This window comes from Carassius carassius, chromosome 4 (assembly GCF_963082965.1).
Source record: "Carassius carassius chromosome 4, fCarCar2.1, whole genome shotgun sequence".
NCBI lineage: Eukaryota > Metazoa > Chordata > Actinopteri > Cypriniformes > Cyprinidae > Carassius > Carassius carassius.
Window position 1 is genome coordinate 24,566,733 of NC_081758.1, and position 71,558 is coordinate 24,638,290.

The following is a 71,558-nucleotide window of genomic DNA, read 5'->3' on the forward strand; positions in this document are numbered from 1 at the left end:
GGATCCAAGCTATCAGGTACGTCAGGCATTATGGTATAGCGTTCCCATACGTGGTGACGTCACCGCAGCATCGAAGTGACCTATGAAAGGGAACATCTCGGTTACGTATGTAACCTTGGTTCCCTGAATAGGGAACGAGATGCTGCGGTTCTGGCCGTGCCATACCTTGATAGCTTCTTCTTCTTCTTCATTCATGAAATCTGAGGTAAATGACGCGCGGCACCAGGTATATATATGCGTACGCATGCATGGGCGGTGCCACGCGCTATTTGGCCAATAGGATTGGCGGGATGGTATAGGGCTTCAGACATTCATCACACCGAAGGTGTTCCCATACGTGGTGACGTCACCGCAGCATCTCGTTCCCTATTCAGGGAACCAAGGTTACATACGTAACCGAGATGTTTTCTATGTACTCTGTGGTAACTAAACAGGAAATCACTCACCATCCTTAAAAGAGAAGGAGAAACAAGACTAAACACAAAGTGCAAGCCACCATTCTTCTTCTTCTTCTTAAGGTTTTATTGGCGGTTGACAAGCAACAAAATGGTGTATACCGCCACCAACTGGTATGGAGTGTGGATCAAAATGACATTTTATATCCTCTCATACAAATTATTTATTCTAAGATACTGAAAAATAAAACTATAACATTCAATTCCAGATTTATTTTGTAAAATATCCCCTAGTATAAATCACATTTTTATTTTTCTTAATCTTTCTATTAAAATCCTTTTTTCAAACTCCTATTTCTGACAGTATATCATAACATGTTCCACAGTTTCTTCTTGCCCACAAAATGTACACCTTCCCGTATCATGTTTACCCATTTTATAAAGTGTACCGTTTAATCTTGTATGTCCAAATCTCATCCTTGATATTACTATCTCATCTCTCCTGTTTTTTTCCTGCACTTCTCATCTCTCCCACTTTCCTTCGAATTCTGTAAAACCATCAACCTTTCTTCTCCATATCCCATTGTTTTTTCCACCTTACCTTCAACCTTTCCTTAATAATACTGTTGATTTCATTCTTACTTATACTAACACTTAAGTTAATTTCATTATTTTTAATGGCTTCCTTTGCTGCCTTATCTGCCATTTCATTTCCTTGGATACCAATATGTGCAGGTACCCATAAAAAATTCACTGTAAGTCCCATCATTTGTATTTTGTATAATGTTTGCTGTATTTCTATTAAAATATCTGGTCTACTTTCCGAATGACTGTACTGCCAATGACGAACTTGAGTCCGAACAAACAACTGATTTTAAAGGTCTTATCTCCTCTATCCACTGTATTGCTAATAATATTGCAATCATTTCCCCTGTATAAACCGATAACTCATCACTAATCCTTTTCCTTATTGCTAACTGAAACTCTGGAACAATAAAAGCTACTCCTATCCTATTTTCTATATTCTTTGATGCGTCTGTATATATCTGAACATAGCTGTGGTAATCATTAATATATTTCTGCACATTACATGAACTCCATTCTTTGTCCCTGTTTTTCTTTTCTAACAATGTAAAATCTACTGTAGCATCTGAGAGTAACCATGGTTTTATTACTGGTAGCGGAATAGTTGGACTAACTATTAATTGATTAACTTTGAATTCTATTGCTTTCTGTATTACTGTACATCCGAAACTTTTAGTTTTTCTCCTCTCTTTTTCCCAACAGGGCTTTAAAGTGTCTTGTGTAGGATGCTCTTGACTGTGGCCTTGTAAATTATCCCAATGACTCAATGATAACGGTATCCTTCTCATTTCTAAAGACATTTCCCCCATTTCTGTAGTGCTACGATTGGTGTAGTTTTTATAGCTCCTGTACATAATCTCAATAGCTGATGCTGAATACTGTCTAACTTTCTAAGTGATGTATCTGCTGCTGATCCATACACCACACAACCATAATCAAATACAGATCTAATCAGCCCACTATATATGGCTTTTAATGCCTTCCTATCAGCCCCCCATTCACTTCCTACTAAACACCTCATTACATTTAACACTTTCTTACATTTGTTCAATATTTTCTGGATATGCATCACCCATGTAACTCTTTCGTCAAACCACAACCCTAAAAACTTAAAACTTTTCACTCTTTCCAGTACTTGATTATATAATTTTTGATTTACCTCACCTCCAACTTTTTTCCTTGTAAAAAACATTATCTTTGTCTTGTCTACTGAAAATTTAAAACCGCACCTATATGACCATTATTCAACTACTTTAATAGCCTCCTGTACGTTTTTAACAATAAAATCAATGTTCCTTCCCCTTTTCCAGATTGCCCCATCATCAGTGAAAAGCGAGAACCCCAATCCATTTTCCAGATCCTTAAACACATCATTTATCATTATCGAAAATAATAAAGGACTAACTATACTTCCTTGAGGAGTTCCATTTTCTATCATAAATTTCTCTGAATAACTGTTTCCTATTCTAACTTTTATTGCTCTCCCTAATAAAAAATCCTTAATCCATCTATACATTTGACCTTTAATACCTAATTTACCTAATTTGATTAACAGCCCTTCTCTCCACATCATGTCATATGCTTTCTCTATATCAAAGAAAACAGCCACAACACTCTCTCTATTTATTTGTGCTTTTCTTATATCATGTTCTAAACATACAGCTGGATCCATGGTGTTTCTCCCTCTCCTAAAACCACTCTGATATTTGGATAAATATTTATTATTTTCCACATAATACATTAATCTTTCATTTATTATTTTTTCCATTATTTTACAGACATTAGATGTAAAAGCTATTGGTCTATAATTTTCTGGATTTGTGCAATCTTTCCCTGGTTTGCGTATTGGAACAATCACCGCCTCCTTCCAACTTTGTGGTAATTTTCCTTCCTCCCATATTTTATTGTACATTTTTAATAAAACATCTTTTGATGATTCACTGAGCTGTTTTATCATTATATAGCAAATCTGATCCATGCCCGGAGCTGATTTCTTGGTTTTTCTGAGAGCATGATTTAATTCTGTCTTTGTAAATAACATATTTAATTGGTCATTATTGTATTCCTCATTCTGTAATAGTTCTTTATACTCCTCCAATGTACTTTCCCTTCCTCTTTTTCCCTCTTCACTAATATTGTTTGAGTTATGAATTTGAACAAAATTTTTAACCAGCATTTCTGCTTTCTCCTCATCTCTTATTGCTGTTGTTTCTCCATCCCTTAATATTGGATACCCAAATTCTCTTTTTATCATTCCCCATACTTTACCAATTTCTGTTTCCCTTCCCACTGTTACAAAATTTCCTCCAAAAATCCTTCTTTGTATTTTTTATGATTCTCCTTACATTTGCATGCCTCCTTTTATATTCAATAAAATTCTGAAAACTGTAATTCTTTTTTAGCATTTTAAAAGCTTTATTTCTAGATTTAATTGCTTTATCACATTCATCTTCTTCTTCACAATCTTCTTCTTTTTTATACCCCCTTACTTCGGTATAGTCTGACTTGCCGCAAATAATATCGCATTACAAATAGAATTATTAACATTAACAACACTTTCTTCAGTATCAATTTTCTTTTCATTTCTTGCTCGCTAATATACCTAAAAGACTCCCAATCAGCATTTTCAAAAAACCATTTGTCCACTCCTCCTGTATTACCTTCTTCTATACGTAAATTAACTTCCTCTACTATAGGATAATGATCACTTCCTAGTCATTTCTCTATTGCAAGCCACCATTGAAGCGCCAGCAGCTCTTAAAACAGGCTTCAGGTGTTTGTAATAGTCTCCACCCACATTCAATTAGCAGCTGCACTCAGGAAAGGAAAGAGAGAAATAGCAGGGGCTCATAACACCCCCACCCTTAAAACATTAAATATAATTTAAACAAATTATTTTTAATAAATTGAATACTCACCAACTATAATGGAGAACTCCAACACAGACCAAATGTCCAAATGCACAACTTAAATTTTATTTGACTAAAATGTTGGTCAACTCCACTTCATTAAAATCTTCGAAGTCATACTCACTTGGCAGTTGCTTGGACAGAGCTCAGATAATTGTGCAGGCAGGAAATGTGTCTCCCGCTAAAAATAAGACACGCTCTCAACAAGTTGTTCAGGCCTGACCTAGCAACTCCAAACACTAAAAAGAACTTTATCTCATTGTAAAATCTTAACAGGGACTTTGAGTGTCACCTGCAAACACCAACCCATCCATCGAGAATGGTGTATAGTCCTCAAAACCGAGCCCTTTTTACTTTCAAACTCAAAAAGACTGTCTAGGTAAGAAGCTACTCACTATAACTAATGTTTAGAACAATGCTTCCCAAACCTGCTGTTCACTCAAGAACACTGCCATAGTCTCAGGAAAGCAATTGTTAAATTCCTCAAGAATTACCTTCTCTCCAAGATGAGCAAAATCTGTAGGATTTCATGGTATCTTTAAATTGCAGTTTTAACAGCCTTAATCTAAAATCTGGTCAGAAGGTAAACAAACTTGAGCCATACCTGTTAAAATGCATTGAAGCAGTAAGGTCCATACACTCTTAGCCCAACAGAGTTACAACTACACCCTCAAAATGAGTAAAGTATTTTTCCAATATCATTCTCTATGAAGGGAAGAACCAAACAAATTTTTACAAACAGCGAAGTTAGCACTAGCTTCAATTGTCACAGCTGTTTGACTGTATTATATAAGTATAAGTGATGTGACATTCAGCCAAGTATGGTGACCAATACTCAGAATTTGTGCTCTGCATTTAACCCATCCTAAGTGCACACACAGAGCAGTGAACACACACACACACTGTGAACACACACCCGGAGCAGTGGGCCGCCATTTATGCTGCGGCGCCCGGGGAGCAGTTGGGGGTTCGATGCCTTGCTCAAGGGCACCTAAGTCGTGGTATTGCCAACCCGAGATTCGAACCTAAAAAAATAAAAAAATAAATGCTGCTCAAAATCTTTAATCTTCACCAAGACTGCATTTATTTAATCAGAAATACAATAAAAAACGTAATATTGGGAAATCTGTTTATATATATATATATATATATATATATATATATTATTTTTATTTTATTTTTTTAGCAATTTAACATTTTAAAATAATTTTCCTTTTATCTTCTTCTGCTTATTTTTTTGAAATCCTACTGAACCCCAACTTGAACACTAGTATATATTTTACTCTACGCTGTTTACATGTTAAATGTGCCATGAATAAGTGCTGTTAATTATAGATGAATAAATTATAGTCGCAGGCTTTATTTAGCTGTGTGGAATTCTGTTGGTTGGGGTTGAGTTGAGGTTGAGCTGTTGTCTGTCAGCTTAAGGATGTTTTGGGTAACTGGTCTATTCCTGTTGTTCAGAGAGGTGCCAAACGAGTCCTCTTATCAGAGCCAAGTATACACACCAGCACAGGCGGCTACTTCCTTTTCAACACAACAACCCTATTTTAACCCAAATAAACTGTAGTCGGAGAATGACGCCCACACTTGTTAAAGTAGATTCAGGTGATTAAGGTGAGTGAAGTCAGCTGGATTTTCCTCTAATGTCACTGATGTAGATCAGCACAAAATTTCACATATTCCTTTCTCTGATTTCCAGATTTGTATTTTTATTTTATTTATTTTTTAGTCTGACTCATTAGATAAATAGTTCAATCGGTGAATGATATCTGAATAGAAATAGAATAGAGAGTGCAAATGTTAGAAGGTCAATTAAATAAAAAGCAGATAAAATTAGAATTAGCATTATAATAGAGAGTGCTAGAGTTAGAGGGTCAAATGAAGATGAAATAGTTTCTTGAAAATGATTAAGGACTCAGCTGCTTGGATTGAGTTTGGCAGGTCATTCCAACAGGAGGGAGTTAATATAAAAGTCCATGAAAGTTTTATCATAGGTAGAATGCACAATATTTCAAAACAAGCATTTCAGTCAAATGTAATTTATGCAATATTTCAAATCTTTAACCTACTTGGGAAAATCAACCCAAGGCAACAGTTTAAAAGTAGCCTAGACTTGGCAACCCTGCATCCAATAAGAGCTGGCGGAGTCAAATCTGACAGATCTCAGGTCAAGAATAAGGAGAAATGACTGACAAGACCATGCTGGAGTATTTGCTGCTCAACAGATCCTGAGCTCATTGACAAATATCTGATCTTGTAAGACATGCTCCCTTTACACAAAGTGTGCGTGTGATCATAAAATTGAAAGTGAACAGGACGAACGCTCATTCAAAAGAGATTTAGATACTCTGCAGCTCCCTATTAGAATGTTTAAAGGAGTGGACATGAAAATCGTAAGACAAGGATCCTTTAATAATCGATAATTGGTATCCTATTACTTTGTTATCATTAGACTATAAAATATTAGCCTTTGTATATATGCTAAAAGATTGAGTTATGGTTTAGACAATATTATTTCAGAATCTCAATCTGGTTTCATGAAAGGCCGTCACATTTCTAACAACATTAGTAGTAGGCGTACTGGACTATGCTGGATTTTTCAGATCTAATTCATTCAGAAGGTTTCATACACTTTCTTGAGTTCCATAAAGCTTTTGACTCCAGAGAACACAATTTTCTTTTTCGTACTCTAGAATTATTTGGATTTGGTAAAGCATTTATAGAGACTGTAACCATGTTTTATAACAGCTCAGAGATTGTGGACTTTGATACTTCTAAGAGGTTTAACATATATCATGGAGTCAGACGGGGCTGTCCAGTTCTCCACATTTTTATTTCTTTTAGCCAGAGTTACTCTGTCTAAGAATTAACCAAGATGAAAATTTGAAAGGAATTTCAATATTTGACAGGGATATAAAAAAAAAAAACAGTTACCAAAAGCTCTGGAATTGGTTGAACAATTATCATGTGCTTCGGGTCTAAACATAATACTTCGAAATGTGAAATTATGTCAATTCATGATATGGATGATACATTCTTAGGAGGTATCCTAGTTGTGTAAAATATTTAGGAAGTCATATCACAAAAAAATTCAGTCAGTAGACATAATTTAAATTAGGGATGTCCAGATCCGATCACGGGATCGGAAATCGGGCCCGATCACGTGGTTTCAGACTCGATCGGAATCGGACGTTACCTCCCGATCGGGACTCAGATATATATATAATAAAGGTGTGAATAAATATAGATTTAAACTAAAAAAGACAGGATAGTCTGCGCATGATCTGGTGTTTTATTCGGACCCAGAATAAGACGAGATGAACATCACGGAGAGCTAAACACTCTCATGCAGTGTGTGTTGTGTCTCATGCAGGGCGCTCTTGCGCAGAAAGTCATATCAGGAAATTCCTAATATGGACAAAAGCGTCCAGCTATCGCTGTATGAAATCAGTTATTTTCACATAAAAACAGAAACTTTTGTAAACACGAAGACATTAATGTAAGATTACGACAATATATGGTTTTTCAAGTCATCTCCAGCAGGTGATAAATAAAGTATATGAACAATGCAGTGATGATTGACATAGCATTTATTACAGTATAGAAACTATTCTACCTTATTATGTGATAAACAGTGTTTGTAGTATATAGCTAAACAAATCATTATTATTTGTTATCGTCCAGTAGTTATAGATTTTTAAGCCAATTAAAAGCTAGAAATTAGAGAAAAATTAAAGTTGCCTATACTACCAGTCAAAAGTTTTTGAACAGTAAGCTTGTTAATATTGTTTAATTAAAGAAGTCTCTTCTGTTCACCAAGCCTGCATTTATTTGATCCAAAGTACAGCAAAACAGTAAGATTTTGAAATATTTTAACTAGCCTATTTAAAATAGTTTTTTTTCTATTTGAATATATTTCAAAATGTAATTTATTGAACACCCTGGATCTGTTTTTTCGCTCTTCTTTATTCTTTTTTTATGTATTATAGAAGTATCGGATCGGGACTCGGTATCTGCAGATACTCAAAATCAAATGACTCTGACTCGGACTCGAGGGCAAAAAAACCTGATCGGGACATCCCTAATTTAAATGTTTCTGATAAAATGATTAAAAAAAAACGAAACAGATCTTTAACATCTGGCTTCAAAGAGATCTTTTATCTAAAGTTGAAGGGGCTCTCTCACTTTGTATATTCTGCTCTTTCTTTGTTTGTCAACTAAATTAATAAAATATTTTTGGACTTTATTTGTAAAAATAGAACATGCAAGCAAAAAAGAGATGTGCTGCTGAGTCCAGAAGAGAAGGTGGTCTTGATTGTTTGGACTTCTCATATACTGTAAACACCTTTAAAGTAAAATGGCTGAAAAGATGCCTTACAAATCCAATATTACTGTGGCATTTTATTCCAAATAAGATATTTGACTAACTTGGTGGCCTGCCCCCCGCCCCCCACAAAGTTCACTTTTGAAATAATACTAATATAACTGTTAGAAATGAGTATCGTTTTTTCCCTAGTTTAATAACAACTTGAACTGTATTCTATCTGTGTCTGATGATTTTGGTAATATTTTAACATATAAACAATTTATGAATCTCCATAACTTTCCACTCCCACCATAGGAATATAATATTTTGAAGAGAGCCATCCCAGTAGGCTTAACCCAGTTAATTAAAAGTCACCTTAAATTCAAAAAAACATTTTTAAAGTCCTACTGAGCCCAAATTTTTCAACAGCACTGTATGAAAAAAAAAGAAAATGTTAAAGAAAAAAAAACAGCAATTTAATTATAATAAATTCATTTTCCAGTCAATAGGGCATTATTTCTGAAACAATATCACACACACATTTAATTAATGTTAGATTTCAGATCTCAGTAGCTCAGATTTGAATATTGATGAGACCTGAAAAGAAATGAGATAAACAGAATCCTAAACATTAGTACAAAATCAGAGGAATTCACATTCTTTAAATGTCACAATCTCAAATGTAGCTGTTTATGCATTGTAGACCTGTACCTGGTGTTTGACACAGCATGTACATGCATCTGCTCTGTGTGTGATTTAATGTCAAGCTAAAGCAGTGTTCTGCACACAGCCTGCACTAATAAAAATGTCAGCGTGTCACCACTCTACAGTGATGACTTTCCTGCCGCTCCTCTCAAATCATGTGGCTGTTCACACGACAGAGGTCCAGCTAGTCAGTATACAGCAGTCCACTAACAGCCTGTTTAAAGCGAGAGAGAATTTTAGATCATTTCCCGTCCTTTGAAGTGTCCACTTTTATTCCGCTCCAGCTGTGCTCTGAAGGACAAGTATTGTTGTGATTCTACTTTTGCTGTCATAACCTCATCTTATCCTCCTTTTTGACTGGGTTCTGACCACATTTATCTGTGGAAATAGACTAAGCCATCTTTTTCTTAATATTATACTGATTTGATTATGTAATGCTGTGTATTTATCATTTATTGTGTCTTTTCTAAATATCAGGATGCTATGTATTGTAGTTATGCTGTATTTCATTATTTTTAAGGTTCAGTAAAGCGCTTTGCGTGGCTTGATTTTGATCTATCGTTGGCATGTTTCTCATTCCGACGACTCCTGCTGCGATTACGGTGTGGCCGGGCACTGGAGACCCACGATGACACAGTGAGACCAAAGCGGATCAGAACCAGCCCCAGACAGGACATGTCTTTGGCCACTGCGATTTCAGAGAAGAGGGCACGATCTCGGGGTAGATTGATGGAGCTGTCGCTGTTCTCTAAGTCCCGGACAACAGCTAGAATCTCCTGACGGTCTGTCTGATGCACCATCCCACGGACATTCAACACAGCAGAGATGTGTCTCCTCCTGTGAGGAGATGGAAAGAGAGAGGGAGGGCATGGTTCATATTTCACATTTTATCAAAGCATACATAACTCTGCTTGCCTTTGCACAAAACAAGAAATAAATTAATCACAGTTGAAAAAGGTATATAAACCCAAATATAAATATATAGGCTATATGTTAATAATAATAATAATAGAGACAACGTGTGAGCTCATTAGAAATTCATGGGAAAGTAGAGATGCACCAATAATTAGTATTTATCTTACAGCTATAAAATAAACTTACACTACTACTAGTAAAAAAAAAAAGGTAAAAAAAAATTTTGCTCAGGTTTTCATCTTATATTCATATTTTATTTGATTTTAGCTTTATTTCAATTACCACATTTGTGATAGTTTTATTAAAAAAAAAAAAACACTTATTACAACACCTAAACATATAGTATGAAAACTGGACACTCATATTGAGATTTACATTTGGAAGTGTTAAATTATTGGTGTTATGAAGATTATTTTTAAGTGAGCATTAGATAATGACAAAGGTTAACTAGGGAGAGAACGGGAAATTAACAGCACAAATAAATATCCAATATCCAACTGTTGCAATAAAATATCTAATATTCTCTGATAAATATGGAACAGAAATATCATGCATCAAAAAAAGATAAGTTTGACTTGATCATGTTGTCTTGTCAGTTACAGTGATCAATTAATTCTGATGATGTTTAATCTGTCAAACCGAAGTTTCATCAGTTTCATTCCAGACCATTATTTAGATAAAGGGACAAAGAGAAACTTTATGATCAAAACAAAGCACAAAAAGTTTAATTTTACTAAAAATAGCAGTCTGGAATTAATTCAGAGAAAAGTCATGTAAGAAATTTAAACAGCAGCGTAATTAGGCCCCACACAATTTCATGGAGCCCCATTTTCCAGGGGGGTTGATTTCAACCAAGGGGGGCCCCAACACACTAAACAAACCCCTGAATTTAAACTGAATGTGTTTCTTTGTAATGATCCCTTGACAGTGCTCATGGCTCAAAAGCAAACTCTGAGTCAGCGCTCCATACTGAGAAGATGGCATGTCCTGTCTATAGATAACAATGTGACAGTGTGAGTCTATGATAGACTTTCACATAAACAGACAGTCAAAAACAGGAAGCACCACTGCTACACAAAGAGAAGTTAAGTAGCCTCCACTTTTTGGCTTTTGATCTTTAGTTTGTCTGTGTGTGTGTGTGCGTGTGTGTGTGTGTGTGTGTTTGATTGGAGTGTGGCACCAGTCAGTCTCCTGTGACCTGGCAGGAACAAGAAGTACTCCACAGCCACTTCCTGTCTGCTGAGGAGGGCTGTGCGTCAGCAAGCAGGAGCACTGCCAGCCAGGGACTGAGTGCACACACACACACACACACACACACTCCTCTTCATTCAAACAAAAGCACTGGACTAAAGTGGGGTCACATCATCCCCTGTTTACTGTCTGCTGTTCCCTCCTGTCCACATGAAGGAAAGTTGGCACTGAGATGGAGCACCACGGTAACTATTTTCAGACAGACATTCTTAGAATGACCTCAGGAAACGGAGTGGTGTTGTGAAAAATAGTCCTTAAGGAAATGAGAGAGGAACATGTCAGATTTTTCATGAGTGAAAGCACTTTTAGATGACAGAGCTCAGGTTCTACCCTTCCGCATGTCTTAAGTGTTCAGCAAAATTGTATTAATGTAATAGTTATGTAAATGGACAAAGTTACATATTAGTATACTGAGTGCTTCAAGAGCCAATCAAACGTGTTCCTTGCAGTTTTATGCTATAAAAAAAAATTCTACATCGTGGTCTACATTTGGCTTCTGTTTTATTGCAGTTTTTAAACAACACTTGGTTCCAGTCCATACATTTTATTGGCCTAGTTCCTTTCAAAAGGGCCATTCACACAGAATGCATTTTTCCATTCCACCCTCACTTTTTTATGAAAGCATTGCGTTTGTATTTGTATCGTTTGTATCAGCATCTCGTGGTACATAGTGTTCTAAAAATGCTAGTATAATTTTTTTTAACATTTCACTGCTTAGATCTTGGTTATTTAAAAGCCAAAACGTGTTGCGTGTGAATCATTTATTCATTTAGCTGACGCTTTTATCCAAAGCGAGTTACAATTGCTATATATGTCAGAGGTCACACACCTCAAGTGTCTTGCTCAGGGACACATTGGTGTCTCACAGTGGATTCGAACCCGGGTCTCTCACACCAAAGACGTGTGTCTTATCCACTGCGCCAAAACCACCCCTAAGAGTGCTGAAATAGAGTACATTAGCAGATGTACTGTATTCCAGAGCATGCTGTATATTGGAAATGAAGCAGCCAGTGGATTTGTCTGGAGCGAGGCGTGGATCAGAAATTCTTTGTTTTCTCTCATTTAATGATTGTTTTGAGATAATTTTTCTAACTAGTGAGGACACAGGGAAAAAAAAGGACTGGAGCTGATTAGAAGGTATGTTAGAACTAAAGGTCTACAAGGAGGACCAGAACACCAGAGACCCAAGGAGCTGGGACATGACCCGGGATCCTTATGGGTTCGGGGCTATATTTGAAATGGTCAGCTGGGTCCAGGTCAGGTCCCAATCTATTACTTTGGGTCCCGGGTCTGTTTAACATTGTGTGTAATACCAAGTCGATCAGACTCGGAGAGCACCCGGCCGTTATCAGAGTCAGTCAGTGCTGTGCGTGTGTTGTTTTGTAACCTTCAAGTTGCAAAATTATGATGAGGACATGAGTCTGAAATATTTGAAATAAGGTGGGAAAAAAACACATGATGCAATGACTTTACCTTTGATGATTGGCTTTTTGATTTAGAAGGCGGGACTTTTTCCGCCATACTGCGTTTTGCAGTTTCTCCCATTTTTATAATATTGTGAATGAACCGTTTTGTTTTTATATCAAAAATATTTGCTCAGACTTGGCTCAAGAGCACAGATATGATAGCAAATAAGTACAGCTAATGTCAGCAGGCAGCCATGGCATTGGACAAGCAATCGTTATTATAATCCATTGGCGAACAGTCTAAATTATCATGCAAGATGACTCCAGATACAAAAAATGCAAAACTGCAAAAGTCGCATTTGTCATCCATCACCTTGACAACGAGTGGATTTGTGAAGCTAGAATAATGAGTGGATTAAGCATTTCAACTGGCAAGAGAGGAATAACATGGATTAACTTTCTTGGCGAGGAGGATTGTGTGCATCACAGTCAGGTACAACGGAGAAGGCTTCTTACATTAGGTAAGACACAAAGTTTAATTTTCGCAACTTGTTTGTCGACTTGTTAATAGCAATGTGCTGTGGAACATGTGCCAATCAGGTCCAGAAGGGTCTGTGTCTTCCCAGTCGGATTCAGGTACAACTTTCAAATAATTGACAATCCGGTCCATGAAGTTTTGTACCCATGTAGACCTCTAGTTAGAACCTAAACCATACACTTGCCATTTCTGGGTATCCCTGCATCATAGTTTCATGACAGGCCTCTGAAAAGGGGTTGATTCATTTGTCCTAGTGGTTTTACCGTATATCTGGAAATTCCTTCACCAAAACTCCGACTTCCATCTGAATAGAGGGAGTGTCCTCCAAAACTATGATGTCAGCCAGGTGAACAATAACACTGTCCAACCAGAAGGAAGTTGACTCCTGTGAGAAAAAAAACTCATTAACTAATTTTGGTCTTGGCATTTTTGTAAAATAAAATAAAAATAATAAAATTAAATTAAATTTCAATCTGATTTGTAATGTCTTTTCACAAATTAAACTTTTTTTCCCCATTGACAGCCATAGTTTTATGCTTATCTTCAGGTTTACGCACCTAACAGTACAATGCAATAAATGTTGGAATGAAACAATACGTTTTCTTTTTTCATTCTACAAATGGGTCTTTATGCATGAAAATATAGCTGCCCTTATACAGTGAGAAGGTCCCTCGTAAGGAGATTATCATAATTTTGGAAATCATTTAAGATAATGTAAGGCATGATCTTTATTAAACTTAGTGGCACTGACCAGATCTTTAAAAAGAGCCTTAAGCTGTTTGGCCTCATCCTGCAGACGGAATGCCACTCTCTTCCTCATTTTGAGTGATGTACAAATGACCCGCCCCCTCATGATGGCACGAACATATTCAACCAGGACCCGCCTGTGCACCTCATTCACCAATGCCTGATAGTCAATCAGATGATCAGTCAACCAACCAACCAACCAAACCATCTGTGAGAAAGCATGAGTGCTCTAACTCATACCTGATATGGAGGGCAGTCCATTCTGCGGAACTTTTTAAAGTGCTGTTTAATAGTCATCTCAATGCTCTCATAGGCCTCAGTGTTTTCCAGCCACTTCCTCTTCACCAGCTTATCAAAGAATGGCTGGAATCATGCCGGAATATCATCAGTGAATACTTTAAGAAACATACATGGGTCAGATGTGTATGTGTGCAAGTGTCTCACCCTGATGTTTTCAAACAGTATGTCCGAGAGAACTTGCACTGACTGGTTAACAATTCGCTCCAGAGAAGATTGAGCTTGCTGGGAGACGTCCTCACTGCCAAAGGCGTCACACAGATGACAGCGCTCCACAAAATTCCTACAGAGTTCAACACAGGATTTAAATCCTGCACAGTTGAGTCATCTTATTTTTTATTTAAGTGCTATTTCATTGCATTATTATTTTCATATTATTTATATTATTCTTGGATATCTTTCATAAACATTGTTTTAAGCTTGTGCTTTTGGGTTAATGGTATCAGTTTAGTCATGATTCTCCTAACTATGAACAGAATCACATTCTCTTATTTTGTTTCGTATTGTTCTTCTTATATGTCAAAATGCACATTATTCTAAAATGACTTAGTATTCTCAATATACACTGCACATTTTAGATGCAAAATGCGATTTGTGTGTATAGTATTGTATATAATAGCATAGGATATTCAGAAATTTGAAAAACTACACCAAGAAAAGTCTCTTAAAACAGGGCCCAATGTACTATGTTAATATGAAGGACTTTTCACAGATTTTTTAGCCATATTTTTGTTTTTTTAGGGTTAAGGAAATGTCCTTAACATAATTTAACAGATAAATACCAGTAGCTTTTCTTTTTTCAGTATTTTGACAGTATTTTTATATTAGAATAGTGATTTCTAGCCTTACCATTCTTAAAAACATAAATATAGAGAATATACAGCTCTAAAGACTACTGATTGTTCTTTTTTCAGTCCTCAAAAAACACCCAGGTTGGGAGAGGTTTGAATAGATAGATATAGTGAATAAGATGAAAAACCTGAAAGGTGGAACACAGTTGACAAGAGCAATGGTTCTGGAGACATAACCATCCCCACGATCCTCGAACTCTGACTGCGTGTCATGGAACATCTCAACCTTTCTCTGGAAACTAAATACCACAGACACACAAACAGACAAATCTCATAATTTTACACTTCCCTATTCAAAAGTGTAGACAAAAAAAAAAATACTCTTTGAATAAAATGTAGGGACAACACAAATTAAAAAAAGTGTCCAGCCATAGATGTGCACACAATTATTGTGATGTCAGTAAATGTCTAAATATCATTAGATTAATTATATGAGTTTGCAAATATCTTTTAGTAAACATGATCATAATTTTTGATTAGCTTTTGTCATTATCAGCATTATTATGATGATACCGTCTTGTCCCCATCTCACCTGTGCAGGAAATCTACAAGTCCATTCAAAGTGCAGCGAGCAACACGAGCTCCTAGTGGCTGACTGACAGCTGTCGATCTGTCCAAATCTACCTTTAGCCTCTGAAACAGATGAAGACACACATGGATGCAAAAAGATATTCACAACGACCTGGTTATCATGTACATACACCAACATACATTGCTAACCATAAAGTGCAAGGCATGCATAGAGTCAGATTGCAAAGAATGCAGTAATGGCTGTAGATGTGTAGGATTGATGGTATTACCTGTATAACAGAACGAGCGAGGCCAGACTGATACTCTTCAATGTGCAGCGTCTGAAGCCATCGCTTTTCTTCATCATCTAAAACTTGCGAGAGCTCTGTAGTCATCTTGTCCTGTACAAACACACACACACACACACACACACACACACACACACACACACACACACACATATAATGGAAATTATTTTAACACAATTATTTTGTTTCCAGAGATTAATAAGTAATGCATAATTTGACTAAAACATTTTACCCAAACAGTTTCGACACAGTCCTGTTCCAGACGGTCTATGACATCTTCAGGAAGTAGAGGTTCTAGAGCTTCACACACTATAGTGCTCATTGCTCCAACTGAAGCCAGGACGTCCCTATGGAACACCCACAGTCAGAACTAGTGCATGTTTGTGTGTCCATAAGGGTCAGTGTGTTCAAGTTCATTTGTGTTGTGCAGTGTTGGGAAAATAACAACTTAATTTTAATTTGAAGAAGACAGACTACAGAGAAGCTACTGTTTAATTTTTTTAAGTAGTTTGCCTGCAACTAAAAAGTTAAGCAGGTCTAAACAAAGAAGACATTTGGTGTGACGACCAACTATTGTAACTCATACTTGCAATTTGTTCTCTGCAATTCACCCATCCAAGTGCACACACACAGCACTGCGTATAGAAAACACACCATGAACACACACCCAGAGCAGTGGACTGCCATTTTGCTGCAGCACGCAGGGAGCAATTGGGAGTTATGTGCCTTGCTCAAGGGGTTATGAGGGTGGAAGAGAGCGCTGTTCATTCACTCCCCCAACCTACATTTACATTTATGCATTTAGCAGAGGCTATAAATTATTATTATTATTTTTTTACTGTGTGTTCCCTGGAAATTGAAACCACAACCTTTTTTGCGCTGCTAATGCAATGCTCTACCACTGAGCCACAGGAACATTTACTGCTGAAACTTGGAATTTAACTGGGACTCTCAAACAATTAGGACACAACTGCACAAATTGATATATACATTTAATTGAATTTATAAATAAAATGTAACAATCTAATGATTAAACGTTTCACTGAATCAAATATGTGTGTTTGCTGGCACCAAAACAATAGGGGGTTTGAATGAATAATCTCAATTAGGGTGACAGTACACAAATTAAGATCCCAAAAATGGGCAGTGATGTCACAGAACAACCAATCTGGGCTCCCTGAAGTACCTTTAAGTAAACAGTTCTTAAAAGAATTTATTTTCTTAGACTAAAGAAGATTTTAACTAATCTAAATGACTTTTTCTACTATAAAGAACCTTTTGTGCCATGGAAAGTTCCAGAGATATTAAAGGTTCTTTAAGAGTGTCTCAAACTACAACAGATAATCACAACAACTTCCTATTTTACATAACTGAGTCAAAAATCTAGTACAGGATTTAATTTACATGAATGATTAGTACAAACCAATTCACTACAATGTATCACAATTTCCAGCACTGAGGGCCATAATATGATTAACTGATTCACTAGTCTAATAGTCATTTGTGGGTTATAAGAGGCTTATTTTCACTGTGACACTTATTTTACACTGTGACAAGCTCGTCTTTAAAAACATTTTAAAGTAAATAACTGGAGAAGTTCTACATACATTGTTCACAATATGATCTTAGTTTTGTTTTTTCTATTTTATATTTCATTAAAGTGCTGAAATATTGTAATGCTACTGAAAAATACAGTTAAATTAATAGTGTGACTACTTTTAGTACACAAGACCGGTGTTGTGGATGTGTACAGTAATACTCCCAGGTATTTTGCACCGTTGTTGTTCATTATAATAAACAATGCATCTGATATTAATAGACCTGAGCGCATTTTTCCACCGGGTCATTAAACCAAGTGGAATGTAAGTGCAGGAAAGGTGTGTGTAAAAATAGAAAACACACCTCAGTGTCTATGTATACAAATGAAAATACCTGCTGTAAATGTTGTAGATCCAGTCCAGCAGTGAGTATGTGTCTGTGATCTGAATGGGTCCACTAGTGACAGTCTTCAGTCGTTTGGCAACAGCCCTGTGATAACTCTGCATGTAGACCTGAAACACACCAAACTCCTCGGGATAAACCGCCACCACATTCCGACGTGCCGCATCCATGTCTTCCACCACTCTGCCCCTCAAACGCTCCAAATACATGCCCATCTGGCCTGCAGCTATGCCCCCTGGTTGTGGAAGACACCAGTCAGCTGCCTCTCCCACAGCCTCCACCCACCTTTGATGCAGTCTCCTGGGACGCTTGGAAGGCCGGGAATGGTCTTCAGATTGGTTACCATCTTGGATGGTGGACTGGGCCTCTTGCCGCAGGGCCCATATCTTGTCAGCCTGCTCCTCCTGTTGAATGACCAGCACCACTAGGCCAAGCTGAGGTCCGCTGCAGGGTTGACGTAGTGACTCCCTCACCACATCCCACATCTCTCTCTGAAGAGCCTCGTAAAGCAACTCAACGTCTTTCACTTTGCGCAGCCCAGAATCCCACATGCTTGGGACAGAATCCTCACTGCCGGAACCAGTCAACAGGGGGAGCCAAGGAGAATATGTGAGTGTGGAAGGAGTTTTGTTACTGGGCGAAGTTGGAGTGGGTGTGGTTTGTGTCAAGAGGGAGGGATCAAGTTCACACTCCCTCTCAAGCTCCTGGATGTGCGTGTCGGCTAGCAGCAGGTCTCTCTGATTAACTAACTGTAGGATCTCCAACACTATGAGAGAAAGTGAGAGTTAATGGTCATTTAGGGCCATGTGTTTAATCACTTGATGTGTTGTTGTCTTTGAACAGCTACACAAAGAAAGTGAGTCATTTCCTGTCTCTGTGAAAGTGTTGATTGGCCAGTGACTCACAGGGACTTTTGGACCTTGATACTGCTCATTAAGTGTAAGGTGTTATGGGTCAAACATGGAGACCGCTGACTGTTACACTTTGTACGTGCCATAAAAAGTACAAAAAGTACAGATGTAACAAAAGTAAAAACACAGCTGTACCTGATAGTGGCTCCCTGCGTTTTACTAGTGGTTCCTCTTCTACTGACTCTTGCTCATCTTCCTCTGAGCTGCGGTTTGTTAGCGAGTCTCCTCTGAGTTTGCTCAAACTGACCATTTGTAGGAATGAGGGACGCCTACGATTGTCTTCATCATTTTCAGTAGTCAGATCACCTGTAGGTAGACTATCTCTGCGCTCACTCTCCTTACGACGGCCTGCCAACCTGAGGAGAGAAGATGCATAAAAAAATGTCCTTTCAAATACCTTTACAACAACTTCAGAAAAAACTAGTCTCAGAAATAATGATTTGTGCAACACTGATTCTCATCTGGTTGGTTTCAGGTCTGGTCAAAAAAAAAGCTAAATGCAAACAATGCTGCACAACTAATAATGTTCAATATTTACAATCATACATAATTAGGATGACAAAATAAATGCAATAAATGCCAACATTTAACAGTGGGAATAAATGCATCATATTTCTTTTGTTGTTGATGTCATGGGCTGTGGTTGGTTGTATTTTAATTTACTGCCATATCAGTTTCATAGGCTATTCCATGGCAGATACACATAAAACATTCAACATAGTATCATAAATACAATATGATAAAAACAAACATTTTATAAAATTCAACTTACAGAAAAAGACAAGATTAAACACAATTTTATAAAAGATTCTATAAATGTACTTGTGATAAAAATTGTAAAGGTTCCCCTTCTAGGGAACCTGTGCTGTGTCTTCTTGTGGACACATTGGTGAATGCCACCAACCGTACCAGTTTCTGAAGAGCATGTGAAATAACTCCTATTTGTCCACATACCCTGTGACATCATAGGTGGACGCCCGGCAGTATAACAGGGTACCTGCTGAATACATCACCAACTTTTTTTGTCTTCAGGAGCCTTTTGTTTGAAAGCAGTGTGTATTATGTCTGTAAAATGGGGTGAGCATTTCAAGAAAGTGTGTACCTCTGTGTCCTAGGTTCTTGACACCTGACACCTGTTTTGTGCCTTGGTGAGGAGCAGGTTCATTTGGTGCTTGAAGACTTTGTATGCATGCATTGTGAGAAATTTACTATGCAGACGCTCTGATCATCTTTGTTTCATTTCTCGAGGGAAGAGGGGCAAGCATCTGCGTCTGGGGGGTTGGGTTTCTCTGCTGCCGAGTAACAGCGAAAACTCAGCTTTTAGGATCTGCAGATCAAGCTTGCGGAGAAGTTCGAGAAAGGTATGAAACTTTCAAAGACTCCACTGCAAGCACGGCATGGGATCCAGACACTCTTTCATTAGAGTCCTCTGATCCTGATAGTGTGCTGCTGGGCTCTTCTAGTCAGGATGATAATGAAGAGATAGATGTGATTGGTGACGATAATGAAAGTGTGAGCACCGAGTCATCATCTGCCACTCCCAGCCACACCTACGGGGATATGCTGATAGTGATGGATTGTGATACTAAGCGTCTCGATCTCGCTTGGTTTCATGAAAGGCCTAAGCCTGCTCACAGCCAACTAAATTAGCTTTTTCTGGCTGGTCTTCATCATCCGGCCCCCAGGAGTCTTCAGAGTCTTCCCCCTGTAAAGAAGAAATTTGCGAGAAATCTCGCTTAGAGTGCATCATCCACTTTGAAGATTCCTGCCTTGCCATCCATAGCATTTCAAACCACCGCACTACAGATCTAGTTCTCCGTGCCACCAGAAAAACTAATGTTGCTCTAGCTGAGGTTCATAGACAAGACCAAAAGTCTAGCATCACTAACCACGCCCCTTCTCCCTCTAGGAGTCATCAGTGGAAGGCTAATGTTAACAGTGGGAAAAATGATCTCAGGGACTTGCTAGATAAGAGACGCAGTGATTGCCAATGTCCCAACGCTAGCACTTTTTGATCATTCTTTTCCCATCCTCTCCATCCCCCCTCTAGTTTTATGGCCACTGCTTACATCAGGCTCTGATTCTTGACTAATGATGTTTTATGTGTTCACTCTTAGCGTATCGTTTACTGATGGTTCAGATCTTCCTCATGTGAGCTTCTGGTCAATAAAATGGTGGTTCGCTAGCCTCTTGGGACTGACACTGGTTAGGGACCTGTGTAGGATAGCTATCTGAGGGTGGTTATATTCCAGTGGTTATGGCAAGATGGTGTTTAATTAAATTCAACTATCTTGCTCCCCTACTTAGGGTTTTTCCCCTTGAGGCCTTCCTTAGACAGTGCTGTCTCCCCTTAAGTAGACAGCCCCACCACTGGCATTCTTGGCTATTGCAGTGGTCCCCTTTACTAGAGCCTAGCTATCTGAGGATAGCTATGTGCTAGCACAGTATGTGCTACACTAATTAGGGTTTTTAAGTAGCGGTTTCCTGAGCCCCCACCGAGACAGTGATGTCTCCCCTCTTGGGTTTTAAGCCGACAGCCCACATTTGGTGGTCATGGCAGTTTTAACAGTCCTCTTTTCTGATAGCTCCATCCTAGGTACATAGCTGAATCTGAACACACATCTGAAGATAGCCTAGTGTTTCCTCCCCTACCTAGGGTTTCTAAGTAGCAATCTCCTGAAACTTGCCTAGACAGTGCTATCTCCACTGCTGGGGTTGTAAGCAGATAGCCCACTCTCTGTGGTCCAGGCAGTTTTGTAAGAAGGTTTACCTGATATCTATCTGAGGCTAGCTGTGTATCAATTACACATGGTCTAAGAGCCTATTCATAAGACCCTTAGAATATAGCAATCTGAAGATAGCTGTTTTCTAGCTCAGCAGCTACTTCCCCTTCTTGGGCCATTAAGTAACGACCTTCTTGAGGTCCTGTCTAGAGGTTTTCTGGTTTTTGCCTCTTCAGTAGTCTTTTGTATCCAGGCTAGTATTGCTCACATAGCATAGCTATCTGAGGGTAGTTGTGTTCTTAAGATGGTTTTGATTGTCCCTCTTTCATCTGAATTTGGTTCCCCATTTCTGCCAGGTGATGTGAGCGGCCCATGGCGTCAGTGGCTTGGCCCCTTTCTGAGGAAAGTTTCAGTGTATGTCTGTCACTTCCTTGGCGCTCCTCACCAGGTGGTCAGGCATATGCCTTGGCAGGGCAAAGTTGGAATTTCATACCCCAGTGTGTCCACAATAGGACGCAATGCGAGTTCCCTTGAAGGAGAATGTCTCAGGTTATGCATGTAACCATGGTTCCCTCACGATGCCTTTGGCCTGCTTGTTTTATGTCTCCTTCAGACAACTAAGTTGATGGCATATTCAGCAGGTGTCCTTTTATACTGTCGGTGCCCGCCTTTGACATCACGGGCTATGTGAACCAATAGGATTGGAGTTTTTTCATATGTGCTTCAGACACCGTCCTTCCTGTGGCATTGCCCAATGTGTCCACAAGAGGATGCAGCATTTTGTTCCCTCTTGAGGAACCATGGTTACATGAGTAACCCAGAGACATTCTTCTGTGTCCATAAATAAGTCATTGAAAGTTTGTCCTGATAAATATCACCATCTCATAACATTATAAATTGTAAAGACCAAAAATATATGTTTTATAAACAAGTTGGTGCCACAGTATTGTCAAGGGCTGTGGTTATGATTTGTGCCAATCACAATATATTTTGCATAAGTGCAGAGAGAATAATACTATCGAATTAAAGGTCGGTTAGAAAGGGAAATCCACCATATCTATTTTTGAATGCATGTTATTGATCTTATTGTGAATGATTCATCCATGCAGCTCATACTTTTTAATCAAATGTCACAACTGGGTCTTCCAGTGACAACATTCAGCAACAACCTTCTTTCTGGTAATTTATGTTGATTTTAATTTAGAAAACATTATATTTTGTATATACTTTGGCCTCAAAAGTTCATGATTATAATAAAGTATTCCAGTTTTTGTCTGTAATGATATTTGTGTTTTCAGTATGGGAAACCGTAGCATAAGCATAACCAGTTGAGAACCACTGCTATATAATAGGCATATTACCATTCTTACCTCAGTAAAGTCATGATTTCCTCTGAGGCTCGTCGATAGTTCTTTTTTTTCTTTCCTGAGGCAGGTGTTGCTGGGAGAGTGGCACTCCTTACTGATGGAGTGGCACCCCACACGTTTCTTCCTGTCATACGCAGCCCCTTGCCTAATTTTCCAAGTGTCTTCAGTGGTGATGAACCACAGATTCGGTCTAGAGTTCCTCTCTTTTCTTTTGATCCCTCAGTGACCTTTGACCCTCCACGCTGCTCAGCATTTGCCTCATTTTCCAATGCTTCGCTCACCTGGGATGACCTCTGGTAATCTTGTCCATTCTCCCAGACCTCACCTTCTTCATTTTTCCACCCCATCCCTGCCCATGCCCCCTCAAACGGATTCAGATCAGATGGTGGTAGAATGAGTTCCCCATTGCTATGGTTACTCTTTATGATGAGTTCATTAGTGAGATTACTCTTTTGGAGATTACCATTGCTGTGGTTACTCTTAAACCTCCTGGGCAGCCTCTTGAGGATGGGCATCCTGGCACTGATTAACTAGAAGACAAAACAGACTTTATAACATAGATCAGAAGCAATTGTTTCATTAAAACCACATCTCATTTAATTGAAACAATTTTGTATTATGTATCCTGAAGATCTCATAGTACGGGTTTTTCCAGTTTGTGTCACACATCTGCAGAATTCCAATTAAATTCCACAGATTTTAGTCAACTGCACTAATTGGACTAAAGTCATGGCCAAAAATACCGGCACCCTTGGTAAATATGATCAAAGGAGGCTGTGAAAATAATCTGCATTGTTAATCCTTTTGATCTTTTATTTTTTTTAAAAACAATCACAAAAAAAATCTAAACTTCTATTGGATATTATGAATTTAAAATGGTGGGGGAAATATCATTATGAAATGAATGTTTTTCTCAAATACACGTTGGAAACAATTATTGGCACCTCTAGAAACTCTTTTGAGAAAAATATTTCTGAAGTATATTCCTATTCATATTCAAAATTTTGAGCACTCCAGAATGATTATGAACAATTATCCAGCCATGGCTTCCTGTTTCACAGAAATATAAACAGGGTGGAAAACAAAGCCCAAATGCCCTTAATCATCCATCATAATGAGAAAAACCAAAGTATATATTTCTGATGTGCAGCAAAAGATAACTGAGCTTCACAAATTAGTGACGTGGCTTTAAGAAAACAGTCAGAGCAGTGAAAATTTGCATTTCCACCATCAGGGCAATAATTAAGAATTTCCAATCAACAGAAAATGTTACAAAACTGCCTGGAGGAGGACATGTCTGTATCGTCCTAATGCACGGTGAGGAGGAGAGTTGAGTGGCTAAAGACTCTCAAAAGACCACAGCTGGAGAATTGCAGAAAATAGTTGAGTCTTGGGGTCAGAAAACCTTAAAAAAATGGTCAAACAGTACCTACAGTCGTGGCCAAAAGTTTTGAGAATTACATAAATATTGGAAATTGGAAAAGTTGCTGCTTAAGTTTTTATAATAGCAATTTGCATATACTCCAGAATGTTATGAAGAGTGATCAGATGAATTGCATAGTCCTTCTTTGCCATGAAAATTAATTTAATCCCAAAAAAACCTTTCCACTGCATTTCACTGCTGTCATTAAAGGACCTGCTGAGATCATTTCAGTAATCGTCTTGTTAACTCAGGTGAGAATGGAGACGAGCACAAGGCTGGAGATCATTATGTCAGGCTGATTGGGTTAGAATGGCAGACTTGACATGTTAAAAGGAGGGTGATGCTTGAAATCATTGTTCCTCCATTGTTAACCATGGTGACCTGCAAAGAAACGTGTGCAGCCATCATTGCGTCCAAGAAAGTCCAGCAAGCGCCAGGATCGTCTCCTAAAGAGGATTCAGCTGCGGGATCGGAGTACCACCAGTGCAGAGCTTGCTCAGGAATGGCAGCAGGCAGGTGTGAGCGCATCTGCACGCACAGTGAGGCCAAGACTTTTGGAAGATGGCCTGGTGTCAAGAAGGGCAGCAAAGAAGCCACTTCTCTCCAAAAAAAACATCAGGGACAGATTGATCTTCTGCAGAAAGTATAGTGAATGGACTGCTGAGGACTGGGGCAAAGTCATATTCTCCGATGAAGCCCCTTTCCGATTGTTTGGGGCATCTGGAAAAAGGCTTGTCCGGGGAAGAAAAGGTGAGCGCTACCATCAGTCCTGTGTCATGCCAACATTAAAGCATCCTGACACCATTCATGTGTGGGGTTCCTTCTCATCCAAGGGAGTGGGCTCACTCACAATTCTGCCCAAAAACACAGCCATGAATAAAGAATGGTACCAAAACACCCTCCAACAGCAACTTCTTCCAACAATCCAACAACAGTTTGGTGAAGAACAATGCATTTTCCAGCACGATGGAGCACCGTGCCATAAGGCAAAAGTGATAACTAAGTGGCTCGGGGACCAGAATGTTGAAATTTTGGGTCCATGGCCTGGAAACTCCCAAGATCTTAATCCCATTGAGAACTTGTGGTCAATCCTCAAGAGGGGATTGACCACAAACAAAAACCCACTAATTCTGACAAACTCCAAGAAGTGATTATGAAAGAATGGGTTGCTATCAGTCAGGATTTGGCCCAGAAGTTGATTGAGAGCATGCCCAGTCGAATTGCAGAGGTCCTGAAAAAGAAGGGCCAACACTGCAAATACTGACTCTTTGCATAAATGTCATGTAATTGTCGATAAAAGCCTTTGAAACGTATGAAGTGCTTGTAATTATATTTCAGTACATCACAGAAACAACTGAAACAAAGATCTAAAAGCAGTTTAGCAGCAAACTTTTTGAAAACTAATATTTATGTAATTCTCAAAACTTTTGGCCACGACTGTACATCACCACATGTTGTTTAGGGGGGTTTCAAGAAAAATTCTCCTAGCTCATCCAAAAACAAACTCCAGCATATTCATTTATCAGACACGACTGGAACTTCAAATGGGACTGGCTTGTATGGTCAGATGAAACTTAAAATTAGCTTTTTAGCAGCAAACACTCAAGATGGGTTTGGTGAACACAGGGATAAAAAGTACCCCATGTGTAAAATAAAATATACTGCTGTATTTTTGATGTCATGGGCCTATATTTCTGCTGGAGGTCCTGGACATCTTGTTTAGACACATGGCATCTTTGATTCTATCAAATACCAACAGATAAAAAAAAAAAAACATCTACTCTGGTTGAAATCTTATAATGTTCCATGTTTGGATCATCCAACCGTACAATAATCCAAACACAAACCTCAAAAACAACACAGAAATGGGTCAATGGGCACAAAACCAAGCTTCTGCTCTGGTCATTCCAGTCTTCTGACCTGAACCCTACAGAAAATGAGAGGAGTGAACTGAAGACATGGAGCTGGGAATCTAAAGGGTCTGGAGTGATTCTGGATGAAGGAATGGTCTCTAGAGCTGTTAAACTGTCAAATGAAGGTTTCAAAAAGTATTGAATAAAAGGGTGCCGTTAATTGTGGCCAATGTGTATTAGAGAAAAAAAAAATCTGCGTTCAAAAGCTTGAGGTCAGTAAATTTTTATTCTTTCTTTTTTTTTTAAAGAAATTAAAACTTTCATATCAAAGGATGTGCTACATTGTTAAGAAGGGATACCAAAGATTTCTATTGTTAGAAAAGATTTATATTTTAAATAAGTGTTGTTCTTTTTAACTTTTTATTCATCAGAGAATCCTGAAAAAAAGTATCACAGGTCGCAAAAAATATTGCCAACTGTTGCCAACATTGATTATTCTAATAATAAATAAGCATATTAGAATGATTTCTTAAGGGTCATGTTACACTTTATACTGGAATAATGTCTGATGGAAATTTCAGCTTTGCATCACAAAAATAAATTATATTTTAAAGGATATTAAAATAGAAACCATTATTTTATATTTTAATAACATTTAGCAAGATTACAGTTTTCTTACTGTATTTTTCATTTTAAAAAATGCAGCCTCGATGAGCATAAGAGACTTCTTTAAAAAAAAACTACAAGTCTTACTGATCCCAAACTTTTGAATGGTAGTGTATATATACACACACATGCTATTAAAGGTTTATTTATTTATTTATTACATTTATTTGTTAAATGCATAAAAACAAGATTTTCTTGTATATTGTATCATGTCAAAAAGCAAGTCTGAAGTCATGTGTCCAGCTTCAAGGTAACAAGAGCTGAAACCTGTTCAAACTGCCTTTATCGGGTCTGTCTTAAATGACTTTGCCTTGTTGCATTCTCATTGTTCAGTATTCCGGTGAGCTGAGTGCATTAACAGCATATGTATGTGTGTGTTCTTTGAGGACATTAGCAGTTTTTATGCTCCTATAATGGAAGCTTCCATCCAGATGTGTCAGAATAGTTTCCTGTCCTCAGAGTTTCTCAGAACATATCTTCTTATACACAAACACCACACACACTCACTTTCTACAATGTCTCTCAGGGGATTAATAAAATATCTCCAACAAATTCTACAAAATCCGCAATCTACATGTTAAAAAGTATCAGTATTTTAGTAGTAAATCGATCAACAGGTAAACATTAAGAGAATTCCTTGTGAAATTTGCCTCCTGAAATATATTAAAATAAAGAGGTAATGATAGAGTAGAAGGGAAAGAGAGAACAACGGAGGAAGGGAGAAGTAGGAAGGTGCGGTTGTGTAGCACACAGTGACCCTTGTGATTGTGTTTCAGCATCCCTGCTTTGCATTATTTCTGCACAGAGTTCCCCCTGTTGTGGTGGTTAAAGATCTGGGCTGGGAACCAAAAGGTTCTAAGTTCAAACTCTTTAGTTTCATTAATCATAACCCATCACAATTGTACCTTGCAGCAAGTCATTTGCATCAGCTGAATGTGTACTTCAATTAAACTGACCCATTTGGTTGTTTATTGTCTGGATTACAGGTGAACTTTCTTCAAGTATATTTGTTCTTACATAATTCCCGGTAAAAGACGGGAAAACATCACTTGTAAATGTTGATGTTTAGAAAGGAATGAGATGTGTGTTTTTTTTTATGTAGAAACAGGGCTGCCACAGAATCTAATACTCTGGACCAGAACTTGATTACCTACATAAAAGGAAATGTAAGCACAATTAATTGCAGAGTTTTAGCAAGAAAAAAAAGTGCTTGGCAAAAGATTTCACTCTATCAGCATCTGATAAATATCAGATGAACAATTAATTAGTACAGTTAACAAGTAAAAAAAATAAATAAATAAAATAACACGGGCAAATTGAACAAAAAGAGTGATTATCCATTTTAGTTACAGGTGAACTTCATTAGCATAAGGACATCTGATGACTCTTCAGAAATATTTTGGACTTATATTTTATATATAAGGTATACTTTAGACACTAACCCTAACCCTACCTATAAGTTACTTAGCAAGTGCATGTCAGCATGTCAAGAGTAGAAGTAGATTGTGAGTGTTACATACATACATATGCACACACACACACACACACACACACACATACATGTATATATATATATATATATATATATATATATATATATATATAAATTTGATATATATTTTCTCTGTTTACTGTTGTCAAAATATGCTCTTACTCTGAATGGTGACGTTTACTTTCCCTCCTTTTTAAAAAGGATTTTAGTTTTAAGTTTGATAACATGTTGAAAGTACATAAGCAAATCTTTAAAAAAATCATGTTACTAATTTATCATCTGTATTTAGAAAGAAATCTGTAAAAAGAAATTTGACATACATATGTATACACACAATTAATAATAAAAATCTAAATATATGCATTGATAAAAACACAATCATATAAGCACAAGGACATAAGCATCTCTTACCTTATGCAGCAGTGGGCAGTCAGCTCAGGGCAAATCCATTCCAGTGTGTGTTAGAGTGATAGCAAGCCTATCAGTAAGAGAGAGAAAGGGGCAAAGTGTGTGTGTCTTTCTCAAGATTTTGGGGCCCTGTATTGGAATGTCGGAGGCAGCCGTTCATTTGCTACCAGATGATGATGCATTTTCCTGAGGAAAAAGAGACACCCTCCCTAAACAAACATACAGACACACACACACACACACACACACACATACAACAACACATGTACAACTTTAAATACACAGGCAGGTACAAATATATATTTACATATGCACCCATTTATTTATTCTTGATTTTGATGATAGTCACCTCAGCTGCCTCTTTTTTTTTCTTTCTTTTTTTTCGTATACAGAGTACAAAAAATATTGTCACATGATGTTCCTCTCAGTTCACACTTATACACCTGTGATGTAAGATGACACCATAAAAATATACTTTTTAAAGCAAACACAGGAGGAAAGGATTTGGAATCACTGCCATAGTGGATTAATTTAGCACAGGGTTTTTTTTAATTGTTCTTTAAAAAAATCCAGAGAACTCAACATTTTGGACGTTCCAGGAATGATATGTAATAAAGTTATTTAGCACAAACCCTAGTGGCCTCTCGGATAAGTGGTCAAGCACAACCATTTGACTTGAATAAATCTACTAAAACAGTAGTTCTCAACCAGGAGGCTGGTGCCCATTAGGGGTCTCAGAAAATTTCCGGGGAGCCTTAAAATCTTAAAAATCAAAACCTTAAAAGTCTCAAAATGATTTACTTTTATATTAACAGTCTTTATTTAATTGCTCAAATAAAACCCTTAATAAAACTGTTAACCAATGCCATTTTTAGTACAGGTGTTTTATTATTATTACAGAAGTACCCGAGGTATATATCAGCTTAGAAAAAGGGCCTTTGAAAATTGTCTTTGACAAACGCAAGCCTGGAGTCAACAAAGTTGAACGTTTTATGGCCTGGAAAATTGAACACCTTTACAGACAATTTAGCATAACCTAAAATACAAAAACAAATACTTTATCATATTTTTGCACTGAGGTATAGAAGTAAAAACACAGCAGTAAATAAAAGCCACCACCATCGATACCTGCCTTAGTGTCATGTAGACCTAGTTGTTTAATGTTTATCTACAGGTAAGAAGATGCACTAAGGTAAAATATAGAGAGAATTAGATGCGTCTGCCTCTGTATTACTGCTCTCTCTGGTGGACGATATTTTATAGCACACCCCAGCTCAACATCACGCTCACTTTCACCTTCCATCGACACCACACACAAATTCAAAATAATTGTTACTTTTATTAAACATTTATTGCATGTAATCTACCAATTCATAAACATTATTAACCTTAATAATATGTCCACAGATATAATGACTGCTAAGATTTGGTACTTTCCTGTTTTCCTTGTTAACTTGCTTTCCCTGTTTTCCTTTTAGTATATTTTACTATATTATTGTGAATTTGTATAGACAAAGATTCCTGAAGAAAACCAATATCACCAGATTAATCTTTAAATGTAAACTTAAATACTGCTAGTTTCACTAATCAATCATAACCCAGTCAACAAGCAACCAAGAACCCTGCAAAGAAATTAATGCTACTGCATAGACTTACAGTCGTGGCCAAAAGTACTGGCAGTGACACAAATGTAGTTTTTTTGGTAAATGTACTAATTAAGCTGTTGAGGTGTTCATTCACATTGTTTCTACGAGTATTGAAAGGAACATAATCTAGAAACAATGTCAATGAAGACCACAACAGCTTAAGCTGCAAATTTAGCAAAACACAAAATCTATGTCCCTGCCAAAACTTTTGTGCACGACTGTAATTACCGACAGTGATGAGGAATTTTACAACTGAACACTGTTAATATACCACTCTTATGAGTTTGTAAACAAACAGTTACTGAGTTGCTAAACTAGTTGGATACATTGTATGCGTGTCCTGAGTATGTGTTATTATCCAAAATGCATTCACAGTGTCTGATGTGTCGGATGTTGATGGTTTCCTCGGTGATGATGGATGTTGCCATGGTGATGTGGGTAAGTGTGGAGACAGGGATGCTCAATTCCCTTATTCTGCAACTCCTCCTGTTTATGGAGACCATGCAGCTTCTGCAACAGCTCGGTAATAAAAGCCTGAACACACACACACAGATTCACTTTAATCTAAATACACACACTTATAGAAATTGTGCTTATTAAGCATGTTTGTGAATTTTTACACAATACAATTTAGGACAACGCACTGTAAAACTTTGTAAAAACTCAAGTGTTCCAGTTATCTTAATCACTACACAAATTGGTTGGTGAAAAATAATATAGTAATATAGTATTTTTAATGTCTCAATATATGCTGAAAAATCTACAACTTGCAGAAATGATCTTGACTCGTATGTACTGGTTGTTCAGAATTAACTACCTAAAGCTCTTAAATATCTTCTGCAGACTGTATGTGTACCAGTCAGCAGTTTTTGTTTACACTGTTAGGGGCCATTCACAAAGAATGCATTTTTCCATTGCACTGCGCAACCTTTCCATTGTTTTTCTATGCAAACAAGCTAGATAGACGTGTTTGATTACTGTGCACGTGTCTCGTGCCTTTTGCAGCATCTTGGAATGACACAGCATTCTTAAAGTAAAAATAAAACAGTTCAAATAAGTTAAGCTTTTAAAAAACATGTCTCTCCAAAATTTCTCTGGCCATGTCTCACGTTAGTTTAAGCAAAAGCATGTTCTTAATCAAACTGAAACTGCGCCCTGGTATGTCTCAAATGTGAGAACAGATTACGTTTTTCAGATGTCAGTGTTCTTTTCTGCTTATTTATTTGTGTGAGGTAAGTGGCACGTTCCTCTCTACTGATTCTCCATGATGTGTCAGCACTTCAACACAAGCTTACACAGAGACACACAATCCTCTGTCATGTACACAATCAAAAGGATGAGAGTGAACATTGTTAAAGCGCCCTAATGAAAGAATGGCTTTGTACTAACAGAGAGAAATGGGGGCATGGGGAAAGTAAGAGAACAAATAATTCATTTATTGTGATCATTGTGAGAAACACGTGGAAAGGAGAGTCAGCCACTGCAGCGCTCCTCAGAGTGGGAGAGAGGGATAAAGCGGGAGAGTAACAAAAAATGAGAAAACAAGAGAGGTCTATAGAGAGGAACGAAGGATGAGTAGAAAAGGTTTGAAAAACTAACAAGAAAAAAACGTTATGAAATAGAGGTGACGAAAAAGCAAAGGATTTACGGATGGAGGAATTGAAAAAAGTACCTCAGTGCTGCTAGTGCAGGTTTGCAGAAGAAACTGGAAAACAAACGAAAACAAATTCATTCTTGATAGTCATTTTAAATAGCTTTATCCAAATGTCAATCCAAATTCAATTAAATTAACCTAAAAAGTCCATATTACTAATATTATTTGCAACTCTGTAAACTAATGTGCACACAGTAGAGAACATAAAGCCTTGAATGGTTCTGTATTGATATTCAGATAAATGAGAGGCTGGGGGAGAGTCCATAAGCAAGTGGGCCTCATTTCTGAGAAAAAGGGAATCCCAGCAAATACTCAGGTCGAGGGGCGTGGTATAAAAGCTTTGACATCCACTCACCCTCACCACATCTAAAAGTAAAATGTCAGGCTGCTGACCTCAAGGTCAACGGTCCTATCTTCTACATTTTATTTTAATGGGAGATACAAAGTTATAAATGAAAAAAAGATCAAACAATCTGGGGAAAAAAAATGAAATGAGTTTTTCCCAGTGCAGTGAGAAAAAAAAAAAAAAACGCTTCAGTTTCTTTTCTCCATCTTGTTGTCTAATAAACCTGACATTGTATATTACACATATTGTTGGCTCTTTGACAAATAGCTTTTGTTACTCTTTTGTAAGTCACTTTGAATAAAAGCATTAGTTGCATAAATGTAAGCGTAAATATGGCAAGACCTAAGTACAGGATTTGAAAAGAGGAGGATTGTGGGACCTGTAGTTTGTGTGTTCGCTCTTCATCACTTGGAAGATCCAACAAATCATCAATATTTACTTCCTCTGGCATGTCCTCCAAAATAAACAGAAACAAAACAACACAAATTATTTCAAGTGCCGAAAGAATGAACCATTCCAGAAAATAAATGTTAAAAACACAGCAGCTATGAGAACTGAAACAATTTTGCAGAAAAGACACCATGATAAGCCAATAATATATGTTTATTGGCATTTATTAACTGTAAATGTGTCATTATAAATAACCACACAGTCCACTATAAGACATGCAGCTTCCAAATTACAGCGTACAGGACAATATGGCACCACCGCACAGGTGTATTCATGTATGTATTCTAGTTCATAACACTGCCCGTTATATCTCGTTGTTCCTCAACCTTTCAGCAGCCTACAGTTTCAGTATCTCAAAAAAATATCTTCTCAATATACCATAATCTCAATGGGAAAATTTCTCCCAAAAAACTGAGGATGAAATTAAGATAACAGATCACATAACACAATTCCCGTGAGGCATCGCTGCTGTCTCTTACTGTGGGACAGCGTCTCACTACACACACAGCTTATGTTTAAACATCCTGCTTGTTGCTGGCGTTGACGGTTTCTCAGGGGGTGCCCATGTAAGGTAGCAATAGAACCAAGTTATTCCCTCAGTCAGTGAGGGAGAGAAAGCAGAACTTCCCCCTGTATCTCCAGAGGCCTGGTCCTCCTCACCTTTTATGGGCAGCCAAATTACTTAACATTATCCAACAACTAATATTGTTCTGTCACACATATTAATGTCACAGCATCCAACACACACTTACATTAACAATGGTTGTTGTTTATAAATGCGAGACTTGCAGAACAATGTGTCCCCTCATTGCACTTAAAGGTGCAAATAAAGACTTTTAAAAAAAGACACGAGTTATCAACCTTTATTTTCGTTGGTTGGTGTAAAATGTCTGTATTTTATGTACTTATGTACTTTTTCATGCATTCAAGTACCACTCTTATTCTTTAGATACTTATTCTCTCTACAGACATTTTTAAAACAAAGACTGATCCACGCATACATGCTCATGGACTTTAAAACAAAACAAGATAAATTCAGTTTGTAAAGTTAACTGTATCCAACTTTTAGAAATGAACACAGTTGTTAACATGAGTTTATTAAAGAGAAAAGTAGGTGAATATACATATTTTAGCCTGATTTTGAGAGTTATATGTATAAACGTGTGTGGTCAACTTAGAGAAGGAAATGTTGCACATTTCAGCAGTCAAACGTTTCCAAATAACGTATGACAGCATTCGTCAACAAAACTTATGGAAATGCTTTGACAGGACACTATCGCTCATTTCACCAAAAAAATAAATAAATAATAATAATCCGTAATCAACCTGTAGATTCCAGTGTAAACTCTGCACCTGTGAGGATGCGCGAGGACACTCACCTTGCCCTCGTACAGTTTGTCTAACCCTTCGTCGATCCATCGCTCCACGTCCAACCTTTTCTGAAGCTGTTTGCGGTTGTATTTTACCGTAACGCGTGATTGCCGCTTATTTAAGTTGATCCCGTGCTCTGGAGCGTTGTCTAAATCAGGGGAATGACCGGTATGTATCTCTTCAGCCATGTTACATGCGCAGTGCTTGTCTGAAAATGAGCACTTGGAGGGGCGCGCCGCGCGCTGAGTCGCGCGCACTCAACTTGATTGGAGGAACAACGTAAGATGTTCGTGGATAGAATTTTTTTTTTTTTTATATTAATCCATTCTGCTATTTTAATTGTTATAAAGACACATTAAAATGACTTAAGAGACAAAATGTTAATGCAAACTAAATGGTGTGCTATTAATCAAACACTGTAAAAGAACAGAGTTGAAAGAGTGAAGTGTTTCTCAAATAATTTATTTCTCTCATTAAAGTAAGAAACACATACAAAATAAATTAACATAAATCATATTTTTTTTAACAAAGAAAAGACAATGATTGAAAGCAAAAGTACAAAAATGCAAAATAGAAACTTAGGCATAAAACTAGGATTAAATTAATAGGAAACATCTGGCAAAAGAAATAAACATTCATTAGACATAAACCCCATTGAAGAAAATCTGATTCTATGTCATTTAACATAAGAACCAATTATACATTTCCCCATACCAGTCGAGGAAGAAAACACACTGCTTAATACGCAATACAAAACTAATCTTACCCTTTGGTCTGAAGTACAACGTTTAATCATATACCTGACTGTTGCTTGCTTCCTTTCTCTACAGAGTTTTATTTATTTATATTTATTTTTTTTTCTTATTAAAACACCTGTTGCAGGCAATATCCTGGCATATAAGCAAAGGTGATATTCTTATCCTTATGAGAGAAAAGTCTTATACAGAGCCCAGAGTTTGACAGGGCTTGTGTCAGTCTTCATTAGGAGAAACAGATTCACAAAGCCCAGCACACAACGATGTGCTTATTTCTTTCTTTTGGTTTTTGGTTCACAGAGTCTTCCACCTATACAGATGGCAAAGGTCCATATACCCAATACATTTCATTCATTCAAGAATTCATTCATACTAATTAAAACAAAAGCAAGTGCTACATCCAAATTCTTATCCCTGCATGTGAGTTTGTGTGTCTGTGTATATGCTCACTTGTCTACATTTGTGTCTGTACCGAGAGTATGAGTGTACAAGTGTGTGTTGCCTTATCTAAGTCGTCCTCCAGCACTCCACAGGAAGTCCTGTCCAGCAGGCAGCGTGTGAGAAGCTGCCAAAGAGATTCTACCTTCAGTGTTGCAGGGCTTCACCTGACTGAAGTCTCTGTCATAGGGATAGTGTTGCCTGTCTAAATTATTCACCGTCTCCAAATCATTAAACACAGACTCACACAGCTGCTGTCTGCGCAGTCTATGCCTTCTCCTCCTGATCACCACCAGTCCCACACACACTCCCAAAAACAAGGCCAGCACACCTAACACACATGACACCGCCATTGCTGAAGGTGAGGTCTGACCAACCCGTGGGGCCATCAGCTCCATACTTCCCTGAACAGGAAACTCACAGTTTGGACCCATGAACCCAGGTACACACTGACACACTGGCCCAGAGAAGTGTGTGTAGCACGTTCCTCCGTGGAGGCATGTGTTTGTGAGACAAGCGTCTGCTCGTAGGCTGCAGTTTTTACCGGTGAAACCAAGTGTACAGGTGCAGGTGTAGTCATTAATGCCGTCTTGGCAGGTTCCGGCATTTTGACATGGATAGCGGGCACAGTCGTCGATGTTCGTCTCACAGCGAGAACCAGTGAAACCAGGGCGACAGCGGCACAGAGCACTAGCGCCCAGATCCACACACTCACCGCCTACAACCGAAGAAAGAAGAGGTTACATAGGAGCAGGTATAGTAGAGAGGAACTGTAACAGATACTGTAATAGTAGCACATGTGTATGTGTTTGGTTGCGTAAAAATGTTTAGAACTGAAAACACTTAGTGTAAAGTTTAAGCTGCTCTTTTCATAGAATCGATGTGAATGGTGACCATAGCTGTCAAGCAAGATTTTTTTTTCCCCCTCACATAAAACTACCTTGTATGACTTTAGAAGTCTTAGTGCATGGGTCATAAGCGCAGCTTTAATTATTATATTTTTTTTTCTTTTGGAGCTTAAGAGGCTTTGGTTGTCTACCTCTTTCACTGTACGAACACCATGAGCATTCCTCAGAACTTCTCCTTTTGTGTTCCAGGGTTAGTAAATAACAGAATTTTCACCTTAGGGCGAACTACCCCTTTAAGTAAAATTAATTTTGTTTGTGTATTGTGCTCAATCAACACAGATACTTACCATTGGCACAAGGTTTGTGGCTGCAGCGGTCCAGTCTCTTCTCACAGTTGGATCCAGTAAAGGCTGGGGGGCAGCGGCAGACATAACCACCAGTGATTTTTTCCTCACATGTCCCTCCATTAAAGCAGGGGTCGTCCGCACAAGTCATTGCAATGATCTCACAGTTCTTCCCATAGAATCCCTGAGGACATGTACAGGAGTAATCGTTCTCCAAATCCTGCAAGGGAAGAGAATATACATATTAGCAAGGTGTAAACATAATTCAGATCTCAAATCATTTTTTATCTTTAAAATCCATTGTGCACATAAAGCATTTCTAAGCATATTTACCTAACCTAAATCATTACACATAAATTGAAAAAAAAATTACCAAATATATTAAATAAAAAATTATTTATTTAATTATAAAAATAATCTTTTTTTAAAATAAAATGCATTAAAATCCCCCTATTATGCCATCTAACATTCCTAATATTATTTTGGGAGTCTCCTACAAGAGGTTTACATGCAAGGTAAAAAAAAAAATGCTTTCATTTTCTCAGTATATGTATTTAATATCACCTAATTTTCCAATGATTCTAAAACAGTTGGTTCGAAGCAGTTCTGATAGTCAGTCTCTCTAAACGCTCCTTTCTGTGAGCCTACTCTGCTCTGATTGGTCAGATGGCCCAGTCTGTTGTGATTGGTCTACCGCATACAGCGCCTTCTTGACATGAATAAGCTACAGTGTTTGAGGGAGGGTCAAGTTATTTGCAGTCGGCCATAAAGGAATCATAGGCAGGCATCATGCAAATATGTTGCCCCATGAGGTGTAGCCTCACGGAAGTGGGATTCGAAACGTTATATTGAAAAATATACATTTGTATGTATAAGTGTCCATATATATAAATCTTTAATGCCGACACAAGTATCTATGTACAGTCGTGGCCAAAAGTTTTGAGAATTACATAAATATTAGTTTTCAAAAAGTTTGCTGCTAAACTGCTTTTAGATCTTTGTTTCAGTTGTTTCTGTGATGTTCTGAAATATAATTACAAGCACTTCATACGTTTCAAAGGCTTTTATCGACAATTACATGACATTTATGCAAAGAGTCAGTATTTGCAGTGTTGGCCCTTCTTTTTCAGGACCTCTGCAATTCGACTGGGCATGCTCTCAATCAACTTCTGGGCCAAATCCTGACTGATAGCAACCCATTCTTTCATAATCACTTCTTGGAGTTTGTCAGAATTAGTGGGTTTTTGTTTGTCCACCCGCCTCTTGAGGATTGACCACAAGTTCTCAATGGGATTAAGATCTGGGGAGTTTCCAGGCCATGGACCCAAAATTTCAACATTCTGGTCCCCGAGCCACTTAGTTATCACTTTTGCCTTATGGCACGGTGCTCCATCGTGCTGGAAAATGCATTGTTCTTCACCAAACTGTTGTTGGATTGTTGGAAGAAGTTGCTGTTGGAGGGTGTTTTGGTACCATTCTTTATTCATGGCTGTGTTTTTGGGCAGAATTGTGAGTGAGCCCACTCCCTTGGATGAGAAGGAACCCCACACATGAATGGTGTCAGGATGCTTTACTGTTGGCATGACACAGGACTGATGGTAGCGCTCACCTTTTCTTCTCCGGCCTTTTTCCAGATGCCCCAAACAATCGGAAAGGGGCTTCATCAGAGAATATGACTTTGCCCCAGTCCTCAGCAGTCCATTCACTATACTTTCTGCAGAAGATCAATCTGTGCCTGATGTTTTTTTTGGAGAGAAGTGGCTTCTTTGCTGCCCTTCTTGACACCAGGCCATCTTCCAAAAGTCTTGGCCTCACTGTGCGTGCAGATGCGCTCACACCTGCCTGCTGCCATTCCTGAGCAAGCTCTGCACTGGTGGTACTCCGATCCCACAGCTGAATCCTCTTTAGAAGACGATCCTGGCGCTTGCTGGACTTTCTTGGACGCCCTGAAGCCTTCTTTACAAGAATTGAACCTCTTTCCTTGAAGTTCTTGATGATCCTATAAATTGTTGATTTAGGTGCAATCTTAGTAGCCACAATATCCTTGCCTGTGAAGCCATTTTTATGCAATGCAATGATGGCTGCACGCGTTTCTTTGCAGGTCACCATGGTTAACAATGGAAGAACAATGATTTCAAGCATCACCCTCTCCAGCCTTGTGCTCGTCAACATTCTCACCTGAGTTAACAAGACGATTACTGAAATGATCTCAGCAGGTCCTTTAAGGACAGCAATGAAATGCAGTGGAAAGGTTTTTTTGGGATTAAGTTAATTTTCATGGCAAAGAAGGACTATGCCATTCATCTGATCACTCTTCATAACATTCTGGAGTATATGCAAATTGCTATTAAAAAAACTTAAGCAGCAACTTTTCCAATTTCCAATATTTATGTAATTCTCAAAACTTTTGGCCACGACTGTATATATGCGTGTGTGTTTGTGTGTGTGTGCTGCATTTCAAATAATCAAAATAGATTTTTATATGAATATTGTTGTTATTACTATCATGTATATGCTTTTAACTCGTGACTGTTTATATGTAAGTAACAGTTTCATTATTATCATGTGAGCATAGACTTACGTTGCAACTGCCACCATTCTTGCAGGGGTTGCAGTCACACTCGTTAATCTCCAGCTCACAGTTTGTGCCCCCATATCCTGGTCGGCAGGTGCAAGTGTAGCTACCCTGCCCGGTGTTGGTGCAGGTGGCGTCATTAGCACAGGGTTTGTGGTTGGTGCAGTAGTTGAGGTCCTGGTTACAGAAGAGGCCTCCCCAGCCCTCCTTACACACACACTGCCATGGCTGCAAGCAGGTCCCATGCAAGCATCCCGGGTAATGCACACATTCGCTGCAGGATGGCCCCTGCCATCCCAGACGACACTTACACTCACCAGGTGACTCGCAGTAACCATGCCGCTCACTGCAGTCTAAAGAGCAGATGGCTGTGGGAGGAGACAGAGAGGGGGTTACACACACCGCACACACACACCACGCCCCCCTGAAAGGGCAGATGAATGGGTGTGTTAAGTGTTGGAGCCAGCAGCTGGTGAGCTGACAAGAGGTAATGCACTCTTTTGTATTTTGAGCTGTGGCAAGCATGCACACACACACACACACACAGAACGACTCTCTAGTATGTATCTGTTGGGTTTCTTTGTTCGGCTGAACAAAAGAAGTGTAGAGCCTCTAGTGGAGCAGCTCAGCTTCCATCAGACACACATGCACACAAAGATTTGTGAGATAAGGGGATGTATCACTGCTGCTCAGGTTCCAACACACACAAACCACAATCACACATAAACACAGAGTGATCAGGAGAGGGACTGGAAGTGCTTCTTTTCAGAGTCCCAGACAGGGGCGGACTGGCCATCTGGAGCACCGGGACTTTTCCCGGTGGGCCGCTAGCCAATGTGGGCCGGCCCACCCGGTACACAAATATATATATATATATATATATATATATAATTTTTTTTTTTTTTTAATTTACGGAAATCATAATATTACATCTCTTTTCTACGCAAATGGATGAGTGAGTCGATCGCGCAGCCAACAAGCGCGTTTTCGTCTAATTTAGAGAGAGACGGATTCATCTGGTACAGCGAATTTCTCTGAGCAGCAGGCCACTGTATACGTTCACTTAAAACATAAACGACTGTGTTTACGAAAATACTTGAAGAGACAATTATTTTGAAATAATTGTGTGTGTATTTGTTCATTCAGAAGTTACGATACCCTAAAGATGAATTAATTCTTTGTACGCGCATTGTCTGAAATGCTGCTCACAGCGCGTGCTTTGAACGAGTGCGCCCAAGCTTCGAACGCGCGCAAATTGTTTAAAAAAGTTGAATCAGCAAGATTTAGAAACAAGTGAAAACGATCAACTACGATACATTTCACCCCTCCAAGCGAGTGAACAACGCGAATTTTAAATCACTATTCACGATAGCCCGTCGGGAAGAGCAGTGATACATTTTGGAGCCCGACTGCAAAACACAATAGCCCCTGGACGTCGGGCTAGCGATTTTGCGAGCCCTGCACCTCAGATCTATCCAGTTTGTGAACCACTGGTTTCCACAATGTTTTCGTTAAACAAAATAAATGATTATTTTAAAAGATTTACTCAAGAGAATAATCTGTTCACGAATCGGATCATGAACTTATATTACCGCATATTCATGCATCTGTTAACTGAATGCAAAGTGTGAGTTTTAGGAGAATGTTTGTCTCGTGATGAACATGTATCGCTCACTAGGAGTCGCTAAATGAACAGCTGCAGCACGCAGGTTATCTTTTTTTTTTTTTTTTTCAATGGAGGATCAGTTGCCCTATTGGTTAAAATCCCCAAACAGTATACTTAAATATCAAATAAATAAATTACATCAAAACAGGGGCGTTTGCGTTTTGATGTGGTGGGCTGCTGTGGGCCAGAAAGTCCAGGGCCACTTTTTGGTCCCAGTCCGCCCCTGGTCCCAGACATACAACCCCAGAAGGATACATAGTAGGTACTCACGGTCAGAGCAATAGTCTCCCTGCCATCCCTCCTGGCATTCTCTGTTCCCGTTCTCATCGCAGGTGTAGTGTCCCAGTGTGTCGTCACGGGGACGGCAGTAATCCGAACATGCCTCGCCGAAGTAAAATTCATCACAGAAAACATGATAAGAGTAACGGAGCTCGCTCTGATCGCCAAAATGAACATCCTGAGACCAGTCTTCTCCAATCGCCAATCGCCTTCGTGTTGCTAAACGACTGATCAGGTTGTTCTGATTCTCTGTTATGGAAAATGAAAGAATTTTAAGCTTGAAGTAGTAATTGAATAAATTACTGAAAAAATGTCTGAATGTCTGTGTCTTTGGTTTCCATCAGACTGTGTAGCCCACCTGTGTAGTCATGATGCTCTTTGGGGGACTCTGCATTCCATGTCTCAATAATAAGAGAAAATGTCCCCTGAAAAGAAAATGATATTATTCCAGATGTTAAAAACTACAAATAATTTTTGCTCAAACAAAAGAAAACATTCTCCATTGTCTTCCACTGACTTTCACTTATGTTCCTTAAGAACTGACCATTCCAGACTGCTGCATGATCTTGTTTATGATCTTTTATATGGATAAGTGTTTAGCTAAAATTGACCGGAATCTGAATAAATAAGCAGTAGCCTAATGCCAAAATTGTCTTATTTGTCATTTACTCGGATCAACTTATTACATCTAGTGTGTAATGAACTTTACCGGCCACTTGAAGTGGAAAGGCACCCGGATGGCCGCGCTGTTGGCTACAGAGCTCTGGTCCGCTCGCAGGACATTTGTCTGACCGGTTCCGAAGGTGCAGGGAGGTTCAGCGGAGATGACGTCTTCCGAATGTTTAAGACAAATCCTGAAAAAGATGTTGCAGTCTCGCGTCCTCCTGCAGAAGCGGCGTGTCGTGCTGAACGAGAGAACTTTCAATTCAAATACACCCGACGAAGCCACCTGCTCAAGAACAGAGAAACCGTATGTGATTTCTTAATCTTTTGGAAATAATAAACAATACGCTACACATGAGACAAATATCTATACTCTAACATTAAACTCACATTAAAGAGAAAATGAAACCATGAGTAAAGTATAAGCCATGAACTTGCTCCTTACCAACTGCAAAAGCGACACAGACAGCAGGCAGTACACAGACAGATGCGCCATCTCGCTCAGTTAATCCTAAACTTTATTACAATAACACACAGGTATCTTCATCCGTTACTTCCTGAGCTTCAAGTTGTTTGGAGATGTCAGCTAGATGTCCTGCTACGAAATCCTCGGCAGGTCAATTAAAGTCCAACGTGTCTTCAGAGGAAACTTTCACTCGTCCTCATCGCTCTTCTGCGAGTGCGTTTGTCTTCATTGATTGTCTCGAGGAAAGGACGCGGTTATATACGTCTTACCCCCCTGCACGTGACGTCATAGGGGGGGCATATGGTATAATATAGGCCTGATTAAATTGATCTGCTGCACTTGGCTGTGGTGTTGGTGATGGAGTTAATGCTGATGTTAGCCAAACTGCTGTCTGTATCAAACAAGGGAACTTTAATCACAGTGATACAGAGCGGATGGGCTCAGGAGTTCTCAAGTATGATGAAGCTTCCTTTATTCTGTGAGATATTAAAAATAGCAAGTTTTACACTAATGTCGAATTTCAGAATTAGTTCGTCATTCGTACGCCTTGAATATATGCATAGATTAATACTACGTAGACGATGTGTTTTAGATTTAGATTTGTTTTTGTTAACTTAAGTCGTGTTCATCGCCTCTATTGAAAATATTCCCAGCAGGTACAGGTTGCTAGAAATAAAAAAATAAACCAAATAGGCAGGGGCGGACTGGGACCAAAAAGTGGCCCTGGACTTTCTGGCCCACAGCAGCCCACCACATCAAAACGCAAACGCCCCTGTTTTGATGTAATTTATTTATTTGATATTTAAGTATACTGTTTGGGGATTTTAACCAATAGGGCAACTGATCCTCCATTGAAAAAAAAAAAAAAAGATAACCTGCGTGCTGCAGCTGTTCATTTAGCGACTCCTAGTGAGCGATACATGTTCATCACGAGACAAACATTCTCCTAAAACTCACACTTTGCATTCAGTTAACAGATGCATGAATATGCGGTAATATAAGTTCATGATCCGATTCGTGAACAGATTATTCTCTTGAGTAAATCTTTTAAAATAATCATTTATTTTGTTTAACGAAAACATTGTGGAAACCAGTGGTTCACAAACTGGATAGATCTGAGGTGCAGGGCTCGCAAAATCGCTAGCCCGACGTCCAGGGGCTATTGTGTTTTGCAGTCGGGCTCCAAAATGTATCACTGCTCTTCCCGACGGGCTATCGTGAATAGTGATTTAAAATTCGCGTTGTTCACTCGCTTGGAGGGGTGAAATGTATCGTAGTTGATCGTTTTCACTTGTTTCTAAATCTTGCTGATTCAACTTTTTTAAACAATTTGCGCGCGTTCGAAGCTTGGGCGCACTCGTTCAAAGCACGCGCTGTGAGCAGCATTTCAGACAATGCGCGTACAAAGAATTAATTCATCTTTAGGGTATCGTAACTTCTGAATAAACAAATACACACACAATTATTTCAAAATAATTGTCTCTTCAAGTATTTTCGTAAACACAGTCGGTTATGTTTTAAGTGAACGTATACAGTGGCCTGCTGCTCAGAGAAATTCGCTGTACCAGATGAATCTGTCTCTCTCTAAATTAGACGAAAACGCGCTTGTTGGCTGCGCGATCGACTCACTCATCCATTTGCGTAGAAAAGAGATGTAATATTATGATTTCCGTAAATTAAAAAAAAAAAAAAAAAAAAAAAAAAAAAATTATATATATATATATATATTTGTGTACCGGGTGGGCCGGCCCACATTGGCTAGCGGCCCACCGGGAAAAGTCCCGGTGCTCCAGATGGCCAGTCCGCCCCTGCAAATAGGTATGCTACTTACATTGTTCCTTTACATCCCCTACCTAAGCTATTTTACCTTATTATGCTCATACATCCTTGCACAATTCTGTAATTGTACAGTTAGCTATGTCTAGATTTAGACGAATGTTTTGACGTTTTTATTATTCATTGTATATTAACAAGAAAATAACCATGATAATATTTCTATTTTATTAAATTATGATGTTTTTTTTAATCAATAAAAATACATTTTCATCTTTATTTTTTCACTTAGGTTCCTGGGTGGTATAGTAGGCTAGCTACTGTAAGCTACTTTTATAGAGCTCACGTTTCTGTTTTTAATTATTTCCTCTGTCCCCTAAACACACACTTACACTCAACCTTGGACTGTGTGGTCGCTCTGGCGCGTGCGGGCAGGGGGAGGCCATACGTTTTTATTTGCAATGTTCTTTGTGTCTGCAGGCACGTGTGTGTGTGTGTGTGTGTGTGTGTGTGTCTTTTGTTGTGCAGTAACCAATGCAGAGACACTCAGGCTGCTCCGGAGGTTGGGTGGAGATATACCATGATGACGCTTTTGCATGGGTCAACTCCAACAGCTGTATGTTAACAGGCGGCACATGGTCACTTATTGTCCGCCACAAACCGCCCGAACTCTCCCCACCGGCATCTGTTCCTGCCGGCTGCAGACATTCCACTGAGGCTAGATTTTATTTATGTTTTTTAATAATTTACCTATAGTATTTTCTTACATATATGCCTGTTTGTTATTTGACCACAGTATTAGGCCTTCGGGATTAATAAAACATATTAAAATATTATTGAAATAAATAACAAATAGTTATCGCTCACTCTCATTATACACACATTTATTCAAGAGTAGAGCATTGTGACGTGTTTGTGTGTGCTGTTGTTATGGTAATGAGTGACGCATGCCTCAGAACCCTTTCATTAAGCCATAATCACAATGCATCACTTATAATGTCTTTTAAAAGGCACCATATATAATGTCTCCAAGGCCACAGATATACGTTAATGAAGAGAATGTGTGGAGACAATCAGTCTAGAAACATACCCTGACTGTAAGCAAACAAAATCACTTTATTTTTTTTTATCTGATTATATGCTTGATAAAGTTGATGCTGGGAACAAAAGGTCATTTTATATACACACACTGTGTTGTATCAGATCTACTGGTAGAGATAAACCTTGACGGTGAGGAAAACAACAAGGATGCATGTTTGAGATCAGTATCAATACAGTGATTGTGTTAACTGCCAATGGTGTTTTGCACCTGATAACACAAAAGTTTTCATTATAAAGAAGGTCTTTAGTTTAATGATGGCCTGAATTAAATGTAGACTTTAACCTCACTGTTGTCCATGAGCAAAAACTTTATAATAAATGTCCTGTACTCAACAAGAAAATCTCAGGTTCACCTATCCTATCCACATAATGTGCAGCTATAAAAGTAACTAAAACAGAAACAGTTGTGACTATGGAATGGATGGTCTGGGCTAAAGCCTGGTAGAAGGAGGCTTTTGAGACCACTGACATCTGCACAGATCAGAGAAAAGGAAGCACTTTTCCAAAGAGAGAATCTCAATTCAGAGGTGTTTAGCTGAAGACAGTAAACAAGTCTACATAATTGGAAACACTATTTTTTTATACTACATTTGTTTACTGCTACAGTTTAAAGACACTATTCTAACTGTTTTCTTAGAGACAATTGTTGTTAAAGATGTAAAAATGTAACTGAAAACCTTTTTTTATAAACAAAAATAACTTGCACATTCATTCACGTAAAGAGAGTGAGTCCATTCACAATCCTCAGACTTGAAATATCCAACTATACACACATACATCTTCACACATTCACTCACAATGCCATATCCTCTTTCGAGCCTTTAGATGACACCCGACCAAGGATTTCCACACACGTCATGACATCTGCTCGACCCGGAGTCCAGCTCCCATAGGACAAACACAAACACATACACAGTTCATCTGCCTACATTAGTAGACCCACACCAGACCAGCATCCTGAGGACACACACTCTCTAACAGCATCTGTTGTGCCTTGAGGCCTTTGGGACGACAGACCAGCCCTGTCACACACACACTCACATGTACACACATGTACAAAATCTGCTGGCCTTGAGGGAAGTATTGACCTTTGACTGATGAAATGTATTATTTGCTGTGGATATTTATGTATGTGCAGCTGCTATGTTCAAGTAAAAATGACAAGAATAATCTCACAGAAACAGATCTTGTATATTCAGACAAGCACACTGCTGAAAACACATTAAGACCGAGCAGTGTGCTTGAGGTCAGTGCGAGTGGTCATGGAGGATTTGTATTTGAATCTCAACCTATTCCCTGCTCTCTTCTCACATTTGTGTCTATAAAAAACAAATTCTAACTAAAAAAACAATCAAACAAAGAAAACTAAAAAGACAGAAAAAATACACAATTGACTATATTAAATATTACATACAAAGCATTAAATAAATATAAATATGTATTATTTGCTAGTGGACATCTCGTTCAGATTCAAAAAAAAAAAAAAAAGTCTCAATACAGTAACAAAAACATGAACCTAGTAGGTTAAAGTGAAAACCATTAATATGTGAGACATCACATGTCAGAACAGGTGCACTGAAATGGTCTCAACTACACAGCCACACGACTGGCTCATGCAGCTGATTAAGCTGGAATGACATGGGCCCCACCGTGAAGCTCTGAACCTCTGAGGAGGAAAAGAGGGCCTCACAGCCGAGGTAGCGTTGGGTTATTAGAGAACCCAGAGTGACAGATGTAGGATAAAAGAGAGGGAAGGAACATAAGCAGGGGTAAAAGAGAGAAGAAAAGGTGAAGAGGTCAGCAGACCAACAGAAGAAGGGGAGGAAGGACAGAGTTGTACTGAAAAAAAGGATCGATAAATCTATCCGCTGTTGATTCAGTCCGCCTCTTTTGTTCCAGATGGCAACTGATGTGTGGCAGGTTTGAAGGAGAAATTACGTTGAAACACACATACACTAACATTTGAGGTCAGCTAGAATTTTTTATGAAACTGCAAAAAGTCTCTTATGCTCTCCAAGGCTGAAGTTATTTGGACAAAAACACAGTAAAAACAGTTATACTGTGAAATATAAAAATGTAAAATAACTTTTCTAACTTCAGAAATCATTCTAATATGCAGATTTGCTGCATAAAGGGACTGCCAAGTAAATTACACTGTCAAAGTCCAGAAAAGTATGAAAAGCATCGTCAGAATAGTCCATCTACCATCAGTGGTTCAACCATAACGTTATGAAACAAATGTTTACTTAAAAAAAGACCAGCTTTAACATGCACCTGAAAGTTACAAAGTTATAAAACAAATACAGGTTACCTATCTGCCTAATAGTGTACAACAATAGCAAGAAAAATAAACCTGTTTTCAAAAAAAAAAAAAAAAGGCAGTTTATTGTAGCCTAAACTGAAAACAAAGCCTATTATTGTGTATTCAGTGTGCCGTCTAGTGTAGATAGACTGTATGATAAATCACTGATACATTATACAGACATATTTACAATCTGCAGTCAAACACAATACAGTAATTTTTTTCAGCAGAGGTCCCTAACCACACAATAGGGCTACCAGCTGCTGTTTCACACACACACACACACACACACACACACACACACACAAAGCATTCTCAACCACAGACCTACATCAGCGCACACACACACACACACACACACACACACACACCCACCCAACACCACTCAGCATCAGAAACACACACATAAGAGCAGCTGTTTAAGCAGAGCTTAAACTTCTGTGTGTGCAAAAAGGAACATAGAAGAAGTAGATCTTAAATACACAGTAAACTTTTAAATCAACCTTTAAGTTGAAATTTATTGAAATATCTAGCTTATTATGGAGCTGTTTTCATTCAGAAACCAAACATACACACACACACAAAACTCACTGCTGGAAAACTCAGTGACTTTGAAGAAACAAGTGCAGAAAAATGTTCATGACTATTTTGTGTGTAAATTAAAGACACACTGCTCTCTAGTGACAAAACAACAGCATTAACAGCTTGTCACACGAAATTTAGTTCCTGAAGATGTATGTTTGTCCTGCTATCCTAAATCAATGTACACAAGCATAAGAAAATAATAAATTTATAAAGTTCTACTGGAAAAGAATGTCCTACTAGACAAATTCTGAGACCTATTTTAATCAGATCCAGATCCCTCAAACCTTAATTTTAGAAAAGTTTCAGTTGTCCTTAAACAACACCATTAATTATGTGACTGCATAAAGTGCATATATAATATTCCAGTCTGTCAAAGTTAATAACATCATCTCTTACAGAGTTAATAAATATAAAAAAATTAAAAGGGGAGGGGGTGACCTATCCCTTTAACTCATTGACAAATGTTAAATAAAATGAATAAATACATGAATCACCCCACAGTAGGTTAATCTCAACAATCGCTATGTGATGATGTGGTGAATGCAAAAAAAAAAGTTATATTTTGATGTGGAAGATGATATTACTACAGGCAGAAACAAAATCCATTTGTGGTCTCACTATTGTTTGCCATTAACTAAAAACGAAAACCCTAAGTGTGTCCTATTGATAAACAGAAAGTAGGTACAAATGTTATCATCTTTGCATTTTTGAAAACTACAAAAGCATCTTCTCAAATAGTCGTCTTTGCATTTGCACTTAATCGCAGTATTTTGACTGCGAGGTTCCAGTGAGAAGTTGTGTTTGTTTAGATCACACAATATTTGCAGCCCGGTTGCAGTATCGTATCAACCATGCATCACACACTGTGTTGCTTGTTGGTCATCATTTAATGGCAAAACACAAATTTCACAATGCAGGTTTGCCGTTGACCTTTTCATGCAGTATCGTTAGCGCACCGGAGGCAAAATCTCGCAACACTTGCACAGTGTCCCTCTGTAGCTGCAGTGATTCTCGTGCAAACTCCTGTTGAGTCTCTGCTAGCTGCTGAACTGACTCCGCAAGGAGCTCAAGTGAACGGGAGACCGTGGCAAGAATAGTGTTGGTGGTGTGCTGCTCCTGTACGCTGACGCTTGCATTGTGCACTAACTGCTCACGTGAACTGTCTGGCTCCACCCCTGAGAAAGACGAGGGTCTTTTAGTAGAAGCGGTGGCTGTGGAGGAAACATGTCCACTACTGCCTCTAGTTGCAATTCCATCCTCCTCAGAGTACGAGTTAGTGACAGATGCCATAGAGGATGTTGGGAAGAGGTCACGGTTGTCCTCATCTGAGTGGGATTCAAGATCTGTGATCAAGCAAGTAAAAAAATTCACTGTCTTTGATACACATACGCACACACAAAATATACGTATAGCTTTTTATAAAGCTTTCACAGTACTGATAGAGAAAAAAGAAGAAGAAAAAAGTAATGTGACTTTGCCTCAAGCCTGTGATGAAATTCATAAAAATAAAAAAAAGTCAGAAATGCTGGAGACAAACCCGGTCATCAAAACGATTGGCTACATTTAATACAATCAGATGTCCCCCTACAACTACCTTTTACATCAGATTTTTTTGTTGTGACCAGATTTTAAATTGTTGCTTTATATGCAAATTGTTTTGCATTAGACAACAGTCTTTTTGGTAGAAATTATTTTTTATTTTACTTAAATTCTTTATTTTTTATTGAAGAAATCAACCCTTTTATTAAGCAAAGATGCATTATATGGACCAAAAGTGATATTGAAGACGTTATGAAAATTTTTTATTTTAAATAAATCGCTGTTCTTTGAACTTTCTATTCATCAAAAAATCCTGATAAAAAGTCTCCAGTTTCCAAAAGTCATTAAGTATAACTTTTTTCAGCACTGATAATTAGAAATGTTTCTTTAGCTCCAAATCAGCATATTACGGTAGATTGATTTCTGAAGGATCATGTGACACTGAAGACTGAAGTAATGATGTTGAAAATTCTGGCTTGCTATCACAGGAATAAATTAAATTTTTTAATATTACAATAGAAAACAGTTCATTTTTTTATTGTAATGACTATTTTATAATACTATTGTTTTTACTGTATTTTTGAGTGGATACAGTATTGATTAGCATAAGAAAACAACACATTTTAGAATAGTAGTGCAAATTTTTAAAACATGATTGATGGTTCATTATTGAGATTAGAGCAAAATATGTAAATACATAAAGTACACTGTAATACACACTACAGCGCTAAATCTATTGAACATTCTTAATATGGTCCAACTTGAGTATTTTGAGTCTGTTTACCTCCAGTTTTGGAGTTGTCATACCGCACCTCACTTGCAACCCCAGATCCACTTGTAGTAGCAGGCATTCCTCCCACATCCAATCCTCTGCTTGGGGAACTGTTGACCGACCCCATCCCCACAAACCCTCCATCTTCCTCTTCCTCATCCTCACACACAGCCTCTTGATCGTCACCATGACTGCGAGATCTGGACTGCTGTGTAGCTTCCCATGGTCTCTTGTCCAGTTCAAGAATGGATTCCACAATGACTTCCATCGGGGACAATTCAATATTGGATCGTGCCAATCTCAGGGTCACCGAAGCACCGGTCCGCAGGGCAGCCACTTTACGTTTCGTGTCGCACTTAAGATCTGACCATTTCTTAATCACCTCCATGATCTCTCTATCACACTCTCCAATCTCATTAATACGTGCCGTGATCTCAGCCCATTTCCTGCGCTTCACGTCAGAGGGAACGCCGGCGTTAAACTTACCTATGCAAAAACACAGAAAAGTATTGCAACATTTTCTTTTACTGTTTACTGGATTTATAGGGACAAATAAAATTACTGGTGGTTTTGATGAACTGAGAGAAATCAGTTTATTACAGACTGGTAACTTGCTCAGACAAGTTTTGCTTGTCAAACAGAGGAAAAACTCACCCACAACAATGTGGCGGTTCTTCCGCACTTCGTCCAGCAGGATGTGCACTTCACTGAAGGAGAAACGTGCCTTTCTCCTCTTGAAGCGCACCATGGTGTCTTGGTTGAGGTAGAGCGAAGACACAGACATCTTCACAGCACAATATCTCTCTCCAGCTAGGGGGAGTCTGTAAGTCTAGAAATTACATATAAAAAAAAAAAAAACATTAGTTATCATGTTGATTTAAATCAGCTCACTCTGAAAAACAGTTCAACATTTCAGCAGTTTACAAAAAAAGGCTACAATTTTAAACCTTATTTGTTTATACAGATCCTTGTCATTCAATTAGTAGAAATTTTATATTTTTGCTCAGTTTGGGCCTTTGAATAAAACTCAAGTGTTTCCTCCTTTTTTGTTTTGCCTACAGGTTTAATCAAATATTTTTCAGACTATTATTTCATACAGTGCACAGCATAAATGAGTACATCCCCTCTGAAATATAAAATATGTATTTTCTTAATGTTTACTAATATCATTCATGGAAAGATGGCAAAATTGAAACATATTAAACATATACTTAATAGAAACAACAAAATATATGCCAATATTTTCTGTAAGATATGTAAATTAGCCAATTTTGTTTAAATGAAGGATTGCAAAAATGCAAAAACTTAAAGTATATTGCTCTGACCCTTCTTACCACTGAGTGTACAAGTTCATGACAAATTTTCAGATCTGCACTGTTTAACTCCTGGAGGACGACCTCCTTTAATGCTCTGGTCTTTAATGGGGAGTGTTGCTCAGCTCATCTCTACAGAATCCCTCACAGCTGCTCGAGAGCGTTAAGACTGAGTGAAATACATGTCAACTGAATGATTTTGACCTCAGGAGAATGAATATCTTCATTGTCATGCTGAAAAAAATGGCCAATAATGCAGAGAATGATGGGAGGGTAGCATCTTCTGTTTCAAGTTTTTGTATTACATCACTCATTCATCCCTATATAAAAGCTTTACTACCACTGAACGACACTGTGGGTGCCAAGCACTTCTCACTGTACTCCTCCTCTAGCAACAGCAAAACATTTTGAATCTGAAATAATTGACTTGGTCTCTTGAGACCAGAGTACGGCTTCCCAGAAGGCCTTGGAAGAGGTTAAATGAGTTTATTTGGCTTTCGCTACAGTAGATATTTCTAGTGGTGACAACAAGCATGCATGTCACTTCTGCGGGCTGCATCATATTCGGTGAGATAAAGTGTCATTCTTTTCATAGCTTTTGCCAGCTTTGAGACACTTGAATGTTATTTCTCCTCCTCTTTTTCTAGCAAAAGTTCACTCATCACTAAATGAACTTATATTTCAGGAGACTTATCACAAGTCCATTGTTTTTGAATGCTGGTGCTACTTCTGCTATATTTTCACACTTAAAAAATTTGGTATTCCTCTTGAACCACTGTCGTCTTTTACACTAAGAAATAAGTCACCTGGCAGTCCTCTCCCAAGTGCTTCCACTGCTGCCAGCATTAAGACACATACATATAGGGCTGGGTAGTCTTCAAAATCTTTCGATCCAGTGCCAATTTCGATACCTCAGTTTCGATACCGGTTCCTAACGATACTTTTTTCGATACCATATGTTTTAAAATCCATTTCAACATCAACACAAATACATTAAACACAAAACTTTTATTTTTCACCTTAATTAAAACAAATTCTGGTAACACTTCACACTCAGGATAACATTATTAATATAACTGGTTGTGCTTTTTGGATAGGGGTGAGCCATTCAGGGGCGGACTGGGACCAAAAGGTTGCCCTGGACTTTCTGGCCCACAGCAGCCGACCACATCATAACGCAAACGCCCTTGTTTTGATGTCATTTATTAATTTAATATTTAAGTACACAGTTTGGAGATTTTAACCAATAGGGCAACTGATCCTCCGTTGAAAAAAAAAAAAAAAAAAAAACACAGCAGCTGTTCACAGCGATACATGCTCATCAAGACACATTCTTCTAGAACTCACACTTTGCATTCAGTTAGCAGATCCATACGAATCATGCATGAAATAGAAGTTTATAAACTCAAACGCTAGCTTTATGTGCTTTACAGATGAACTTGAAGCCTTTATTCATTTGAGATGTTCAATAATAGATCATTTTTGGCTCGCTAATACAAGTTCATGATCCCATTAGTGAACCGATGATTCTTTTGATTCAATCTTTTAAAATAATTTATTTTGTTTAACGAAACCAGTGTGGAAACCAGTGTTTCACAAACTGGATAGATCTGAGCTGCAGGGCTCGCAAGATCGTTAGCCCCACGTCCCGGGGCTATTGTGTTTTCCAGTCCGATGGGCTATCGTGATGTAAAATTCCTAACTTGATTCGCGTTGTTCACTCGCTTGAAGGGGTGAAACGGATTGTAGTTGATCGTTTGCACTGGTTTCTAAATCTTGCTGATTCAAGCGTTTTAAACAATTTGCGCACGTTCGGAGCTTGCGCTCACTCATTAAAAGCACGCGCTGTGAGCAGCATTTCAGACAATGCGCGTACAGAGAATGAATTTATCTTTCGCGTATCGTAACTTCTGAATGAACACACAATTATATCAAAATAATTCTGAGTCGGGGTTCAATCTTCAACTGGCTGGCAGGAGCCGCCACTGGCATGTCACGTGACCTGTCAGTGGGTGGCTGGCAGCTGCCAGTCTGATGCTGGCATGTCACGTGACCTGTCAGTGGCTGGCTAGTTGTCTGCCAGTCTGCCTTTGGCAAGTTTTAGAAACCATTGATTTTTGGCTGTTTTTGTGTTTTGTGTTCCACCCTCTCTAGCTCATTTATTATGCATCTGTTGATATGTTTTTGTTCTTTTGCATGATTGGTGTTTTAGACAATTTATCCCAATTGAAACAGTAAAATGGCCGTGATCAGACTGTCAGCTTAATGACGCTTTGCTGGACGGTCTATTCAGTCAGCCGCGGCTGAACTGCGGTTATAACGCGTTGCCTTACACTCTCGCTGCAATGAAATACACTGTTTTCTTATTATGAATGTAATCTCAGGCATCTCTTCTTTAGTATGATTGTTTTTTGGGGGACTATTATCCCAAATAATCCAGTAAAATGGCCGTGATCAGACTGTCAGTTTACTGACGCTTTGCTGGACGGTCTATTCAGTCAGCCGCGACTGAACTGCGGTCATAACGCGTTGCCTGACACTCTCGCTGCAATGAAATACACTGTTTTCTTATTATGAATGTAATCTCAGGCATTTCTTCTTTAGTATGATTGTTTTTTGGGGGACTATTATCCCAAATAATCCAGTAAAATGGCCGTGATCAGACTGTCAGCTTACTGACGCTTTGCTGGACGGTCTATTCAGTCAGCCGCGACTGAACTGCGGTTATAACGCGTTGCCTGACACTCTCGCTGCAATGAAATACACTGTTTTCTTATTATGAATGTAATCTCAGGCATCTCTTCTTTAGTATGATTTGTGTTTTGGGGACGATTATCCCGATTAAACCAGTAAAATGGCCGTGATCAGACTGTCAGCTTACTGACGCTTTGCTGGACGTAGGCTATAGGCTATACATCTATTCACAGTAGGCATAACGTGAATCTTTCTCTATTGTTCCCTAATGGCTAAACAATTTCACTAATTATATGATATACTAATATTGCGAACTACATATATTTTTAACTAATTAATTGAACTAAATATTTAGATAAACTTGTTTGTAACGTTACATGACGTGTGTGCCGGGATCTGACTGTTTTAATAGCCATACCCACCCGAGAAGCAAAGCGTCAGTAAGCTGACAGTCTGATCACGGCCATTAACTGGTTTAATTGGGATAACCGTCCCCAAAACATCAATCATACTAAATAACAGATGCATGAGATTACATTCATAAAAAGAAAACCGTGTTGTTAAAATATGTTCATTATGTCCTCAGTTGTATCAGAGAATGTCTAATGTTGTATGTAATGCTGTATATGTTTATGCCACAGGAGGGCACTAAAGTGTCAGCTATTAGAGGACCCATTTGCGTCATTAAGTTTGTCTCAGTTGAGTTGCCGTAGGCAATAGAGAAAAAATAATAACACTGAAGGCTAGCTGTCCGACCGTGAGACTGATGTGTCGGCAGCTAGAAAAATAAATATGCCAAGAACGGCTAAAGATTATCCATCTCTATCGTCCAGTCTTTTCCTCCAAATGCAACGCTAGCTGCAACTCAACTAGTGAATTTCCTTGCAGCGAGAGAGTCGGGCAACGACTCGACTGGATAGACCGTCCAGCAAAGCGTCAGTAAGCTGACAGTCTGATCACGGCCATTTTACTGGTTTAATCGGGATAATCGTCCCCAAAACACTAATCATACTAAAGAAGAGATGCCTGAGATTACATTCATAATAAGAAAACAGTGTATTTCATTGCAGCGAGAGTGTAAGGCAACGCGTTATGACCGCAGTTCAGCCGCGGCTGACTGAATAGACCGTCCATTAAAGCGTCAGTAAGCTGACAGTCTGATCACGGCCATTTTACTGTTTTAATCGGGATAATCGTCCCCAAAACACCAATCATACTAAAGAAGAGATGCCTGAGATTACATTCATAATAAGAAAACAGTGTATTTCATTGCAGCGAGAGTGTAAGGCAACGCGTTATAACCGCAGTTCAGCCGCGGCTGACTGAATAGACCGTCCAGCAAAGCGTCAGTAAGCTGACAGTCTGATCACGGCCATTTTACTGGATTATTTGGGATAATAGTCCCCCAAAAAACAATCATACTAAAGAAGAAATGCCTGAGATTACATTCATAATAAGAAAACAGTGTATTTCATTGCAGCGAGAGTGTCAGGCAACGCGTTATGACCGCAGTTCAGCCGCGGCTGACTGAATAGACCGTCCAGCAAAGCGTCATTAAGCTGACAGTCTGATCACGGCCATTTTACTGTTTCAATTGGGATAAATTGTCTAAAACACCAATCATGCAAAAGAACAAAAACATATCAACAGATGCATAATAAATGAGCTAGAGAGGGTGGAACACAAAACACAAAAACAGCCAAAAATCAATGGTTTCTAAAACTTGCCAAAGGCAGACTGGCAGACAACTAGCCAGCCACTGACAGGTCACGTGACATGCCAGCATCAGACTGGCAGCTGCCAGCCACCCACTGACAGGTCACGTGACATGCCAGTGGCGGCTCCTGCCAGCCAGTTGAAGATTGAACCCCTACTGATAATTCTCTGCAAGTATTCTCGTAAACACACTCGGTTATGTTTTAAGTGAACGTATACAGTGGCCTGCTGCTTAGAGAAATTCGCTGTACCGGATAAATCTGTCTCTTTCTCTCTGTTTTATAGACAACGTGAAATGGGGCGTGTTTCAAGATACGCAATGGAGTAGACCAAACTAAACAGGGGGGGAGGGCAAAACACTCATCCAAACAAATGCTTCATTAACACCGGCTTTGGTTGCAATACTCTTATCGCATATGTTGCACTTTGCTGACTCGGCATCCACTTTTATAAAGTGTAGCAACACTTTAGACCTCTTTGGCATTGTAAAAACGGAAACGTTTTGAGAAAACACAACTACAGTTGTGTGACTGCATGTATTTTCAGAAATCCTCCCCGTCACGTCACGTGGTGGTGGACAGCCAATCACGGTGAATTTAGGTCCTTACATACAAGTATGCTACAAGCTCACACAGACACAGCAGCTTGGCCAAAAAAAAAAAAACGGCCGCTTGCTTTTGGAACCGAAATTTGGCACCGAAAGAAAAATTCTCTCGATACTCATAGTATCGAAGTTTTTTGTTCGATACCATAAAGGCATTGAAGTTCGGTACCCAGCCCTAGATACATAACACTTTTATTTGTCAGGAAGTTACTTGTCTTTAAAAGCTTTGGTTCAATATACTTACCTGTTGATCAAAAATAGCCTTAAACCTATAATTTTATTATTACTATTGTGTAACTTTCCAGAGGGTGTACTCATTTTTGCAATGCAACATATTATCACTTTGATAAGAAAATCTTATTTTGCTGAATAATTTTGGCAGTCTTTTTTGTTACCTGATCAAGCAGGCTTGTTGGAACATTAAATCTTCAAAGAACTGTAATGTGTCTTCTAAGTAAAGAAAAAGAGCTGAATTTGTTACGTTTTAGAGGGGGTGTACTCTTTTATGCCGTGCACTTATGTCAGGCTTTACAGTCTATGGGTTAAACACAAGAACCGTTTGCTTCTGTTCTAACTTATAGAGCCTACTTAAAATGTGATAAATTATCTACAACGATTTATTTACAATTTGTATTGCAAAATTGACATAACATGGTCATGTCACTGAATATAGGCAATTATCTAAATATAATCTAAATAAACTATTAAACTCAAAACTAACGAAAATAAAATATGGGTTCACATCAATTATGTAACTTACACATCCACTTGATTTCAAAAACACATGAATGTTACGGAAGGAAGAGCAACTACAACACCGGCTCATTCATTCATTCACTCACTCATTGTAAACGTCCGAGCGCATGTTTCCATCGAGGTGTAGTTAGAGCTTTAGTTACATAAATACAGCAACATCACGACCTTTAACACGATCTGTAAACGACATTCTGTCTTAGCGCCGTCGATGTAAAGCAGCTGAATTAAACAGAGCACAAACATCAGCAGCCAACTGCTGTCGAGTAAACACAATCTTCTTCTACACAGAACATCTTTTTTATCATAACTAAACAAAACGATTGGACTCGGATGGACATGTCGCCCTCATTTTCCCATTACCTACATCATCACGGTCTAACGTTAGCTATTTAAGCTAGCTAGCCATTTTACAGGATTTGTGTGATATTAATCACTTTCCTGGTCAGTTTCTAAACTCTTAAATTACCGTGAGCATATAAAAAGTACTTTAAGACTGCAAAAGCGTCGCATAAATACCTCAGAGTTGTCAAACGTAATCAATATTTTGGGTTGCGCCCAGATATCCAGAAACTTCGTATAAAGCAGCGTATGCGCTGCGCGTGCGCACTTGCTCGTCCGTTCTCCTCCGTGGCGTAGAGGGTGCGTGCAGTTACCGCGTCTGACCGCTGCTGTATCAGTGGCGCTGGTGCTCACTAACCCCAACAGGTTCGGCACTAGTGATGGGATTTATGGCTCTTTGAGGGGATCCGGATCTTCGCGATCCGTTCCTTTCAAAGAGCCGTTCAAAAGAACGGCTCTTTTGGCTCTTTTAAATATTTAGTCAGTTTTAATAAGCCAGCTTGGAGGCATCTCAGTTTATCCTGGAAATAATCGCTGGGAAGAATGATGAGGTGAGATTTGTAGTCAAATAATTAAAACTCAGATATCACACACCAATATCTGAGTTTGAATTATTCTGAAATATTGATTATTACCTCATTTGTCATGTGTGGACTATATTCCATAGGGTTGCACAAATCCCTCTGCTTAGACAGTGACATCACTATTTTGGATTTACCTTTAGTACAAAGTGTGTGTGTGTGTGTGTGTGTAAAGCTACGTTGACTTATGTTATTCATACAATACCTACTCACGAATAAACATCAAAAACAAAGCCAGCTGCAATGGATTTGTGCAAAACAGCTTTTACTACAAACACTTCCACACAAGAACATTTTGATAGAAAACAAAAAATATTTAAAGTAGATAAAATTAGAATAAATAAAATGGAAATGTCTACATACTACTACTGTAAACTTTGCAAATAGGACATCAGCCACTTCAAGTCAATGAACAATAACAAAGTGGGCTGCAATGAATGTCTGTGCAAAACAGCTTTTTTTCTACGCGCCTACCCAATGACAGAGGCATGCAGGGTTTTTTCCACTGGAGTAGTCACGTGAAGGATGCGTGCACAACTAATAACATCACGCTATAAAGGGTTGGCCTGCGCTGGGTGCGCCCCTCCCCCTATAACTGTTCTGTCTCGCGGAGGAGCTCATTTGTGTGCATCAGTGTGAAACGCATAGGAAAAAAGAACGACAGAAAGAACGGCTCCCCTCCAGCCGCGACTCGGCTCCCATCGTTCATGTTTATGAGCCGTTCAAAAGAATCGGTTCGTTCGCGAACGTCACAACTCTATTCGGCACGCATGCTTTAGCTAAAGCTGATGGAAATTGCACATTAGCTAACAAATTCGCGTTCTTATGAATATGTTTAGGTTTTATTTATAGCTACTGGAATTAAATTTATTTATATAATATATAGAAACCGATAGAGACGAGATATAACTGCATCAAAACACAGATCAATGATCAAATTAATCAAACCGATGATGAAAGACAGAAAAGTTCACTTTATATATTTTTTTTATTTAATATAAAATTGCATTTGACATCAGATTTTCATGATGAACACGTGGCAATATTTCCCTTATTTCCCCCATTGGCCTCATGCAAAATGGCACCAACTGACAACAAGAATATGTAATACAGTTTTGCATATTTGTGACTGCACCTAGACTCTTCATTAGAGCATATTTGTTAATTTTCTGACACATTTCTCGTAATGTTCTTTCTTTGGTTAGTTTTGTGTTAAACAATGCTATTAATGGGCTACACGCGCACAAAAAGAAAAAAAAAAAAAAAAGGTAGAAGTAAACCTTAGAGAAAGACAATGGCACATTAGAGTGACCCAGATTACCCCAGTGGCTATTTCGCTGGAATTCGTGATATACTGCATGAGAAACAAGAGAGGGAGCGGTGTAAAGCAGAAAGTCAATATTGCATACAAGCATTAAACTGATTGTTTCGATCTGAACTGATTGCAGGCCTTCACATCACTCAAGAGTACATTGTCAGCTGCAGCCACTGTGAAGAGAGGGTTTTATTTTATAAATATATATTAAATGAACATTTTATCCTCGTTACATTATCTTAAAATAAGTATCATATTTACTTGGTAAAAAATTCTTACCTCCTGAACATTGACCTTGACTGTGCCATCATCGTCTCTGTCTAGGGTCTTGAAGGCACCTAGTCAACATAAGACATGAATCAATATTTTTATCACTTCATTAATAATTTCATTTATTCTATATAAATTTACTGACACAGCTTAAAAAGGAGTCTAATAATGCAAAAAAAAAAAAAAATTCCTAAGGTTTAACAAATATTTTCTACAGATGCACTATGCCAGTGGTTCCCAACCTTTTTCCTTGGCCCCCCCCCCCATGTACATATTTAACAATCCGTAACCCCCCCCCCATATATATACCCCAGGTTGGGAACCAATGCACTATGCAAACACAATTTAACTTTCAGATCCAATGAGAGATCCCAGAGCCCTAAAGGACTATTTATTATAACTTTGCTGAAAAAAAAAAAATTCCAAAATTACTGTATTTTTATACATTTTGTTCTCATATATACACCGTATTTTTCGGACTATAAGTCGCATCAGTCCAAAAATACGTCATGACGAGGAAAAAAAAAAAACAAGTCGCACTGGACTATAAGTCGCATTTATTTAGAACCAAGAGAAAACATTACCGTCTACAGTCGCGAGAGGGCGCTCCATGTCTTCAGTGTAGACTACAGGAGCACTGAGCAGCATAGAGCGACCTCTCGCGGCTGTAGATGGTAATGTTTTCTCTTGGTTCATGTCAAATTAATTTTGATAAATAAGTCACACCTGACTAGAAGTCGCAGGACCAGCTAAACTACGGAAAAAAAAAAAAAAAAAAAAAAAAAAGTGCGACTTATATAGTTCGGAAAATACGGTGTGTGTATATATATATATATATAGTTGGTGAGGGGTCAAGAAGTAATTGAATTGAGTACATTTTTTTTTTTTTTTTTTAAAAACACCCTCAATTCCTCAACTGCTCCCTTGAAGATGCATAAAAAAAAAAAAAAAAAGACAAACGTTTTCTTTCTTGTTTTGACATGTTCCAAAAACCTTTAGGTTACACCAGACAGTTTTGATACTTGATATTTCTAGTCAGACACGTGTCATTGGGGGAGGGGAATTCCCATTTTATTAGACAAACACTTGTAGTGCCTGTTTGTGCAAGTCATCCAACCCCAGCAGTACACTAGCTCATGGCTTCTAAAGACATTGACTAAAGGCCCCAAAACTTATATAAAGTGCCTGCATACCATAAGAGTGAAAAGTTGGCCTTGCACCCGTTATTTTATTAAATGCCTACTAAACAAGCCATCTTTTAGATGAAGGAAAACTAGATTAAATCAGTGTATACATTTCCAGATCCTGTTACTCCCTCATTTCCTTTCCTCACTCTGGAGTACATTTTATGTACTCCAGAAAGAAACCAATTCACTCTGCTAAAACTATAGGATGGAGATATCTATCTATCTATCTCCATCCTATAGTTTTAGCAGAGTGAATACATTTTCCTATATTAAAACTTTCTAGAATCAACTTACGGCACATGGCATCAAGTCTCACAAGGCAGCCAACGTAATTGTCAAAGTCCATGTTTCCAGTCTCATCGCTATACCGACGAATAATCATCTGAAAGAGCTGATCATTCAAAGGGAAACCTGTCGGAGACAAAAGACAGAATACGATTTAGAGGATGAACATACAATTCAAATGTGATCACCACAATACACCTATATTTAGAACAAGTTTGCCAAGTGTCACCCTGCTTTGTATTATTATAATGTCATAGTTTATGTAAACGATTAATGTGTACTTTTTTCTTCTTCTCATGTTACTTATACCCAGCTCTCCTGGTTGTCAGCCAAAGTGTGCAGACTTTCAACAGTTCTGGGACTATTGTCAAAACTACATTTTTTGTATCACCACCCATGGACAGGTGGATTGTGCGTTGAGGGTGTTGTAGCGTTTTCTATAGGCATGTGGCAACAAAAATAATAATAATAAAAAAGAAACTGCCTTTCTACAGCATAGACAGCCAAGTTATATTGAAAGTCCATCTTGTCAGAGGTGAATTACCAGTGTTGTTCAGAGACCAATTCCCACTGGACTCAGCATAGGACTGATATGGTCCAAGATTGTTTTTATTGTCCAAGCTATTTTCATTAATGACCTTTTTAATCTTAAATACACATGCTGAAGTAGGGGTTTCCCAATCCCAGTCCTCATCAGCATGTGTATTTAAGATATAAAGGTCATATTAACTAAAATAATGCATGAATTGAGATTTATCAATGTCGCCATTACAGATGGTGACAATGTTTACCTGCAGCTCTGAAGGCAGCTGGAAGCTCATCTGCTCCAATAGTTCCTGAGTGATCGCTGTCATAACCCTTATAAACTCCCTATAAAACAGACAGCCTATTATATTAACTGGGGTATCTCGATGCCTTTTTAATGGTCTTACTGTTTCAGTAATTAATCCATTTAGTCTTAATACAGCGTTTCTGTTCTAAAGTTATACTAAAACATGCAAATCTTCAATTAGCAATATGAACAGATCAACACTACTAACAAATACACAACTTTGTTAAATCAAAACTCTACTGGTACTTGGGAGAGAGAAAAAAAAAAAAAAAAATTAACATCTTCCTGTTGTTACATCCACTCACCTGCCATTTCTTGATGTTGTTCCAGAGATGTTTAAACTCATGAAAGCCCAGTTTACCTGTGCTGTCACTCTGAAGCACAGAGTCAAGATGAAACACCAAACAATCTCAGACTCAAAGGCTTTTTTAATTTATGCTACTGCATCTAGATCTAGTATATTCATTTGTTAATTTCTCTTATTTTCACATTTAATATTACATTTGATGTCACCTGGCAATCAATCAAAATGAAACTGCATTACAATAGTGAAGCCTAAATTCACTTGTAGCATCTAAAATAGGAGCGTCCAAACCCGTTCCTGGAGCATCACTGCCCTGCAAAGATCAATGAATTAAACACACTAGCACCGGCTAATCAAGTTCTTCAGACCTACTGGAAACTTCCAGGTAATCCTCTGTAGGGCACTGGCCCTCAGATCTAAAATTACTGATTTTAGGTTTTATTTTTATTTCAAATGTACCGCCATTTACAGATTATTGGCCATGAAAATAATTGTATTCACCTGAATAGTTGTAATAAATTTTCTACTAAAATTACGGTGAAAAATACGAACTCCATCTTGATGGTTTGTATTGGAGCAAGTGTTCAGATGAATTGAGGCAGGATACATCCATGACAGCCACCATACTTCTACATGACTCGATGGAAAAGCCATCTGTCTTCAGATCACTATCTGCAATAACAGTGCAGAGAGAATCAGCATCATCATATAGCAAAAGACTTAAGACTACACACACAAATATACCACTCACGTTTGGAAACTATTTTGTTGAGGATATTCATCAGTTCATTGGGGCTTACTTCCATGTCCTGAAACCAAAGGAAATGTGTATGATAGCCAGAGTTTGTTGTATTCATTTGTGTGTATATATAAATATTTGTTGGTCAAATACGAACATCGCCAGCGAGCTGCTGGAACACTCTGCGGAATTGCTTCTCTTCCTCAGACTCATTGGCCTCAGCATAAGCCAGCGGTCTGCGGGGTGGGGGCTGGGGAGGGAGGGCAATAGTATCAGTATTTCAAATGCACTCATTTCATTTTCTCTCCACATATACAAAATCCACTGACTTTATAAGCACATCCCTAATGCAAATATTATTCATGTCGCAAGAACTCAAATCACTCATATTTTGACTAAGCAATCCAGTGACTCTCTAGCTGACATGATTGACAGAAAGCGCTTTTCGCTACAGTCTTTATGATACGGACATTTCTTCTGTGAATATTTAGCAGTTTTCTTTACTTACTGAAACATAATAAAAGCATTAAATTACATAACTCTAGAAGTCTCTCTAGCCCAGATTTTGGCAAGAACAGACAGCTATATCATAAGAGGCAAAAACAATGTGACCCATGTGAAACAATACATTTTAAAATGTTGACATCAATTAATAAAATAAATCAATGGAGATTGAGCAATTAACGTGTGCGTAAATAGTTTGTTTTTTAAATTTAAATTCAAATTTTTTAATATAATATATCTAATTACACACTTACAATTACAGACACAATTTTAAATGTAGTATTTACTGATATAAAATAAATCAAATAAATAGCTATATTTCATTATGAGACTAATGTATTATTACATATTTTGACAAAGTAATCAAAAATGCATGTTCAGCTATAAATGCATTCTCTCAATTTGTCTATAGCGCTATTATCGGTTTATCACCAAATCATTTCACTGTTAAATCATTATCTCTATCAGTAATTGGCATTATTGTATTTCTAATAGTAACATTTTAATATAACATGTATTTACAATTAATTTTTTTACATTATTAAATTATTTTTAATTGATTATTAATCTATTTAAATGATTATTCATTATTTGATTTTTCAATTTATCAATTTCAGTTTTTTTTTATAAATTTATAAAAAAAATTATCCGTTTAAATTAACTTCCCACATAATTACTGAAGACCACAATTGTGGCCCCATATATTACACAGAGATATAGGCACTAAAGGAGCACTGCAGGTTTCTTTCCATCTGCTCTTCTTTGAAACTGACCGACAACAAGCATTAGACAAGCTGATGTATAACATCACAATGAGAGCTCCTGCTACTCACAGGATCTGAAGGCACAAACTGGCCGGGGTCGATATTGCTGTGGAAAAAAGGTGGCATAATTAGGCTTTTTCTTGTTGAAGCTGTGAACATATTCCTTCTCAAATGAGTTCCAAAAAGACAAACACGTAAATCACACATTCAGATGGAAAAGTAACTCCATGAACCGAATCTGAAATTACGCCAAAATGTCCAAAATGGGGTTCAATGCAACAGTGAGTGTTCACTTTTCAAAGGGCCGTGGTTCCCATGCATTTTGTAGGGATTAAACAATTCAATACAAACCATGAACCAAACCAACAAGCTTTTATATGAACCAGCGAACTACAATCCAACAAAAAACCCATATAAATTAAAATGGTAATATAATATAAACTTGCTTGGGTACAGAAGAAAGAGACGGAGTCTACAGTGAAATATTGCCTTACCTGACCACATCAATAATGCCTCCAATAAGTTTCTTTGCTAGAAACATCTTTTGGCACTAACAGTTTGTTCACTCCTTAAAAGGAAGAGAACTAGAATTGTTAAACACACATGTATAAGTACACTAGGGTTGCAACGGTACACAAATCGAGTTGGGTTATCTTAGCAACCCAACACTGGGTCAAACATGGACAAACCCAGCGTTGGGTTATTTTAACCCAGCTGGTTGGGTTAAATGTATGACCCAACATGTTGGGTTGTTTTAATTAACTCTATTGATTGAAAATTTATATTGCTGGCTTAAAATGAACCAAACATTTACTTAGGGATAAAAATCTACCTCAGCTTATGCTCTAAACTATAGGGAGCCCTTTTACATTACTATAAAGGTTAACAAAAGAGCACAAACATACATTTATTTTGAAATATAATAGTCACCGCTCAACTAAAAAAAAAAAAAATGCACATAATGCCGTTTTTAAATAAACTTCTAAATTATAAAATGTATATTTGTTGCTAAAATATAATAATTTTCACAGTGCCTCTCATAACTAGATCAATTTAAACATTAAATAAGACATCACTAACAAGTAAATTAAATATAATGAGTAACGTTAAATCATCTAATATTTTGCGAAATGCTCTTCTCTAGACTTCATTTACAGCGCACTGCCGAGCTGTGGCCACTGATGACTTTGAGGTAAATGAAATGATTTAGTTTACAAGCGGTTTTATTGCCGTCTTTCCGCGGTTGAAACAATGATTGAGTGATTACACGAGGGACGATGTGGTTCGTTCATGGTTATTTCGCGTTAAACCCAGTCTATGGTTAAACCTAGCAATGAATATGATCGCGCTACCGTCATCTGTCGCGCCACGTCAAAGACCGTCAAAACGTCATTTACGGTTTGAATTTCCTGAAAAGAAATCGAAAGAGGAGACTTTGTTTCTTATCAGAAGTAACAATGTATAAAACTAGAAGTGCAGTGGTTAAAAAAAACGTTGTATAATTATATAATAGCAACACATTTTTTTTTACATTTCACTTTTGCTGAAAGATTTAATAGAAAAATGTCAGCACAAGGTGGTTTGTGAATCAATCATTTCAGTGACTGTTAACACAATGTGGACACACCTACTACAAGTATGTCATCAATCCATCCACCACCCACACCAAGTAAACTGCACTTGATTTTTTTAAGCGAAAAAAATACTAAAACAAAGGTTGCAGAAAAATTGAAGTTTATGGGAAATTCGGAGTCTTTAACCCTTTAAATCGCTTTAAATACGAACGATACGGCGTAAATGATCTTGCTGTCTATCGGTTTGTCAGTGATCTTCTCCTGATAACAGCATTTTTTAGTTCTCTTTAAATAATTTAATGCATTTAAATAATAATCTGGACAATCAAGCATGAACGTATTAGATGCTCAACTAAATTTGGATGCGAGTAAAACATGCTAGCACGCTAAACAAGTAACCCGACATGCCTCCGCATTAAACAAGTAAAATTCTCATATAATATACATTTTCTGGACACTATTCTTGCTACTACACGTGTAAATATATTTTTTATCTCGCTGTTAAGAGCGTAGAAAGCTTAAACTCACCAGTTAGCAGCGGAAGGTAAAGTGAACTGTCGTTTTAACACGGCAGTACAGCGCTTACTGGCACTAATTTATACGTCCAGAAGTTACGCAAACGGCGTACTGCCAGCCCACATAAGAACGATACGCAAACATCGTAGAGAAAGACCAGCCCATATTTCCAAGAATTTTAGGAGGGGGAGACTTAACACCTGAGGCCTGTTGCACAAAAGTAGAATTAAGACATCCGGGATAAATGACTCAGCTGAGCTCAATGAAGCCAAAACATGTGCGTCCAGGCTTAATTGGTTGCACAAAAACCAAGCCAGGATGAGCAGACACGGATTCATTAAGCCAGGTGAAACCAATCACGGCTCACTCAAATAGACCCCGCCACAGATCACAGATTAACTGATTTACCATGGCAACTAGAGCCGCGTACTTTTCCCCGTCGGAAGCACAAATCCTCATGGAGGCATACGAGGAGGTAAAATATATAATTAAGAAGAAAGGCAACACCGCCACAGTGATAAAGCAAAGAGAAAAAGCGTGGCAAAGTATTGCAAACCGCCTGAATGCGTAAGTAGTGCACAATTACACACTCACCGCTCCGCTGAAACATCACAATTACAGTTCAAATATTTAATTCACATCTCCAAAAACGCAGTTGTACTGTAATTATGAAACGGTTAAATTTTTAATTGAAATGCACTGCAGATATGAGTGAAATTGTGTAAAGTAACTCCATCACACTGTATAAAGCTATGATAAATTATTATTAAAGCCTTACATTATTATTTAACGTTACTACGCTCAGTACGGTTTAATCTTAGCCGTTGTACTCTGCTTCTTATGTTGTCCACCGTTTTTTTTTGTGTTCCTCTTGCTTTTATTAATGTAAAGCTGCTTTGACAGAATGAAACAATTGTGAAGTGCTATATAAATAAAATTAATTGAATAAATAGATGAGCTATAATAATAATCACTTTAATTTATATAGCGCCTTTCAAAGGACCCAAGGTCGGTTGCTCACTGCACTGCAAAAATGTCTTTCTTACTTAGTATTTTTGTCTTGTTTTCAGTAAAAAAAAAAATATCTAAAAAATAAAAATCTTAAATATTTTCTTGAGCAAAATTACCTAGGAAAATAAGCAAAAAAATCTGCCAGTGAAACAAGAGAACTTTTCTAAAATTAAGTGTTTATGGAAAAAGTAAACTTATTTCAAGAGAATTTTTCTTATTATATTGACAGATTTTTTATTTTTTTGCTTGTTTTAAGCACACATTTACTTAAAGTTTATATTTTTTGTGTAAACTATACTTATTTTGCTAGGTCATTTAGCAAATCAAGAAAATACATCTTTAAGATTTTTTTTTTTTTTATATATATATATATTTTTACTGAAAACAAGACAAAAATACCAAGTCATTTTTGCAGTGTGACTCCATTAAATGTTCTTGTGATAAAGAATGTGTGTGCGCGCGTGCGTGTGTGTGTGTGCGTGTAATGTAGATTAAACATGAATGGGCCAAAACGGACATGGCAGCAGGTCAAAATCAAATACAAGAACATTCTGCAGAATGATATGGTCCCTGACTAATATTTAACAAAGCACAAGCATATATTGTACCCAGAAGGTGCCTGCTCACACATTGTCTGTACTGTTTTAGCAGTGAAAAAGAATACCCACAGACAAGGCACGGGTGGTGGGTCACCAAAGGCTGACCTTACCCCAGCAGAGGACATGGCCTTGGAGCTAAATAAAGGCAGGCCTGTCTTAGAGGGGATCCCTGGGGGGAAAGAGACGAGCATAGGTTCCTCCCAAGATGCCACCCGCTTCATTCAAGGTATGTCCTTCCATCTCTACATGGGATACAACCACATTCATATTGAATCAATTTGGACTGTCTGACTTTGGTTTACCTATTGCCTTGCAGTGTCTGGCAGCACTGTGTTCCTGTTAGAGCCACCAGCACAAGCACCAGATGATGCTGATCCAGTGAGTACTCCAAAGGCATACTGTAGGCCTGGCATGTCTTGTCTACTGGCTTCAATATGAATCCGATTAAATGTGATCGGGTGAAAGCCCCAGTGCAGCAGCAACAGCACATGATGGAGACGATGATGAGGAGGAGACCATCTCTCTGGATTCCAGAAGGCATGAGGTATCATGTTAAGACTGTGAAAGTACTATTTACTCTAAAATGGTGAGGAGTCCTCATCAAAATCAAAAAATCTAATTTCTTTTACAGGACCCAGATGCTATACATTGGGAAAACCAGCCTGGCAACATAGTGCGTATTAATAAAAGGACAGCTGCCAAATTCCAGCTGCGCTAATTGTATTGTGTTCACAGAGCTCACAAGCTATCAGAAAGTTGTATGGCAACCACCTCCGGCGCCAAATAGAACTGGCAGACATAGACATTCAGTACAAGAAGAAAAAGATGGAAAATCTTGCACTGGAGTCCGAAATAAAAAAAGAGGACAATTAGGAAACTGGACCTTGAAATAAAAAAACTTTAGAGGGAGGTGAGATATGCCTTCAATGTACACTGTATGCTAACTGTAATACAAATGTATTAATCATTATTTTTCTTTCCTCCCCCAGCTCCAAGAAGATGACACAGCTCAAAATAAAAATTAGGTATATTCTCGTAAAGTCAAGTGAGCCATGACATATGAGCTCTTATTGTGAGCACACAGGACGGTGGCATCTTTCTAAGGTTTTTTTTATTTTCCCAGCAATCAGTACAACCAAGTCATCGTTATAAGGCACCGGCCTCTTTTGCCCACCCCCCCAGCACCAGGTGTGGCCACTAGCCTATATGAAGGCCCAAAATTGTGTGTTCCTTTCTGCTCTGACAATGGCATGCCCATTCTTGCGAGATGTGGTGGATGAAGAAGCACTTGTGCTGAGGAGAGCCTTCAGGCGAGAAAGGGTCTTCAGGGACCGGTTGGACCCACTGGCCTTCCCTGATGACCATCTATATGAAAGATACAGGTTTTCTGCAGATGGCATCAGGTATCTATGCAGACTACTGGGTCCCAGGATTAAGCACCGCACTGCACGGAGCCATGCACTGAGTGTGGAGCAAATGGTTTGTGTGGCCTTGCGCTTTTTTGCAAGTGGAGCTTTCCTGTACTCAGTGGGGGATGCAGAACAGCTGAACAAGGCCACAATTTGCCGCACAATAAGTGTGTGTCTGGCTATCAAAGCATTAGCAGATGTCTTCATCTCCTTCCCTGGCCACAGAAGACTCTGTGACATCAAAGAGGAGTTCTATAGGATTGCAGGTAAGAGGATCTACAAATTACAGGACAACTGTTAACACCTAGTAGGATACTCATTACTTTGTGTGACGGGTTTCCCCAATGTCATTGGTGCAGTGGACTGCACACACATAAGGATAAAAGCCCCCTCAGGTGCCCATGAGGCCGATTTTGTGAATAGGAAATCCTTTCACAGCATTAATGTTCAGGTGAACATAACTTTTTGATATTGTCCATTGACGAACACTCTGCATTGCCAGTGATGTGCATTGATTGGTGTAATATTCCTCATCTTATGATTTCAGATGGTCTGCAATGCTGACTGTGTGATCAGCAATGTTGTGGCAAAATGGCCTGACTCAGTCCATGACTCCAGAATCTTTCGGGCCTCTGAAATCTATCAGTGCCTATCACAAGGTAAGCCACACGACCCCGATTTATAACCATCATGGCTGTGTCAAGAATATCACTGTGTTTATGAGGTAGTAATGATGAGATTTTGTGTTTGACAGGTGAATTCTCTGGTGTGTTGCTGGGAGACAGGGGGTATGGCTGCCAGCCTTTTCTCCTGACACCTTTCACAGACCCCCAGGAAGCACAGCAGGCCTACAACCATGCCCATGCCAGGACCAGGGCCAGAGTTGAAATGACCTTTGGCCTCCTGAAGGCACGCTTTCACTGCCTTCACAAATTAAGGGTCAGCCCTGTTAGGGCATGTGATAGTACTGTGGCTTGTGCTGTCCTCCACAATGTGGCCTGCCTGAGGAAGGAGAGTGCCACCAGCCATGGACTGGGACAATCCGGCAATCTTCCCTGATGACGACAGTGGTCGGCTGCTGAGGGACCAATATGTGTTGAATTATTTTAGTATGTGTGCTTTCAATTTTGGTTAAATATGTCCTGCGGTGGCAGAGGAATTTGGGTTTTTTTGGGTTCGTTTTTTTTACGAATTTGGCTTATGTTTGTGCGGTATACTGCATTTATTTTAGTGTGCAGACATGCAGGGTGTGTTATATACAGACCTTTGAATGTGTATGTATCATTTTGTATAATATGCTTTGATTCTGTGCTTTCCATCTTGTAGAGTCCCTGTGACTTCAGTTTCGAAAGGAGCTGATGGTTTACCTGCTTTGTTTTGTCCTTATTCAATAAAGGAACATAATGTTACACATTGTGTTTTTATATTCATATGGAATGTGTATTTGTTTATATGACAGAGTACTAGGGCCACACCGAGGAAATAGGATAGTCATAAATTTATGAGGCTGGTTCTTTCTGCAGAAAAGCTACATATTCTTTTACAGTTTTGATACTTATGACAATGTGATACTTAATATTCTGGCACATCAGCATGTCTTTATGAAACCATACTGAAGTACAATTTCACGAAATGCCCCACATCTGTCATTTTAACAACTGTCCTCCTTTAAAAACAACTGGTTACAATATTATGACTTGTCTTTTTTTTCCCTCTGTGGCCCTAATATTCTATCATTTTATATATAGCCTTATAGTCTATGGGAAACTGTAAATTTTCTAATGATAGCAACATCTAAAAATCATTATTTATCCAAAATGATTGAAATTAATGATCACAAACGTTTAAATAATGACAGTGGGTCTAGTTATTTGTGATAACAATGTATAGTGAGCAGTGAAATAACTATTGGTTTCCATTTGTGGTGACTGCTGACTGACATTAGGGATGAGATTAAATAGATCCTGGAATTTAGCCTGGTCTGGAGCAGGCTAGCTCCACAGAATAAATCTCCATGGTAATTTATACCATAACATATCCTCCTGCCCCCTATCCAGCTTTAGTGCAACCGGATTACGGATCAATTGAGCCAGGATCACCAAGATATCCTGGCTTAATCCCTTATCCTAGTTTTGTGCAACAGGCCCCTGAACAACGAGTTGT

At 38.3% G+C, this 71,558-nt stretch overlaps 5 protein-coding genes and 1 long non-coding RNA gene across 6 annotated transcripts; 1 reads left to right on the plus strand and 5 right to left on the minus strand.

Moving 5' to 3' along the window:
• Positions 1-8,717: 8,717 nt before the first annotated feature.
• Positions 8,718-28,653, minus strand: LOC132139576 (tumor necrosis factor alpha-induced protein 2-like). Its single transcript, XM_059548040.1, has 13 exons — positions 28,514-28,653; positions 22,672-23,198; positions 18,714-18,934; positions 17,659-18,433; positions 15,959-16,073; positions 15,709-15,819; positions 15,441-15,541; positions 15,037-15,147; positions 14,205-14,340; positions 14,001-14,123; positions 13,765-13,920; positions 13,277-13,398; positions 8,718-9,740 (listed from the first exon to the last, which is right to left on the minus strand). Exons 2-13 carry the CDS (start codon positions 23,181-23,183, stop codon positions 9,419-9,421), a joined length of 2,805 nt encoding a protein of 934 aa, XP_059404023.1. The 5' UTR covers positions 23,184-23,198; positions 28,514-28,653; the 3' UTR covers positions 8,718-9,418.
• A 1,176-nt stretch (positions 28,654-29,829) lies between these two features.
• Positions 29,830-34,217, minus strand: LOC132139578 (protein phosphatase 1 regulatory subunit 14A-like). The gene is made up of 4 exons (XM_059548042.1): positions 33,986-34,217; positions 32,536-32,610; positions 31,829-31,861; positions 29,830-30,690 (listed from the first exon to the last, which is right to left on the minus strand). The coding sequence occupies exons 1-4, from the start codon at positions 34,163-34,165 to the stop codon at positions 30,526-30,528; spliced, it is 453 nt and encodes a 150-aa protein (XP_059404025.1). The 5' UTR covers positions 34,166-34,217; the 3' UTR covers positions 29,830-30,525.
• Positions 34,218-34,943: 726 nt separating this feature from the next.
• LOC132139577 (delta-like protein B) lies at positions 34,944-42,241 on the minus strand. Its single transcript, XM_059548041.1, has 7 exons — positions 41,991-42,241; positions 41,592-41,831; positions 41,241-41,307; positions 40,874-41,131; positions 38,944-39,305; positions 36,366-36,582; positions 34,944-35,888 (listed from the first exon to the last, which is right to left on the minus strand). Exons 1-7 carry the CDS (start codon positions 42,039-42,041, stop codon positions 35,236-35,238), a joined length of 1,848 nt encoding a protein of 615 aa, XP_059404024.1. The 5' UTR covers positions 42,042-42,241; the 3' UTR covers positions 34,944-35,235.
• A 6,307-nt stretch (positions 42,242-48,548) lies between these two features.
• Positions 48,549-57,838, minus strand: LOC132139579 (nuclear apoptosis-inducing factor 1-like). Its single transcript, XM_059548044.1, has 4 exons — positions 57,683-57,838; positions 50,738-50,904; positions 50,096-50,569; positions 48,549-49,115 (listed from the first exon to the last, which is right to left on the minus strand). Exons 2-4 carry the CDS (start codon positions 50,865-50,867, stop codon positions 48,679-48,681), a joined length of 1,041 nt encoding a protein of 346 aa, XP_059404027.1. The 5' UTR covers positions 50,868-50,904; positions 57,683-57,838; the 3' UTR covers positions 48,549-48,678.
• A 1,270-nt stretch (positions 57,839-59,108) lies between these two features.
• Positions 59,109-66,507, minus strand: LOC132139581 (calpain small subunit 1-like). Its single transcript, XM_059548045.1, has 11 exons — positions 66,389-66,507; positions 64,781-64,854; positions 64,356-64,392; positions 63,176-63,268; positions 63,031-63,088; positions 62,887-62,951; positions 62,281-62,349; positions 61,935-62,013; positions 61,153-61,269; positions 59,681-59,739; positions 59,109-59,574 (listed from the first exon to the last, which is right to left on the minus strand). The coding sequence occupies exons 2-11, from the start codon at positions 64,825-64,827 to the stop codon at positions 59,548-59,550; spliced, it is 651 nt and encodes a 216-aa protein (XP_059404028.1). The 5' UTR covers positions 64,828-64,854; positions 66,389-66,507; the 3' UTR covers positions 59,109-59,547.
• A 2,129-nt stretch (positions 66,508-68,636) lies between these two features.
• On the plus strand, positions 68,637-70,374 carry LOC132130601 (uncharacterized). The gene is made up of 6 exons (XR_009428743.1): positions 68,637-68,659; positions 68,722-68,896; positions 68,976-69,011; positions 69,110-69,846; positions 69,943-70,054; positions 70,150-70,374. It is a non-coding gene; the product is annotated as an uncharacterized LOC132130601 (long non-coding RNA).
• The last annotated feature ends 1,184 nt before the right edge of the window (positions 70,375-71,558 follow it).

Coding starts and splice junctions, on each gene's coding strand:
- LOC132139576 (XM_059548040.1), bottom strand. CDS start 23,183: ATGCCCATCCTCAAGAGGCTGCCCAGGAGGTTTAAGAGTAACCACAGC. Junction 15,148..15,440: donor CTTGTAGATTTCCTGCACAG/GTGAGATGGGGA, acceptor TGTGGTATTTAG/TTTCCAGAGAAAGGTTGAGA. Junction 13,921..14,000: donor TGGACTGCCCTCCATATCAG/GTATGAGTTAGA, acceptor ATTGACTATCAG/GCATTGGTGAATGAGGTGCA.
- LOC132139578 (XM_059548042.1), bottom strand. CDS start 34,165: ATGGCTGAAGAGATACATACCGGTCATTCCCCTGATTTAGACAACGCT. Junction 31,862..32,535: donor AGCGAACACACAAACTACAG/GTCCCACAATCC, acceptor TTTGTTTTCCAG/TTTCTTCTGCAAACCTGCAC. Junction 30,691..31,828: donor CCTGCACTAGCAGCACTGAG/GTACTTTTTTCA, acceptor GTGTGTGTTCAG/GCTTTTATTACCGAGCTGTT.
- LOC132139577 (XM_059548041.1), bottom strand. CDS start 42,041: ATGGCGCATCTGTCTGTGTACTGCCTGCTGTCTGTGTCGCTTTTGCAG. Junction 41,308..41,591: donor CTTTCCACTTCAAGTGGCCG/GTAAAGTTCATT, acceptor TTTTCTTTTCAG/GGGACATTTTCTCTTATTAT. Junction 35,889..36,365: donor CCACAAACCTTGTGCCAATG/GTAAGTATCTGT, acceptor CTTCGGTTGTAG/GCGGTGAGTGTGTGGATCTG.
- LOC132139579 (XM_059548044.1), bottom strand. CDS start 50,867: ATGTCTGTGTCTTCGCTCTACCTCAACCAAGACACCATGGTGCGCTTC. Junction 50,570..50,737: donor GAACCGCCACATTGTTGTGG/GTGAGTTTTTCC, acceptor GTTTTTGCATAG/GTAAGTTTAACGCCGGCGTT. Junction 49,116..50,095: donor TGACAACTCCAAAACTGGAG/GTAAACAGACTC, acceptor GCTTGATCACAG/ATCTTGAATCCCACTCAGAT.
- LOC132139581 (XM_059548045.1), bottom strand. CDS start 64,827: ATGTTTCTAGCAAAGAAACTTATTGGAGGCATTATTGATGTGGTCAG. Junction 62,350..62,886: donor GTATGGTGGCTGTCATGGAT/GTATCCTGCCTC, acceptor TCTGTGCTTCAG/AGTGACAGCACAGGTAAACT. Junction 62,014..62,280: donor ACAACATCAAGAAATGGCAG/GTGAGTGGATGT, acceptor TCTGTTTTATAG/GGAGTTTATAAGGGTTATGA.